This window comes from Lactuca virosa, chromosome 8 (genome assembly GCF_052849685.1).
Source record: "Lactuca virosa cultivar CGN04683 chromosome 8, Lactuca_virosa_CGN04683_v6, whole genome shotgun sequence".
Lineage (NCBI taxonomy): Eukaryota > Viridiplantae > Streptophyta > Magnoliopsida > Asterales > Asteraceae > Lactuca > Lactuca virosa.
Window position 1 is genome coordinate 6338074 of NC_136433.1, and position 72089 is coordinate 6410162.

The 72089-nt window shown below is 37.9% G+C and overlaps 3 protein-coding genes, 2 long non-coding RNA genes and 1 pseudogene across 6 annotated transcripts; 4 read left to right on the top strand and 2 right to left on the bottom strand.

Moving 5' to 3' along the window:
- Positions 1 to 6970: 6970 nt before the first annotated feature.
- LOC145130052 (uncharacterized) lies at positions 6971 to 7384 on the bottom strand. The gene has a single exon (XM_079064901.1). It carries the CDS (start codon positions 7382 to 7384, stop codon positions 6971 to 6973), a length of 414 nt encoding a protein of 137 aa, XP_078921027.1.
- Positions 7385 to 27215: 19831 nt separating this feature from the next.
- LOC145132951 (IAA-amino acid hydrolase ILR1-like 3) lies at positions 27216 to 29162 on the top strand. Its single transcript, XM_079067903.1, has 4 exons — positions 27216 to 27839; positions 27953 to 28078; positions 28156 to 28470; positions 28546 to 29162. The coding sequence occupies exons 1-4, from the start codon at positions 27492 to 27494 to the stop codon at positions 29053 to 29055; spliced, it is 1299 nt and encodes a 432-aa protein (XP_078924029.1). The 5' UTR covers positions 27216 to 27491; the 3' UTR covers positions 29056 to 29162.
- A 7820-nt stretch (positions 29163 to 36982) lies between these two features.
- On the bottom strand, positions 36983 to 38555 carry LOC145132310 (uncharacterized). Its single transcript, XR_013717979.1, has 3 exons — positions 38444 to 38555; positions 37608 to 38057; positions 36983 to 37503 (listed from the first exon to the last, which is right to left on the bottom strand). It is a non-coding gene; the product is annotated as an uncharacterized LOC145132310 (long non-coding RNA).
- On the top strand, positions 38513 to 40414 carry LOC145132309 (IAA-amino acid hydrolase ILR1-like 3; annotated as a pseudogene). The gene is made up of 4 exons (XR_013717978.1): positions 38513 to 38860; positions 39028 to 39153; positions 39231 to 39535; positions 39611 to 40414. The product of XR_013717978.1 is annotated as an IAA-amino acid hydrolase ILR1-like 3 (transcript).
- A 1336-nt stretch (positions 40415 to 41750) lies between these two features.
- LOC145128275 (Heavy metal transport/detoxification superfamily protein) lies at positions 41751 to 43194 on the top strand. The gene is made up of 4 exons (XM_079063082.1): positions 41751 to 41895; positions 42009 to 42192; positions 42288 to 42551; positions 42643 to 43194. Exons 1-4 carry the CDS (start codon positions 41875 to 41877, stop codon positions 43080 to 43082), a joined length of 909 nt encoding a protein of 302 aa, XP_078919208.1. The 5' UTR covers positions 41751 to 41874; the 3' UTR covers positions 43083 to 43194.
- A 3081-nt stretch (positions 43195 to 46275) lies between these two features.
- LOC145134229 (uncharacterized) lies at positions 46276 to 47444 on the top strand. The gene is made up of 2 exons (XR_013719019.1): positions 46276 to 46824; positions 47017 to 47444. It is a non-coding gene; the product is annotated as an uncharacterized LOC145134229 (long non-coding RNA).
- Positions 47445 to 72089: the final 24645 nt, after the last annotated feature.

The following is a 72089-nucleotide window of genomic DNA, read 5'->3' on the forward strand; positions in this document are numbered from 1 at the left end:
AGTCTCCACCAGTCCTTGGCCCTCGACCTAAGCAGGTTCAGAGCACATCTGACCTTCTGGTCAGTAGGACACGAGCAGGTGAAGAAACACCCCTCCACATCTGAAATCCATCTCATAACCTTGATGGGATCCTGCGTCCCATCAAAAGTAGGGGGCTTCGTGTTATCAAAGTCCCTGTACTGAAAGCCCCTACCAACTCCTCCTCCTGTCGCGGATACAGCTGATGCAGCTGCTGCGGCGGCTGTCTCTGCAAGGGCTGCGTAGCGCTCATCAAAATACTCCACCATGGCGGTCTTAATCGACCCGAACATCTCCGGTAACTGAGCCCGGAATGCAGCAGCAACCTCATCATGCAGGATCTCTCGAATCCTGGCATCCAACTCCTCTGTACCCATCTGCACCACTGGCTCAGGTGCTGTCGGCCCCTCCTGGCCTCTGTCCCCTGATCCTGATCCCGAACCGGATCCAGCCACGAAGCACCTCGTCATCACCATTCTGAAACATACCACAAGATATCAGATAATCCATATAAATAACTGGGAGCCAACTCCCTACTAACCCTAGGGATTGTGACTTACTTGACACGCGTATGGGTCCTGTGCTTTCAGTAGTACGGGCCCATACTACCTTCCACACCTACCTATATTTGTCTCAAGCATCATCACCATTCCCTAACTGAATATACAACATGGTGAGCGCTCAATCCTCACCCTAGAGGAATGATAAACATCTCATAACTGGCCTCCCGACCTCACTCAACCCACCTATCCATGAAACTTCCACCCACCCTGTAACACTAGTGTATGCTAGCCATACATAATGCTGGACCCTATAGACTTTCGAATATCCAATCCTACCCTAAGCTCCCAATCAAACAAGAACAGAACATAAGGCCAAATCAAACATTCTCAGGCTATAAGATCTTAATTATGTATAACTGTGATGCATACACTAAACAACTACAGTAATGATGTCAATTTCATATAATCAAACAATTCTATCGTGCAATTTCTGAAGATCCCTAGCCTAGTACTAACATGATGTTCTAACATATCACATAATCAAATAACTTGTATGGTATTTTGGGGTCTACTTACTGGCTCCGGCTGATCGTACACCCTGCATCCTCCTTTATTTATTTTGAAAACCATTTTAGAAATTATTTTGAAAACCTTTCCTTGATTTGTGACTAGATTCACACGAATGTTCCTCCAATTCACTCAAACCAAGGCTCTGATACCAACTTGTAACACCCAAAAATTTCAAACAAATTTAAACTTTTAAAACATGTCAAGTTCATCAAAACATTACAACTTTGTTTTCAAAATAGTATTTATCAGAGTATTCCCAGAAACATAAACATAATACGAGGAGCTGTACGATCATGCCTTCGCCTTGCCGCGATCCCCTGATGTACCTGAAACAATAAACTGAAACTGTAAGCCCGAAAGCTTAGTGAGTTACCCCCAAAATACCGATACACATACAGTCCACATAACCATATCAGTAATAACATATCATAACAAACTGAAACAACATACAATGGGTCCACAACTTTACGAGCTGGATTGCCCCTGGTCCCTCAGTATGAGGCTGGAATGCCTACCGGACCCTCAACTCGTATCTGGAATGCCATCGAGCCCTCAGTACAAGTCTGGAATGCCTACCGGACCCTCAGCTCGTATCTGGAATGCTCTCGAGTCCTCAGTATGAGTCTGGAATGCCTACCGGGCCCTCAGCTCATATCTGGAATACTCTAGGGTTTGTTGGCTACCGCACGGAGCAGTACAACCTCAACCCATCCCACATAACATGTAACATATAACATAACTACTGAGCATGCAATAATCATATAACATCATAGGTAGTCCTACAGATCCACCTAACTGGAATAACCACTAACATGCAACACTGACTCATACTCAACATCCAATACTGCTAGGATAACACATCCAATGGGCCGGCCTTGGTGCCATAGACCCCTTAGTATAGTGAGGATAACTCACCTTGCAACTGTCGTCTGAAACTAGAAAGCTCAACTCCCGGATCACCAATACGAGCTCCACCACCTATAGTTACCATAAAACCCTTTTTCATAAATCTCCAAGTTACCAGAATACCCTCAGAAGTCAACTGGTCAACCCTTGGTCCAAGTCAAAGTCCACAGTCAAAGTCAACAGTCCATGTTGACTCGACTCGTCGAGTGCAGTTCACCGACTCGTCGAGTCCTTCCTGAACTCGAGAAGTCGTGAAATCCTTGATTGGATCGTCAAGTTCCCCTTTAACTCGCTGAGTTCATACGTGTCCAAGAATTTGGGAGAAACCCTAGCCGACTCGCCGAGTCTTCGAACGACTCGCCGAGTTCAAGGCAATCTTCAACAGACTCGCCGAGTGGTTCATCCAACTCGTCGAGTTCATGGCCATCTTCAACGGGCTCGCCGAGTCCTTGCAGACCTTCATCCATGCAGACGCTTTTTAAGCCATGGCAAGGTTCCAGATTACAGATCCAAGCTTCTAAGGCATGTTTATCACGTAAAGTTGCAAACTTTACGCACATGCAAGGCTCTAAAGGCCCTAAATGACCAATCTAAGCTTCCAATGGAGCTTTACACCTTGGGAGAGTCTCATTCTTGCACAAGCTGGAAACTTTATGGACTAAGAAGCCCAAGGGAGCTCAGTTCTGAAGTTACAACTTCAGATCTTAGCTTGCACACAAGAATAGCTTCCAATCATACCATGAAAACCCTAGAATTTGTCCAAAGAGGGGATCTAGAATGAAATGAGGTCAGGGTAACGATTTATACCTTCCAGAAGATGCCCAATAAGATAGATTTCAGATCCCACAAGCTCCTTGCTTCTGAATACTTGCTCTCCAAGCTCCCTTCTCCACAAAATCCTCTTCCAAGCTCAAAAACACACAAATGGAACACACACACACTCGATTAGGGTTTGAGAGGGACAAGGAGCAGTAAAAGGGGAGACTGGGGGAGGCCAATGATCCTTTAAATAGGGTGCAAAACCCCGAGATTTAGGGTTTCATCTGCCAGCTCCTACTCGTCGAGTCCCTTCTTGGACTCGGCGAGTAGGTCATTAAAATACGTGGACCAACCCGCTGCTACTTGACGAGTAGGGCAATCAACTCGTCGAGTAGCCCTTGAAATCAAGAACTCACACATTAAATCAATAGCTGAGAATCGGGGCGTTACACGAACACCACAGTCCCCAGCTCCAAATCATGCGTCGGATAGTTAGCCTCGTGAGGCTTCAACTGCCTCGAAGCGTAAGCTATCACGTGACCCCGCTGCATCAATACCGCACCCATGCCCGTAATTGAAGCGTCACAGTAAACCATGAAGTCATCGACGCCCTCCGGCAAGGTCAGGATCGGTGCCTCGCACAACCGCTGTCTGAGAGTCTCGAAGGCTACCTGCTGCTTAGGCCCCCAGCGGAAGGTCACCGACTTGTTGGTCAGTCAGGTCAAAGGAACAACGATCTTGGATAAGTCCTGAATAAATATTCGGTAATAACCCGCTAGGCCAAGGAAACTCCGAATCTAAGTTGGAGACCTCGGAATCTCCCACTGCATCACGACCTCTATCTTGGCCGAATCGACCAGATCACCCTTCTGGTTGACAAGGTGCCCAAGAAACTGCACCTCGCGCAACCAGAACTCACACTTGGAGAACTTTGCAAAAAGTCTCCCTCCTCAGTGTCTCCAGCATCTCCCTCAGATGCTCCTCATGTTGGTCCTGAGTCTTGGAATAGACCAAGATATCATCAATGAAGACTATTACAGACCGATCCAGCATCGGTCTGCACATGCGGTTCATGAGGTCCATGAACGCGGATGGAGCGTTGGTGAGCCCAAACGGCATCACCACGAACTCTTAGTGACCATAGCGAGTCCTAAAAGTTGTCTTCTGCCTTTCCTCATCCCTGACTCGCATCTGGTGATAACCCGATCGCAGGTCAATCTTGGAGAACCAAGATGCACCCTGTAGCGGGTCAAACAAATCATCAATCCTTGGGAGAGGATAACGATTCTTCACCATTACCTTATTCAGCTCCCGGTAGTCTATGCACATCCGATGCGACCCATCCTTCTTCTTCACAAATAGGATCGGGGCTCCCCACAGTGAACTACTCAGCCTGATAAATCCCTTGTCTAGCAGCTCTTGCAGCTGCGTAGACAACTTCTGCATCTCGGGAGGAGCCATCCGATATGGTGCCTTGCCTATCGGAGCCGCACCAGGGACCAGGTAAATCCTGGACTCAACCTGTCTCTCCGGAGGTATCCCAGGTAAATCCTCCGGGAATACGTCCGGGTACTCTCGCACTACCGGTACATCATCGACTGTCGCCTTACCCTTATCCCGGGTATCGATGACATAGGCGACATAACATGCGCAACCCTGCTAAAGGTAGCGCCTCGCTCTCGCTGCTGAGCATAGAGTCAGTCCACCCTGCGGCATCTCGCCCTGAATCACTATCCCTCTCCCAGTAGGAGTATGTATCCTCACCAGCTGTTGCTCGTAGTCAATCACTGCCTCATTGGGGCTCAACCAATACATACCCACTATAACCTTATTCCCTCACAGGGGAATAGGGACTAGATCCACATAAAACTGCTCATCAAATAACTGTAACGTACACCCTCGGTGAACTCTCGCAACCATGACGGTCCTATCGTCTGCTATCTCCACATCAAGCGGGATATCTAGCTCTCCAGGAGCCCCTGTGAATCGCTTGCTGAGCGCGAGCGACACAAAATATCGGGTGGGACCCGCATCAAACAGTACCAAGGATGATATATCGTTCACTAAGAACGATCCTATAACAAACACACAAACATAACCAATAATCAATACAAATAAAGAGATAAGGAGAAGATACATACCCGTAATGACATCAGGAGCTGCACGTTCCTCCTCTGCTGTCAACTGGAAGGCTCTGCTCTTCGCCATTGACGCCTCTGCCCGGCCCTGACGGCCGTCTGTAATCCTCAATGTAGCAGGGGCGGGTGCCACCACCTTCCCTGTTGCTTCTAAACTTGGACACTGGGACCTCTTGTGGCCCCTCTGATTGCACTGAAAGCAAATCAGATCAGATGATGTGATGGTGGTGATAGCAGTACAATCCCTGCTGACATGTCCAGTTCGGCCGCACTTGAAGCAGCCCGAACTACCAGCCCTACACGGCCCATCGTGCCCCCTACCATACTTACCGCAGCGGCCTCGGCCCTACTGGCCCTTCCCCCGGGAATCTACCTTGGGCTTTTTTCCCGAACCCTCCACGTCGGACACCGACTCTGGCTTCCTCTTCCTTTCCATCTCTAAATCAATCTCTCTCACGAGCCCTAGCAATCATATCCTCCAGCGTCTTGCAGCTGGAGCGGCTCACAAATTGGCGGATATCACTTCGCAACATCTCATGATCTCGGGCCTTCTTCATCTCCTCGTCCGCCACGTAATGCGGAACGAGAAGGGCCCTCTCCCTAAACTTGGCGGTGATCTCCGCCACAGTATCCGTCGTCTGCTCAAGATCCTGGAACTCCCTAGCTAGCTGTTGCACCTCAATCACAGGTGCAAACTCGGCTTTGAACCTGGCCAAAAAATCACTCCAGGTCATCACGTCTAAAACTGCATCATTTCCAACGGCTCTCCCAACCTCCTCCCACCAGTCACATGCCCTGTCCTTCAGAAGACAGGACGCAAGTCTAACCTTGTTCCCCTCGGGACATCTGCTGGTGCGGAATGTGTTGGCGACATCCGCAAACCATCTGGTACTCGCAATGGGGTCCCGATCCCCATGGTACGCGGGAGCTCCACAAGCCCTGAACTCCCTGAATGTCAGTGAGCGTGCCCCTAGCATGGCCGCCATCTCAGGTGCGGAATGCACCCAACCTCTCATCAAGTATCTCCAAGATGCCCTCCTTGACCGATCCAAAGATCACAGGAGTCTGGTCTGGAGTGCTGCGTGTGATCTCAAACGAGATGAACTCTCTGTTGGGTTTTGAGCATTCTAACACTCCTAAGTGTACATGCAACCCTATATACCTTGGATCTATGTTTTCTCTATTATACATGCAAATATGAATATCCAAGGTATTATCCTAACTAGCATACCAAAACACCGATACTAGGATAATGAAATAGATAGAATACATACCTTGTTGTTGTTGCTTGACTCCATGTAGCTCGAGAGCCTAGTGCCCCAAGTGTGACACCTCAAATGGTTCACACAACATCACCAACACATAGAATAACCAAGAGAAGAAGACATACATGTTCAAATCGGCTAGCCCTCTCACATATGTATCACTAGTGCCAATTTCTTGAACTAAAGGGGTTCTTATATAGTGTGGCTATTAGGGTTACACCATGTAACTCATGACTTTACCCATTCCTTATGCTCCATGGGTTTTAACCTCCATGGAGTATCCATGGATCACCACATGGGTTAAACCCAACATAAGGAATCTTGGATCATAAGCCCACATATATAAGAATGAATGATTTACACAATCAGTCCCCATATATTTAATTATGAACCTTCTAGCTCCTTCTTCTTCTTCTAGCTTCAAGAACATACAAAATCACTCAAGAATGGCTCACACACTCACAAAATGCTCTAGGGTTTCGAGGATTAGGGTTTGGGACTTGGAGGCTGAAAATGAGGCCAAATGGTGGGGATTAAGATGCTTAAATAGGGTGCAAAACCCCGAAATTAGGGTTTCACTCTGGCAGACCTACTCGCCGAGTCGAGGGCTCTCGACTCGTCGATTAGATGGATGAAAACCTGCGTCCAAGACTCGTTTCTACTCAACGAGTTTGGGGCTTCCAACTCGTCGAGTAGCTCTATAAAAATGAATAAGTTATACATAAATGCGTACCGGAAACCAGACGTTACATCTCAACTTTGTGTAATAGGCTGAAATAGAGTCACCGTCTTTTTGTGTTATCGACAGGGTTCACTTTAGTTCATACGCACGTTGTGCGCTCTCTTTACCAAATCTTTCTTTCAGATCCGCCCACATCTCTGCTGATGTATTTGCATACTTAACACCAGATCTGATGTTTTTCTCCATGGCTGTAGTAAGCCAGCCTTTTATCATAGCATCACATCTCATCCACATCATGTAGTCTTCTGCATCTTCTTCCGGTTGTTTGATTGTTCCATTAACGAAAGCCATATTGTTCTTTGCGAATAAAAAGTCCTTCATTTCCTGTGACCAATCTCCATAGTTGTTGTCAGTGAGTACATCATTCACATGCATCTGCCTTGGGTAGTCTGACGAGTGCAAGTAAAATGGTGAGTTTGGATCGATAGTGTTGGGGTTTCCTCCATTTTTGTTGGAGCTTTCTACCTTGTCGCCTGTACCCATAATTGGGATGGGTTTTCTTCTTCACATGTCAAACCGACCGCTCTGATACCATATAGAAATTGGTAAATCAGATACATGTTTCATTCACGTTCCAGGGGTTTTATACATCAAAGTCGTTTCTCAAATCTAGGAAATGATAAGAACAAACAAATAAGATAAAGCTAAAAAACTAAAACAAGATAAGACTAGAAATCAATATATATATATATATATATATATATATATATATATTTGAATTCCTTTAACTTTGTGGTGACTACGTGTCATTGCGGTACTCCAGTGAACATAACACCGTTTGGGTGGGAATGTGCAATAAGTCTACCGCACGTCAAACCTATACCGCACGAGACTTGGCTCCTTTCCCTTCTTTACCGTTTTTTAACAATCATTTTTCAAAAAAAAATTGTTTTGTTTTTTGTTTTTTTTTCTTGTTTTGTTTTGTTTTGTTTTGCTTTTTTTGTTTTTTTGTAATTTACCTATTATAAATAAACACACTCTCTCTACATTTTAAACCACAAAAGACACCACTCTTCTATATACTTTTGATTAAAATTCTAGAATGTATTTTTCGTTGGATACGTTTGGCGTTGCGGGAAGCGGAGTTATTGGGGACGTCACACTCAAAAATTAGAAATCCTCATCTACGGAGAAATCGTGAAGTCGGGAATAACCAACTTGTGAATGACTACTTTGACGTTAATGCAGTGTTCGCGAAAAAATTCAAACGTCGATTTTGGATGAGAAAAATATTATTTTTACGTATTGTTGATGATGTAAAAAACCGTTTTCCATATTTTCAATAGAGGATTAGTGGAAGAGATCATAAAGGTTTCTCCACAATTCAAAAATGTATAGCTGCAATTCGTCAACTACCATTCGACATGAGACCAGACTCGTGGGATGAGTATTTGAGGATGTCAGAGCGAACGACGCGAGAGAGTGTAAACAAGTTTGCTAAAGTTGTGATTATCCTCTATCGTGATCGCTATTTACGTAAGCCTACAATTAGCGACATCCACCAACTATATACGACACATGAAAACAAGCATGACTTCCTTGGAATGCTTAGTAGTATTGATTATATGTATTGGGGTTAGTCAATGTGCCCTAATGCATGGGGCGGTCAATTTATGCGAGGTGATCAAAAGCAGCCAACAATAATTTTAGAAGCAGTGACATCGTATGATCTGTGGATATGACATGCATTTTTTGGTGCATCATGTGCCAACAATCGACATCAATGTTCTAGACCAATCGCCGATATTCAACGACATCTATCTTGAGAAATCATATTATGTGTCGTTTCAAGCAAATGGGACATCATACAAGCGTGTATATTACTTTAATGATCGATATATCCCGAGTTAGCTACATTTATGAAATCATTCTCATGTCCAAATGACGAAAAGCGATTAAAGTTTTAACTCGACCCAAGAATCAACTAGGAAAGATATTGAGTGAGCCTTTGGTGTTCTAAAGAGACGTTGGCAGATACTCTCAATCTCGACATGAGCATTCAATAAAAAAAGAATAAGTGGCATGATGTACACATGCATTATATTGAATAATATGATTATATAAGATGAGGGAAATGTGATTTGCCACTACAATAAAAATGAAAATTTACCAACATTCGAAGGAGTCGGTATTGGTGTACCGACATACATGATGAGCAAAAGGGGAAGTATACGACCAAGTTAGACACCACAACTGTAACGTCCCAAAACTTCTAAGTGAAAATTTTTCTTTGAATCAATCAAAACAATCATTCATTATATTCAAAAGCCCATCAGAGTATAAAACATGTCATATAAACATCAGAGTACAAAACAAGTCAAATAATGTGGAACACTAGTGGAATCACGTCGGGGTCTTTTCCTTGGAACCGGAAATACCTGTAACCATAAACATGAAACCGTAAGCACATAGCTTAGTGAGTCCCCCAAAATACCCATACCATAAATACATATCAGCTCGAAGCTAGACAGGTCTATTTCACCCCCGCGTCTATTTCAACTCAATCGGTGTCTTTCAACCGAACGGGTGTATTTCACCCCCGAGTCTATTTCACCCCATATACATATAACATACATGCATATCAGCAAGAGTCACAAAGACAACAAGTACATAACGAATGGGTCTATTTCACCCCAAATACATAAAACATACAATCATATCAGCAAGAGTCACAAAGACTACTAGCATCCTACACATATAATCCAGTGGGTCGGCATTGGTGACTTCGACCCACAAGTACAATGAAGAGACTCACCTCAATCGGTAAACGAATAGATCTCACACACGAGTCGCTGGTGCTAAAGTCTTTCCCACTAAACATATCCAAAACCAAACTCTAATTAGCAATTAAGGTAAATACACTAACTCAGCAAGTCCAAATACCAAGATAAATCCTCATTTAGGCAAAAGACCATTTTGCCCTTATAAGTCCTCAACCCTCACAGTTGACCAAAAGTCAAACTGGTCAAAAAGTCAACGAAAAAAGTCAATGGTCAACCCTTCCTTTAGCTGCCCTCACTTCGTGACCAGCTTATGGTCACGTCATGAAAACTGATTCCCCTCGGTCCCCAACTCAGTCACGATTCAACTCAGCTCGGCTTCAACCCTAAACGATTTGGATCACTGTTACGTCGTGAGGGTCAATTCCCCATGTCGTGACAACATCAGGCCAAAATGATCAAGGAATTCCTTTGTCACGTCGTGACCACCAAATGATCACCATGTGACTTACGCACAATGGACATCTTAATGCATTCAGCCCTAATCCTTTCTCTGTTGCATTCCAACTTTCTAGGAGGTCATATAACTCCAAAATTAACTTAAAAATCGATGCTTTATGGACATGTATGTCAAATACATGTTGAGATCTCATATTGGGTCAAAATGTAGAAAAATATCATTAAAGTTCCCATGCAAGGATTCAAAACTCAACCAACTACTAGATCTGAACTTTATAACACTCAAGGGACCCTTAGAAACAATAAAGTTGTCAACTTTATGGCTTCCTTCCATTCAATTTTGCTCAAACATGGAGAAAATGGGACAAAACCTAGATCTAACAACATTTAAACAATAAAGGTTGAAGCTTTGACACTTACAAGGATCCAAAACGAGCAGAATATGATGATGATGATGATGTTCCCTTGCTAGATGCACAATTAGAACACCTCCTTCTTCTCTTCAAACTCAAGGATTCAGATGTTACAACAACCTTCACGTAGGGCATGTCTTCATTGCTCAAGTAAATTTGGTTGTCGGCGAATTTTATGACGATACATTACTTTCGTTGTCGACGATTTTTATGATGATATGGGTGATGAATCGCATATGTTTGTAGACAATTTGGGCGTAGATTACGATGATGTTATGATCGACGATGATTAGGCATGACGTACTATTTTACTATGTTTCGATTATGTTTTTTTTATTATTTATGTATTTTTTTTGTATGTATTTTTTTAATTAATGAAACAGTTTCATTTTATTATTTTATATAGTTAGATATTATTAAATTACATTTTATTTTATTTTAGAAAAAAGAAAAAAGAAAGTATGATAATGTGTGATACCATTCCTATTTGTTTCGTGGGATGGAGGAAAATGATGTGGAGTTGACATGACAGACCAAAAATGTAACAAAAAATATAGTCAAATATGGTACAACACCCACCAGTTTCATTATTAATATTCTCATGATCGTTTTGAAGCGTTTAGGTATTAAAAGTACCTACTTTTTTTTTCCTTAAATTTATCCTTAAATCATTTTTTAGATAATACTAGTTGTCTAACTTTTTTTTCACTTCCAAAAAAATGTTTTCTAGTTAATATTTTGTTGTTTTAGACTTAGTTTTAATTTAAATAAAAACAATGACACTTTTTTTTCACTTCCAAAAAAATGTTTTCTAGTTAATATTTTGTTGTTTTAGACTTAGTTTTAATTTAAATAAAACAATGACAATGAAAAAACAAGTAAAGAAGCGAGAACAATTGATTTTGTTGAGAGTGATGTTCAATTGTCGATGATGTAAGCATAGTTGTTAAATTCGTACGAATCACGAGTCGACCCGTACGAGTCGAGCCATTTGAAACCCAAAAAGATGCGAATCGCAACCACCTAACTCGGTTTTATGCTTGACTCGTAAAAAATGTGATTCAAAGCGTGACTCGTACCAAGTCGAGCTGACTCATGACTTGGACGAGTTAAGAAACTTGTGGCTACTTTCATTATCTAATGGTTAAATGGGTTATTCATAGGTTATTTACTTTGCTTTTTGGTGCTGAAAAATGTGTTAGGATTAAGGAGACATATTCCTAAAAAGTAAAAAGTCTTCTTGTAATTTTTCTTTCATTTTCTATGCATTCCTCCTACTCAATACTCAAGAGACTTCTTCTTCTTCTTCTTCTTCATTTCTTCCTACTATTTTTTTCTTCTTTATTTCATCTATGTGGTTCTCATTCTTCACGTCACTGGTAATGTTTATTCTTTCTTCTTCACTTACTAAACCGACTGAATACTTGAATACTTGGTATTAATGTTCTTCATTTTTTGTATCTCTCAAAGATTCAAAGTTTCCTAGGTTACAAAGTACATCATTCATCAATCATCACTCATCAATAACATAACCTAAACTAAACTATATGTGATCATTTTTTGTATTATGTATTTATGTATGTGATTAATGATGATACATCAATAACATCACGAATAAATTATGTATGTGAATTAGATTATGTCATTATGTGAATAAATTATAAATTATGTATGTGAATGGGTGTTTATGTGATTATATTTATGCATCAATATATTGTAATTTGTAGTTTTGTATATTGATCAATTTCTGTGATTATATGAATGTGAATATGTGTATGTGATTATATTTCTGCATCAGTTTCTGTTCAATTTTACCTTTGGAACATTGTTCGGAACATTGTTCACTTGCTCAGTAATGTGTCATTGTCTTTGTTTCTTTGGTTTGTTGATTTAGTTATGCCAAAAGAAAAGGTAAAATCGGATATCACTTGGGAACGCTGTTCTCGATTAGACCCAAAAAATAGAACTAAAGTGCAATGTAACTATTGTAAAAAATGTTTGGAGGAGTAAATAGAATGAAGAATCACCTTGCTGGATTAAAAAGAAGATATTTCCGCTTGCCCGGAAGTTGATTAAGGTATAAAAGAATTTTTCAAAAAATTATTGACTAGTATCGAGGAAAAAAGTTTAAGGCAATAGATGATGAATGTTTTGAAGTTGAGAGTGATGGGAACAGGACTATGAAATCATTTTTCAAGAAAGGGACACAAAAAACAATGAATCAAACATTGAAGAATAGAGAGCCTGTACTCTTTCAAAAAAAAGAATAGAGAGCCTGTAACTCTTGCTTTATGTTGACTTATATACGATGAAGCGTTGCCATTTAATTTGGCGAAGTTCTCCATTATGGAAAGACACTTTGATACTTGCAGGGGAGTAAGCTTCCTTCCTATCATGAGGTGAGAGTAACATACCTAAAGAAAGATGTAGAATGTGTTGAAGAAGGATTGAATAAGTACAAGTAATGGTGGAAGAAAACGGGATGCACTCTTATGCCCGATGGTTGGACGGATAGTGCTTATGCTTATGTGTTAGCCGGTTAATAGTCGGATCAAGAGAGCCCCATTTATATTTATTTTGTTCACCGTCTGCCGCCCATTTGATTGACTTGCAAGACATATGAGGTGGAAAAACTTTCAAAGACACCTTCGATAAAGCACGAAAAGTTACCATTTATATTTATAGATATTGTGTTTTGCTATCAATGTTTAAAAGGTTCACTGGTGGTCAAGAAGTGACACGAGTCGGAGTAACGCATTTTGCTAATTTTTTTTCTTACATTGAAAAGATTTCAAGAGTTAAAACATCATCTTCGACAATTGTTTACTTCTAATGATTGGGCCGAATCCACATTTGTTTCTACAAGTGAAGGGAATTTAGTTGAAGATATTATTTTAGTTGATGTCTATTTTAGGAAGGCTATAAAATATTGTTTAAGTTGTGTGCTTCCTATTTTGAAGGTTAATAAGGCTTATGAATGGTGATGTGAAACTGACAACGAGGTATATATATGAAGTTATGGATTGTGTAAAATGTGACAACCGTCAATTTTTTGCCAAGTCAAAGTCAACCAAAGTCAACGAGTCAAACCGGTCAACTCATCTAACCCTTGTACATTAGGGTTTCCATTATGTTTCTTATTGAACAACTCACAATCTTAATACAAAGTATCACTTAGAGTTTTCACGTGTTCGGAAATTCTAAACCCTAATCAGGGCAAGTGATGAAACTACTCGATAAAACATTATTCCTTAACCCTCAGGGGCATATAACAATCATAACGAGACTTAACGGGATGTACAAACCTTGCGTTGCGAAGCCAAACACTCAAAAAGGTCACAAAAGAAGTCTCTCCCAATCTCTTCCACCCTAACTTTCCCAAAACTCTCTAAGTAGGGGAAATCGCCACATGTGTGTGTAATATCTCCCAAATCTCTCCAAGTATGTGAAATCTCTCCCAAATCTCTCTCTATATCAGAAATCTCTCCAAGTATGTGAAATCTCTCCCAAATCTCTCTCTGTATGAGAAATCTCTCCAAGAATGTCAAATCTCTCCCAAATCTCTCCAAGTATGTGAAATCTCTCCCAAATCTCTCTCTGTAGGAGAAATCTCTCCAAGAATGTCAAATATCTCCCAAATCTCTCTAAGTATGCCAAATCTCTCCAAGTATGACAAATCTCTCCCAAATCTCTCTCAAAATCTCTCTTAACTTTTTATAATCACTCGGGGCATCCCGACCCTCGAATTTGACGAAAACAGCTCGAAAACGGAAGTCTACGCGAAAAACAGCCTTAAGGAGCCGAAACTCCTCTTAGGAACCGAAACTCCTCTTAGGAGCCGAACCTCTTAGGAGCCGAACCTCTTAGAGCTGAACCTCCTGAGAACCGAAACCCTCTCAACCGAAATGGACCGAGCGGTCGGTCTATTTCGGTCCCCTGAAAATTTCGAGCCGAGACCTGACCTTCGGCTCTCCCTTCCTACCTTCGGTCCGAGAAGACTTCCGACCTTCGGTTCCGAGATGCGAACCTGGACCGAACCTCGCAGATAGTCACCGAGACCGAGCCTCGCCTTCTGTTCCTTCTCTTCGCACCTTCGGTTCCTCTTCCCCTTCTCTCGGTTCCTCTACAGCGACCGAACCCTCCTCTCGGCTCCCACCTACTTTCGGTTCTAAGCTCCTAAGGAGCCGAGCCTTCTCATTCTCGGCCTGAACTTCGGATTTTCGCCTATTCTTCCCGGTTTTTGACCATTTTCACGTATTAAGCCCGTTTTTCGAGATTTTAACGCGGGAATTTCACCAAAAATCATATTTTAACATATAAGACCCTAAATATTCATAATTTAAACATATTTTTATGGAAATCTTTATTTAAGAATAAAATCTAGTGGGTGAATAATTGAGGTGGAGTGTTGACTTTACTTTAGTGTATGACACAAGCAACCACCCCATACCCACTCCAGGGACCAGCCATTGTCCTTCCACCATACCTGGTCATTCAAGAGTACTTTTCCCACCATTTGACCAGCCACACTCTTGGTCAAAGGCTGAAAACTCTTATCTCTCCTCACCATTCTCTCATTTCTCTCATTTTTCCTCCAAAAGACAAACACCATTCTCTCTCAATTCTCTCTCTAAATTTCGAGATTCAAGGCCATTCTCCAAGCTTTTCTTCTACTATTGGTAAGTATCTTCCTCCCACACTTAGATATTCTACTATCTTTCATTCAAATCATAGATTGCTTACACAAATATCGTCATATTTGTGTTAGATCTTCAAATCTTCAAGCACCTCCCAAGTGTTCTTGAGTTGAGCACTTCTTTTCTCCATCATCCATCTATTGAAATCACTCAAGGTGAGTTCATACCCCTATCTTTTCATGTTTTTCTTAAGTTTTAAGGGGGGGAATATAAGTTAAAACACCAAGAACTCAACTAAACTCATTTAACAGCCTTAATCAGAAACGTTCAACTCCATTCACGGACTGTTTTGGTCAACTTAAACATTTTAGTTTTCAAAACTGTATTAGGTGCAAATATTTCAGGTTCATTCCTTTAAAATGATTACTTGCACATCACCATACGATTTTTCTACGATTTATGGTGATTTTTACAAAACTGCCTATCATTTTAAAAACGAATTCGGACCAGTCTGTGAATATGAACATTTTAACACAAGTTAAAGACTTCCAAAAATCATAATAAAAATTATGAACAAACTAGACACATTTTATGAACTCTAAGAATTTACGGATTCAGTTTTTGACTTCGTATGATTTTTCTATGATTTTTCTAAAACAGTGCAGAACGGTTAAAAACTAGTTAACAGCTTATAACTTTCAATACACTTTGTATTATGTTGAGCAAAGTGTATAACAATAAGTTCTAAATATTGAATGTATTTTCTTGTTAGTTTATCATCATAAACTGAAATTTAGTCATTCATGATAAGGTTTACTCATTCATTTCGAATACTTATAATAAACTTCAATAAGCATAGTTTATGGATTTTTACTACATGAAAAAGGTTTTACTCTCAAAACAAATGGGTTTTTCATATCTTTACGTAATAAACTATAATAGTAATAGTTTAAGGATTTCATATCACAAATTTATTCAGAAAAGGTGATTTTACTTCCTTCATGGAAGAGGTTTTAATATCAAACTGTGTGTAAACTAGTTAACTTAGGATGTGAGACAATTCTCTCCCCGTACGTTCGAGTACGGGATCCCAATTCCTGTAAGTTATAACCAGAGTCTCTTGTAGGGAGAGCGTGATAATTGTGTATAGATCTATATTGGGTTTGACACCCCACACCTTGCTGCTAGCTACAGTGGGACCTGCAGGTCTACGGGTGACAAGAGTCATAGTATCTTAACGTCTGAAAAACGTTGTGCAGGTTATTTCTCGTCATAGTATGGTTATAGCGACTCACATAGGTAGTTAACAATCTTTTAAGTTTACATGGAAACTTCTACTTTGAAAAGGGGTTTTACTTCTAAACTAAACGAGTTTATGCCGATTTAAAACCACTTTTATATCTTTAAGTATGGAAAATACTTGTTTATTTCCGGTCCTAGGATTTAGGACCACATAACTTTTATAAGGAAAAAAATAGGATTTTCTTTGGAATCATATCTCTGTTAAAACTATATTTAATCTAGAATTGTTAGACTTCAGCTATAATTGCTAAGTGTATATGCTAGAGTTATATAAGAATCTAGTCATAATCGATTTAGAATTGGTGGGCCCGCCTTACTTCCTGTTCCTTGTTTGGTTGTGGACCTAGGGCAGACCCATTATATTCGACGATTTATTTAACTTAAATTTTATATAACTTATATACACTGGGCGATTATAGAAGGAAATCTATGGGCCTTTCTATGGTTCATTATCGCATAACATAGAAGCATTCATTTCACTTAATAAAGAAAATATTGGATTTTCTGGAAACATACTTTGTCGCTTTTACAAGGAAAACGGTTTCTTTCTCAAACAAAACTCTTATGAACTCACCAACTTAATTGTTGACACTTTTTCAAAACTAATTGTATTCTCTGGAAATCAGTGAAACAGGAAAACCAACAGCATTTTGAGGATGAGATGATAAATCGACAAACGCTTCATTTTGTCACCATAATGTAATTGATTTTGAAACATGTAAACTTATTCCATGGTGTAACCTTTTCAATTATATTTATGATGGTTGTATTTACTTTGAGCACTATTATATTCGTTGTTGTGATACTATACATGAAGTCCTCCACCGCTGGACGTTTCTGCCATCCTTGGTTTGGGGGTGTGACAGATTGATATCAGAGCATTGTTTATAGTGAACTAAGTATATCGAACCACATAAGATATACAAACTATAAATGCATTGGGACTAAGGTCTCTGATTTAACATTTTTCAAATAACTATACTTTTAGAAATAAATAGGTTCTTGTTGAAAGTATAAATGCATGCATACATACTAAGGTCAGCATCATTCTAGAACAAAACAAAAGTAATGATTGTTGAATGGCACAAGTAGGCTTGGGGATGTATAGTCAGGTCTGGGAATGACATAGCCTGATCAACTATGTCTGACCCAGAAGTGATTAGCATATGCCCAGGAATGGTTGTGGCGTTGCAACAAGTCTAAAAACTTACCAACTCTATCTACAAACAAACATCGAAAACATAAGACAAACATTAAAAATACTATAGGAGTATTTGGTGATACTATAACCAACTTATGTGAAAACTAAAGGCCCCTATTAGTAGGTCTATAATGACTAAGTGCATACGCTAAGGTTATACATGATTAAAAATATTATAGACTCAAAATCTATGACTATTGCTCTACTTCCTGTTCCTTGTTTGGTTGTGGACTTAGAGTAGAGTCATTTATTCGAAGGTCTATTCTATATCAGATTATGTATAACTGGTATGCACTACGTGATTATAGACGTGACTAATAAGGATCACCCCTATAAGTAATTATAGGATTAGACGTCTATTAACTATCCCTTCTACCCCTATTCTCGCGCGAGCAACGTGATGAGTAAATCTTAACGCCCGTACAAAACCTACTTCTACCCACTACCATAACTCCGTCTCAGGGACGTTAGCAGAAACACCGAGAATAGTTCAGTAAAGTGCGAAATTTATTACGTGTGTATATAAAGGGTAAGGATATAACCAATGTATATCAATAAAAATTGGCATGCATTTTATTTCAGTGGGAGTTTACCACATATTTCATAACCTGTTATTACAAACAATTTGCTTATGGAAACTCTAAGATTACTTGATATATACCTCAAGGTTATGTGTAATTAAGAGACGATCGGCTTAGAAATGGTAAGTCCGCCTTAGGTCCTGTTCCTTGTTTGGTTGTGGGCTTAGGGCAGACTCATTAAGTTCAACGGCCTATCGGACCTTAATTACACACAACTGGTATACATTGGGTGATCTTAGGGGTGGATCGGGCATGGAACAAATCACAAGATTACAATCGAGTCATTTCTACTAAATTCATAAGTTTATTTATATAGACCTCTGTTGTGAATTGTTTTCCACATTCGAAGAATCGGGAAATACTATACTTGAAAACTAATAACCTAGTTTTTACGACGCCCGACTAATAACCAATACTAAAAGACTTATACACATTTCGTCTTTGAAATTCTATAACAGAAAGATGCCGCCTCGAAGGTCCGTTAGACGCACTAGCGGAACGCAAACAAATCCACCACCGCCGCCTCCCCAATATGATCCTGTTATGTTCCAAGCTGTGGTCACGGCCGCGGTGGTAGCTGCTATGTCCCAAATCAGCACTGATGGTGCAGGACGGGCAGGGAGCGGTACTAATAACTCCACTCAAGGAGATAACCAAGGGCGTTCTAGAGAATGCTCCTTTAAGGACTTCACCAATGGTAAACCCGATCCGTTCAACGGTAGCGGGGGAGTCATCGATTTGATGCAATGGTTTGAGAAGACCGAATCTGTCTTCGAAAATCTGTGCGTGCCCCGAAGCGAACAAGGTCAAATTCGCAGCTCGCACTTTCTCCGGCCGGGCCCTTACTTGGTGGAACGGCCAAGTTAAGTCACTGACGCTTACAGTGGCTAACTCGATGAGTTGGGAGGACTTGAAGGCAAGGATGCTGAAAGAGTATTGCCCAAGGGGCGAGGTGCAAAAGCTAGAGCAAGAACTGTGGAACCTCAAAATGACAGGCTCTGACCTTGCAACTTATACCGCCCGATTCTGTGACCTAGCACTCCTTTGTCCCGCTATGGTCACCCCGGAAGACAAAAAGTTGGAGCGATACCTCTGGGGATTGTCCTCCGAAATTCAAGAAAGCGTGTTGGCCTCAAGACCAACTACCTTTGAGAGTGCCAAGGAATTGGCACAACAACTCATCGACCATCGTGCCAGCCATGACACAGAGACAACCACCCCGGATCAAGCAAGAGGAGGAAACAACAAAAGGAAGTTCGGGGACAGCAAAAAGGACCAACCAACCCAGGACTTCACTAAGAAGCAACAGAGCGTTGTTGTTCATGCTGCCACAACCCACGCCACGCCAGCACCCATAAATCGATACGCTGGAACCCTTCCGAAATGCAACAAGTGTAACTTCCATCACACTGGGGCTTGCCGAGAGATGCATTGCAAAAATTGCAACAGAAAGGGGCACACTGCCCGTTTCTGTAAGGCACCAGCACGACCCATCAACCAGGTCCCCGACACTGGAGTTAGCCCAGCCTGTTACCAGTGCGGCGAAATGGGACACTTTAAAAGGGATTGCCCAAGTGCACGAAATGTCGGTGATGGTGGAAGGGTGCTCGCGATCACTGCCGGAGAGACCACCCCGGAACCGCCCATAAATATCAGTACGTGTTTCTGACATCGACGTTTAAATTTTTTTACTAAATCTAGCATCGAATGAAGTATACCAACCATAAATCTTGAGAACACGACAAAACCCAAATAAGTCTTACCTCCTATATAAAAACGCAGGGTTTTTGCCAGTGAATCTATGATGGCTAGTGTAAACATTATGGTCATATATCATTAAGATTCTACGGACTTAGAATGTGTGATTCCGCCTCATTTCCTGTTCCTTGTTTGGTTGTGGGCTTAAGGCGGGGTCACCCATCCGAATGCCCTTGCAATCTTAATGATATACGACTAGTTTACACCAAGCGATTATAAAAGAACTGGTAGGACTTATAATGCAAATTTCGTCACAAATTGTTGAAACATTCGTAATGCTGGAACTCGCTAACTACATTATAAAATATTCATAGTGGTAATACCAAGTATAAAGCGGAGAGCATAAAGGCACACGTAAAATACACTATCATTCCAAAACAATAACTCCTTTAAATCGACTCAGCTCAAGTTACAATAAGAAATTCCAAGGTCGTCATTTAACATCAAGCGGGTTGTTCCCCACCATATCAATTCCTTATACTACGAAAAGTTCCCCCATCTTTCCTCCAAATTCTTGAAGTCTCAGTCGAAACACTAATTTCGGGACGAAATTCTTTCTAACGGGGGGATGATGTGACAACCGTCAATTTTTGACCAAGTCAAAGTCAACCAAAGTCAACGAGTCAAACCGGTCAACTCATCTAACCCTTGTACATTAGGGTTTCCATTATGTTTCTTATTGAACAACTCACAATCTTAATACAAAGTATCACTTAGAGTTTTCACGTGTTCGAAAATTCTAAACCCTAATCAGGGCAAGTGATGAAACTACTCGATAAAACATTATTCCTTAACCCTCAGGGGCATATAACAATCATAACGAGACTTAACGAGATGTACAAACCTTGCGTTGCAAAGCCAAACACTCAAAAAGGTCGCAAAAGAAGTCTCTCCCAATCTCTTCCACCCTAACTCTCCCAAAACTCTCTAAGTAGGGGAAATCGCTACAGGTGTGTGTAATATCTCCCAAATCTCTCCAAGTATGTGAAATCTCTCCCAAATCTCTCTCTGTATGAGAAATCTCTCCAAGTATGTGAAATCTCTCCCAAATCTCTCTCTGTATGAGAAATCTCTCCAAGAATGTCAAATCTCTCCCAAATCTCTCCAAGTATGTGAAATCTCTCCCAAATCTCTCTCTGTAGGAGAAATCTCTCCAAGAATGTCAAATCTCTCCCCAATCTCTATAAGTATGCCAAATCTCTCCAAGTATGACAAATCTCTCTCAACTTTTTATAATCACTCGGGGCATCCCGACCCTCGAATTTGACGAAAACATCTCGAAAACGGAAGTCTACGCGAAAAACAGCCTTAAGGAGCCGAAACTCCTCTTAGGAGCCGAACCTCTTAGGAGCCGAACCTCTTAGAGCCGAACCTCCTGAGAACCGAAACCCTCTCAACCGAAATGGACCGAACGGTCGGTCTATTTCGGTCCCCTGAAAATTTCTAGCCGAGACCTGACCTTCGGCTCTCCCTTCCTACCTTCGGTCCGAGAAGACTTCCGACCTTCGGTTCCGAGATGCGAGCCTGGACCGAACCTCGCAGATAGCCACCGAGACCGAGCCTCGCCTTCTGTTCCTTCTCTTCGCACCTTCGGTTCCTCTTCCCCTTCTCTCGGTTCCTCTACAGCGACCGAACCCTCCTCTCGGCTCCCACCTACTTTCGGTTCTAAGCTCCTAAGGAGCCGATACTTCTCATTCTCGGCCTTAACTTCGGATTTTCGCCTATTCTTCCCGGTTTTTGACCATTTTCACGTATTAAGCCCGTTTTTCGAGATTTTAACGCGGGAATTTCACCAAAAATCATATTTTAACATATAAGACCCTAAATATTCATAATTTTAAACATATTTTTATGGAAATCTTTATTTAAGAATAAAATATAGTGGGTGAATAATTGAGGTGGAGTGTTGACTTTACTTTAGTGTATGACACAAGCAACCACCCCATACCCACTCCAGGGACCAGCCATTGTCCTTCCACCATACCTGGTCATTCAAGAGTACTTTTCCCACCATTTGACCAGCCACACTCTTGGTCAAAGGCTGAAAACTCTTATCTCTCCTCACCATTCTCTCATTTCTCTCATTTTTCCTCCAAAAGACAAACACCATTCTCTCTCAATTCTCTCTCTAAATTTCGAGATTCAAGGCCATTCTCCAAGCTTTTCTTCTACTATTGGTAAGTATCTTCCTCCCACACTTAGATATTCTACTATCTTTCATTCAAATCATAGATTGCTTACACAAATATCGTCATATTTGTGTTAGATCTTCAAATCTTCAAGCACCTCCCAAGTGTTCTTGAGTTGAGCACTTCTTTTCTCCATCATCCATCTATTGAAATCACTCAAGGTGAGTTCATACCCCTATCTTTTCATGTTTTTCTTAAGTTTTAAGGGGGGGAATATAAGTTAAAACACCAAGAACTCAACTAAACTCATTTAACAGCCTTAATCAGAAACGTTCAACTCCATTCACGGACTGTTTTGGTCAACTTAAACATTTTAGTTTTCAAAACTGTATTAGGTGCAAATATTTCAGGTTCATACCTTTAAAATGATTACTTGCACATCACCATACGATTTTTCTACGATTTATGGTGATTTTTACAAAACTGCCTATCATTTTAAAAACGAATTCGGACCAGTCTGTGAATATGAACATTTTAACACAAGTTAAAGACTTCCAAAAATCATAATAAAAATTATGAACAAACTAGACACATTTTATGAACTCTTAGAATTTACGGATTCAGTTTTCGACTTCGTATGATTTTTCTATGATTTTTCTAAAACAGTGCAGAACGGTTAAAAACTAGTTAACAGCTTATAACTTTCAATACACTTTGTATTATGTTGAGCAAAGTGTATAACAATAAGTTCTAAATATTGAATGTATTTTCTTGTTAGTTTATCATCATAAACTGAAATTTAGTCATTCATGATAAGGTTTACTCATTCATTTCGAATACTTATAATAAACTTCAATAAGCATAGTTTATGGATTTTTACTACATGAAAAAGGTTTTACTCTCAAAACAAATGAGTTTTTCATATATTTACGTAATAAACTATAATAGTAATAGTTTAAGGATTTCATATCACAAATTTATTCAGAAAATGTGATTTTACTTCCTTCATGGAAGAGGTTTTAATATCAAACTGTGTGTAAACTAGTTAACTTAGGATGTGAGGCAATTCTCTCCCCGTACGTTCGAGTACGGGATCCCAATTCCTGTAAGTTATAACCAGAGTCTCTTGTAGGGAGAGCGTGATAATTGTGTATAGATCTATATTGGGTTTGACACCCCACACCTTGCTGCTAGCTACAGTGGGACCTGCAGGTCTACGGGTGACAAGAGTCATAGTATCTTAACGTCTGAAAAACGTTGTGCAGGTTATTTCTCGTCATAGTATGGTTATAGCGACTCACATAGGTAGTTAACAATCTTTTAAGTTTACATGGAAACTTCTACTTTGAAAAGGGGTTTTACTTCTAAACTAAACGAGTTTATGCCGATTTAAAACCACTTTTATATCTTTAAGTATGGAAAATACTTGTTTATTTCCGGTCCTAGGATTTAGGACCACATAACTTTTATAAGGAAAATATAGGATTTTCTTTGGAATCATATCTCTGTTAAAACTATATTTAATCTAGAATTGTTAGACTTCAGCTATATTTGCTAAGTGTATATGCTAGAGTTATATAAGAATCTAGTCATAATCGACTTAGAATTGGTGGGCCCGCCTTACTTCATGTTCCTTGTTTGGTTGTGGACCTAGGGCAGACCCATTATATTCGACGGTTTATTTAACTTAAATTTTATATAACTTATATACACTGGGCGATTATAGAAGGAAATCTATGGGCCTTTCTATGGTTCATTATCGCATAACATAGAAGCATTCATTTCACTTAATAAAGAAAATATTGGATTTTCTGGAAACATACTTTGTCGCTTTTACAAGGAAAACGGTTTCTTTCTCAAACAAAACTCTTATGAACTCACCAACTTAATTGTTGACACTTTTTCAAAACTAATTGTATTCTCTGGAAATCAGTGAAACAGGAAAACCAACAACATTTTGAGGATGGGACGATAAATCGTCAAACGCTTCATTTTGTCATCATAATGTAATTGATTTTGAAACATGTAAACTTATTCCATGGTGTAACATTTTCAATTATATTTATGATGGTTGTATTTACTTTGAGCACTATTATATTCGTTGTTGTGATACTATACATGAAGTCCTCCACCCCCGGACGTTTCCGCCATCCTTGGTTTGGGGGTGTGACATAAAAAAACCAAATAAAAGAAAGCTCTGGTGGCGTTGAATCAAGATATAAGCCTATTTGGGAAAAGATTGATCTTAGGTGGAATGTGCAACTTCATAGGACACTTCATGTCGCATAATATTTTCTTAATCCTATGTATATATTTTTATTATTTCTCTAACATTTATTATTTTTCGACTAAACATTTACTATTTTTTATTTTATAAACTAGTCTTCATTTCGAGAAGAACTTTAATGTCGATAAAGAAGTCAAATGTGGATTGTATGATGTCATTGAAAGGATGTATGACAGGTCAACAACGGTGAAAATTCATGAACAACTTGTAAAGTTCAATGAGACCATCAATTTTTTGGTATATTCGTAGCCATGCTAACGAGGAAGAAAATGCAACATGGTAACTCATTAGGAAGAAAAATGCAACCTGATAAAATATATAATAATTAGAATTTTAATTATTACTCTTTTGTTTTATTAAAGTGTAGATAAGTGATGGTCAAGTTATGGAGATGACTTTAACACCTTGCTATTCGTGTCTTGAGCATCACATATAGTGTCACAAGATGTGAGAAAAATTGGAACACTTTTTATCATATACACTCTAAATGGGTGTTTGTGAAATACAACATCAACCTTGATATAAGACTCCAAAAGAGAAAAGAAAGAGGGGAGACCTATGATCCAATATGTTTGTCGGACATGGAGTCAGATGATGAATGGATTAACGAAAAAGAGGATGTATGTCTCTCTGAAGACTAAAGGACGTTTTCGGTTTACAAAATTGAAATTTGGGGAGTCTTATATGACTTCGGAGGCTTTACGTCTCTTGTATCTACTTCTATTCTATATTTTAATTATATTTTTACTTGTCGATACCACACCTATAAGGCTAAAGGGTATGGTGATGTTTTTGCCAATGGTAAAAGGGTGTCACATAGGCACCGCGTAAGCATTTTCCTTTCATACCAATCTTTGCATGACAGGGGTGTGGTGATATTTTTGCCTATAAAACTATTACCAAATCATAACCATATACTACCACTATTGTGTATTTTTCTAATGCATAAAGATACAACCATTTGATGCAGCTTACTAGTCCACACAAAATGGTTTCACCGGTAAAAATGAAGAGAGATAGTGGTAATATTCTACCGAAGGCATATTACCGCCGGCAAAATATGCCCCCTAGGATACCAGCGGTAAAACAAGTAGGATACCGTTCAGCCTAAGTATTAGATGGATATGTCTTTAGATTGCATATTTGAAAAAATTGAGTTGGTTCTATGTATACAGAGGATTAACATTTTAAACAATGCAATAAGTTATGTATTTCAATCAAATCACGCGGTACAACAGAAATCGGTGATGCATTTAAGGGAATTGTGAATTGTAGAAGAAGATTTTGTTTTTGTTTTTTTACTCAATTATCTCTACCCGATGCGCACAGTTTCTTAGTTTGAGTTGGCTTGTGAAATTGCTTAGACTATCCGGTATGGGGCCTCACTCTCCTCATGAGGTCTTATGTGGCACACTAAGCCACATGTGAACACCGTCCTAATGGAGGGTGACGTGAGCCCATCTACCCGTAAAGACAACCAATTAGAATAAAGCGGACTTGCAAAAGATCAAATATTTGACAGTTGAGGAAAATGTATCCAATGGAGGTTTAAAAAAACTTATTTAATATTTATGTTTTATTTTCTATGTTTTTTAGTAATTTAGGTTTAAATTTCTACGTTTTTATGTATTTTTAGTAATTTAGGTTTAAATTTCTATGTTTTTATGTTTTTTTAATAATTTAGTTTTAAATTTTTATGTTTTATAAGTAATGTAATGAGTTTTTAATTAATGTAGAATATTTATTTATGTTTTAAATTATGTTTATTATTTAATTTAATATAAAAAAAAGATAAATAATAAGGAGTGGTAACCATTTCCAATGTATAGTAGTCTGATAATGAACTTATAGTGCAGATGACGTGGCAGATCACAACATTTTTATAATGGGTTGGTAGTGTAGTAAGGCTAAAAGGTATGGTTTTGAGATTATTACGTGTTTAAGGGCTGCCAAATCATCCAAATAACCAATCCACTACATGTCTATTAGCAGTGAGGATGGTGTTCACTAGTAAACATGCAGTGAACAAGAGAGAGTAGCCAATGAGAGCCACCATTGAATTGCTGAGCCAATAAAAATCTTCGTAAGCCTCCGTAATACATATCACTACAATCACAACTACTAGCCAGAGGACGGTTTTCATTAGTGAACATCTATGCCACATTAGCTTTTGACGCGTAAAAACCCAACCATAACTCAAGGCATGGGGGGCGTTGAGGGAGGGCAAAGTGGGCAACTGTACATGGCCCATTTTTTATTATTATATATTATATATAAATTTTTATTTAAAATAATAACGATAATGACCATTTTTATCTAGTTTGTCTTGAGCCTTTGAGGGACCGCCCTGCTCAAGGCCTAACTATACTCATTAGCCATAGGCCAAAACAATTTTCATGTCTCCTGTTGTATCCTAGGAACAATGTTCTTATCAATTTGTTTTAGAAAATTATACGGAATAAAAGCTTGAATTTTTTTCAAACAATTGGTTTGATATTATGTTAATTTCTTTACTTATTATCATTGTCATTTTATTTAAGGGCATTACATATTGAGAAATTAAATATCCTCCTACTTTTTGTTCCTACATATCCTTCTATCCAATGAAATCGTGACATGTGTAACATTTAATGCTCATTTAATGAGATTTAATGATATTTTAGGATCCTAATATGACACATGTCATCATTTAAATGGATAGGAGGATTGTTATGATGAAAAAGTAGGAGGATATAATTTTTTTAATATTTATCATTACAAATACTTACGACATAATCAAAATATATCTTTTATGGAAATAACCCTATTATCTATGCATAATCAAACATTAACAAGTAGCAGGCAAGTAGCAACTACGCCCACAAATGATCAAAAGGGATACCGAAGAAAAATGCTCAAAGACTAATTTAAGGGAACTACAGCAAGTCAAACATGGCTGAGGAAACTTAAAGAAAGGAGACAATCCGATTCAGGAAAAAAAATGGAAGAATCAAAATTCTGATCTCAAGTACCGAGCAAGGGAAGGGGTTAGTACCGGTTTCCATTTTGGGTCGAGTGTTACACGCCCCGATTGAGACAGTATCAGAAAACCTAATTGTGGAAGATGCTTCAAATTTTGATTTTACGTTCCTTTAGAATCCTCCTACTGCTCTGGGTTTTACTTCCATCGTCAATTCAAATCGTAGATGGCGATGAAGATTACCCTACCCAGCTTTTAAGCGCAGCAAAAGAAGACAAAGATTGGTTGATTTCAATCAGAAGGAAGCTCCACGAGTACCCTGAACTCCTTTTCCAAGAATACAACACCAGCGCCCTTATTCGCAATGAACTCGATAAACTTGGCGTTTCTTACACATACCCAATTTCCAAGACTGGTTTTGTAGCTCAAATTGGCACCGGGTCTCCTCCAGTTGTAGCTCTTCGAGCTGACATGGATGCCCTCCCTTTGCAGGTATTAATTTGCACCTTCAATTATTGAGTATATAACATTTTCACCTATAAATTCAAACTATTCCTCTTCAGTTTAGCTCTAAAAGTATTCAAATTTGTATGATGTAAACATAGGAGCTGGTTGAATGGGATCATAAGAGTAAAATCGATGGAGTAATGCATGGATGTGGACATGATGCTCACACAACCATGCTTCTTGGTGCTGCTAAGTTACTTAATAAGAGAAAAGACAATCTAAAGGTATGCCTTAATGTAACAACTCCATTCTACTTCATCCACTGAATGCTTTTCTTTTTTCTTATTAATTTGGTTCTAAGGGAACTGTTCGATTGATTTTCCAACCTGCTGAAGAAGGAGGTGCGGGTGCATCCCATATGATAAAAGAAGGTGCTTTAGGTGGTTCAGAGGCCATATTTGGAATGCATGTTGATTATACAATTCCTACAGGAACCATTGCCACCCTTTCAGGACCTATGTTAGCTGCTGTATGCTTCTTTAAAGCTAAGATAGAAGGTAAAGGTGGTCATGCTGCTGAACCTCACAACAGTGTGGACCCCATACTTGCTGCATCATCAACGGTTTTAGCCTTGCAACAATTGATCTCTAGAGAATTAGATCCCCTCCAAAGTCAAGTATGTGTTTTTGTTCATAGACAAAAGTGGATGAAGTTGAATCTTGAAATTTTGTTTTATTTGAATTGGTTGCAGGTGCTATCGGTTACTTATGTTAGGGGTGGAAGTGCATCGAATGTTATTCCACCATATGTTGAATTAGGGGGAACACTCAGGAGTCTTACTACTAAAGGTTTGCAACACCTTCAACAACGGGTGAAAGAGGTGATTGAAGGACAGGCAGCTGTTCATAGATGCAAAGGTACAGTTGATATGATGGAGAATGAATACCCTCCATATCCAGCCACCATTAATGACGAGAGCTTGAAGAAGCATGTGGACATGGTGGGTTCAATGGTGCTTGGTTCAGATGGAGTGAAGGTGGCTAAGAAGGTGATGGCTGGAGAGGATTTTGCTTTCTATCAGGAAGTGATTCCTGGAGTCATGTTTGGAATTGGAATACGTAATGAGGGTGTTGGTTCAGTTCATTCACCACATTCTCCTTATTTCTTTCTTGATGAAGATGTTCTTCCCATTGGTGCAGCTTTACACACTGCTATTGCAGAGTTATATCTCAATCAACATCAAACCCCTTTCACTGTGTAAAAAGGTTCATAAGTTTAATTATGACATTTGCTAAAAGATTCTATGTATTGGGATGATGTAAATGTATATAGAGTAATACAAGGTACATGTCCTTTATCTCTTGAACATGTTCTTTCTCATTGCATCTTAATTTTTAGGTGAATCTTTGATTGGAGCTGTAGAGAAAGTGGTTAATACTAATGTCCAGAGGAGTCTTGTATAAATAATAGGGAAGTCAAAGTCAATTTGAGTTTTGACCCATTTACTCAAATCACTTTATATATTACAGTTCCAGTTTCCTTTTCATTAGCCACATCTCTCTGTATCCTTCTATGTTGCAACTCGTACACCATCAAACAATGAAGAATCCATCATTTGGTCATTGTTCTATATATTTCTTGATAATTATGAACAAATTGAAGCTCTTAGAATCGGTGACGGATCCAAAGTAAAAAAAGCAGGTTATGCGTTGTTTAGTTTAATGGTATCCTCGACGCAGTTGCCATAATCATACGGATGAAAGAAAGGATTGCTCAAATTCTTAAGAATCTCAAAAAAAGTTGCTTATTAAAAGTATATATAGGGCGTGTTTGGCACGGAGCTTTTAGAAGTGTTTAGGAGCTTCTAGCTTTTAGCTTTTGACAAAACGTTATAGTTTAAACAAAAAACTTCGTTTGGCAGTACGAGCATTTAACTTTTAGTTTAAACAAAACGCTCCAAATCTAAAAACTACTTCATGTAGCGTTTAACAAAACGCTACTGAGCTTTTGAAATCAATTTCCATAATTACTCTTAAAAATCTATTTATATATTTATTTATTTTTAATCAATTGTCCTTTTATGTAAATTTATATATTTCAAAAGCTTTCAGCTACTTTTGCCAAACACTCATATAACAAATAAAAGCTACAGTTTCCCGCTACCTGCTAACCGCTTGCAGCTAACAACTATTTTTGCCAAACACGTCCATATACCCATGTTATCTTAAAATTGGATAAGGACGACGAAAATAGCAGTTTTCGGAAGTTAGAAGCAGTTATATGTTTGCCAAACCGATAATGTTCGTCAAGTTGACAAGTCCGTTTGAACGGACAAATCAACTTGAACTACAAGTTAGTTTGAGATCAAATTGATAAGTTAGCCCAAAGCTGACTAATCCAACTAACCAAGTCATTTGGTCTGCTCGAAGCGAACCAAATCAATCTAAACCGACGAAGTCAGTTAAAGATCAACCTAACTGACCGAGTCAATCCAAAACTAACCAAAGAGTAAGTTCTTACAAGCAAGATGAATGATACTTTATGTGTCACTTCAGTTCCATTTTTTTTCATTATGGTTGTCAAGCAAGTAATATCGTAATACAAGTTTAAACTAAAATATGGAGGCTTCTTTCGTTTAGCCAAGAACTCGTGTAGGCAAGTATGTTGTTTTGGATCTACAAAATCTCTCTATATAGAAACATGTCCGTACGAATTAAATCATCTAGTTGAAGAGGTAAAAAAACATTATCCATCACAAAACAATATTGTTTTGTCAATAGTATTTGTTGACAAACATGTAAAAGAGCAATGCTTTATTGAACTTGATAATGATGAAAGCTTCATGGTGATGCTTAGCATGTATAATAAGGAGAACGAAGTAAGAATTTATGTGACAACCGAAAAAATAAGGTATAACCCTAAACCGTTTAGTTGTCAAGATTAATTTATTGATGAATCTGATGATGAAAATGAGATAGACTCAATTTCTCCAAGTCAAAAAGGCTACCATAGTCTTCATAGTTCCGATAATAAGTATGAGCTTCTAAATTATGGTGAAACTTATGCATATAGTAAGATAAATCCATTTATGAAAGTAAATTCTGAATTCCCAAGTGTAATTGCTTTTAGAAGAGCATTGCATTATGCACTAACAAATGAATTTGAGTATGACATTGAGAAAAGTGATTTGACAAGACTTACAACATGTTGTGGAGATAAAAAGTGCAAGCGGAGAATTCATGCTTTTCTTACACAAGATGGGGTTACTTTTGAAGTAAGTATGAAATTTGAGAAACACTACATTTGTCGACATTGTTATTATGTTAACATAGTTATATGTTTTTTATGCCATTTTGTTGGTTAAGAACTTTGTAGAAACTCATTCTTGTACTCGAAGCAACAAGTGTGGTAACAAACATGACACTCAAGGATGGATTGCTGATCTTGTAACTGACAAGGTTAAATCTGAAGGCGATGTCTCCCCTGCCGACCTAAAAAAGTGGCTTATGCATAGCTACAGTGTTGAAGTACCATATATAAGAGTCTTTAGAGGAAGAGAACAAATTTATACCGATATGTATGGCAAGTGGGATGACTTTTATGTAAATATATATGATTTCAAACAGGAACTTGAAAAGAGAAACCCAGGAAGTGTTGTGGAGATTGATTTACAGACAGTGGGTGACAAGAAACATTTCCTACGCTTTTTTATATCATTAACAACATGCTATAAAGTGTTTTTTTACTGGTTGTCGTCCTTACATTGAGCTTGATGCTTGTCATTTGAAAGGGAAATTTAATGGTGTATTAGCTGCTGCCACAAGTAACGACGATAACAATGGTATGTTTCTAGTAGCCTATGATGTGTTTGAGTCAGAGAATACAAAATAAGAGACTTTCTTTCTCAAGTCAATATAAAAAGCGATTGGTACACCTAATGGTCTTGTTATCTACTTTGACATGCAAAAAAAGGTTGGAAGTAACTATTACACAGGTTTATCCTAATATTGAGCTCGAGAAGGCATAAGACATTTATGTAGCAACTTCAAGAAACATTTTCGAGATGATTTTTTCATGAGCAAGTAATTGGATGCTGCAAATACCTACTCAGTTAGTAAGCAAGACAAATTGTTAAATGAAATTGCTACTGTACGTGAAAATGCAATTTCTTATTTGAATGAGAACCATAAAAAGATATGGAGTAGAAGCAAGTTTGGCACACTTGTCAAGTGTGATTACATTATCAACAATATTTCAGAAACTTGTAACTCTTGGGTAGGTGACATACCTTATAAACCGGTGCTTGATCTCCTTGATGCAATTAGAGAAAAGCTTATGGAACGATCTGACAAGAAAAAGGAGTAAGGTGAAAAAATGGAAAGCACCACTAGTTCCAAAAGCAAAAAACTCTCAAAACAATCACTAAGACAAGTTAAGGAACTATATATAAACAAGTTAAGGAACTATATATATATATATATATATATATATATATATATATATATATATATATATATAAACAAATAATTTTTTTTGGCATTAAACATATATATTTTTCCTAATATTAGTTTGTTTTTTGTTTTATTTTCTCATGTAGAACTTGGGTGACTTTCAAGTTTGTAGAAACAGTGACAATAAAGCAGAATTGAACTACAAAGGAAATCGTTGGAATGTTATATTGGATGATAAATAATGTAGTTGTTGAAAATGGCAAGTTACAAGCCTTCTGTGTGTGCATGCAATTGCATTTATTGCTTTCACAAGGGAGCCTAGTTGGGACAAATATGTTGATAAATATTTCACAGTCGACAAATTTAAAAAAAGTATATGCTTTAGAAATTGGTCCGATGCCCGGTAAAGATCAACGCGTACATATAGAGACAGTCGATAAGATATACCCACCTATTATAAAACAGCCGCCTAGACGACCTAAAAAAAATAGATTATACCACGTGATGAACCCAAAAAAACACATATGTCCGCGTTATGGTATGTATGAACACCATCAAAGGACTTGCAAAAATCCCTTGTGTCAAGGTTTTAATGAAGCATCCTCTAGCAACAGAAAAGAACACAAAAGATCATGAGTTTTTGTTATGAGTTTGATTACATTTTAACACTTTAATGTTTTCTGTATGGATTGTTTAATTTTTTTAATTTTGTTGTTCGGTAAGATTTGACATGAGAAAAATCGTTAAAAAACTTTGGGTAAATTATACAAATCGTCCCTGCTGCAGGTACCAAAATGCACGTTCAGTCCATAATTTTAAAAATTAACTCGTACCATCCCTTATGTCATAAAAAGTTGTACCCTTCGTCCCTGATGTCGTAAAAAGACTATTATATCCTTATCTATTTCATTTTTCATTTTTTTATTATATGATTTATTATTATTATTATTATTATTATTATTATTAAATTATAATGACCCTTTCTTTCTTCTCTGTGTCTAAAAGACTGCAAATGACTTTTCTCTTTTCTCCGTCGGAAACTTCCGACCACCATTACTGCATATGAAACCACTAGCCACTGTCGCTCCATCTCTCCCTTTCTCATCAAATTCTGCCGCCGGAAACATCTTCAAAGCCACCAGTAGCTCTACCAAACAAAATCAACATGAAGGACTCCTTGATGCTGAAACCTGCAACTGTGACTGTTTTCATCTCCCCTTCGTAACCCGCAACTCCGATCGATTTCACCAAATTCATTTGCAGATCTTGACTCCAACAGGCACATATGCAAGAATGTTGTATGAAGATCTTCTCCGGATGTTATTCTAGAAATCGTGTTAAGTGTGATTTCTATTCATGGGGGTTCCAGATTCACTTTTCCGGCGACAAGGATTTCACCAGATTCGTTTTTCTGGCGACAAGAGTTTCACCAAATCTGTTTGATTGGAGGCGTTGTTGAAGAAGGCGAATGAGTAATTTAAGGATGGCAGTTGTGGAGAAGACATGTGCAACCTTCAGCCGAGATGGTAGCAGATCTGTTGAAACCACCACAAAAAATCGCCCATCGCCACTGAAAATAACGCTCTCATACAGGCGAACACTGCTCCATCTTTGTCTCTCTTGCCCTTTTTCTCTGTATCGCATCACACACACACACACAAAAGGTGTGTGTTTTATGCTCTTATAGTTCGGCTGGCATTTGTAAAGAAGGTGGTGGTCGACGATGGTGCGCGGTGGTCCGGTGGTAGTGATGGTCCGACGGGGTGATGATTTTGTTTTAGGTTTTTGTGTCAAATAATTTAAGGGAAAAATGATTTAGAAAGGAAGTGGAGGATAAGATGGGTGGGATGGGTTTTTTTGATTTATTTTGTTTTTTTGTTAATAATTATAAGAAAATAAAATAAAACAAAAATATAATAAAAATGGTAAAATCGTCATTTTAAGTCTGGTAAGGGATGAAACATGCAAATTTAAACTAACGAGGGATGACATATGCAACTTTTAACCAAACGAGGGACGGACCGGGTTAATTTTTGAAAATAGGGACTGAACATGTATTTTGGCACTTTCACAAGGGACGATTCGCGTAATTTACTCAAAAACTTTAATGAGTTTTTTATATATAACACTTTAATGAGTTTGATATATATATATATATATATATATAGGAGTAGATCAAATAAGAACACCTAAAAGGTTGAGAACGCGAGAACAGATCTGAGCCATCTAATTTTTAAGATGTGTGGCTATAATTAATTGTTATTTTTCTAATTATTAATACATTTAAATTTTAAATTTTAAATTAAAAAAAATTATAAAGGCTATTAAGGTAAATAAGCATTATCCTAATTTTGTAAACTCCTATAATTACTCTATTTTGTTGACCATACAATCGACATCTGCATCATCTCACCGCCTCATCTCATACAACATATTAGAAGCCGACCCAGACCATAGAGCAGGAGGAGGTCATAGAATCAGCGAAAGAGCACTCCTACAAGTCGATGTTAGTTCATCGGTTTTCATTGGAGATTCTAGACCAGCAATCGATTTCAAGTTGGAAGGTATGGTCTCGATTTTGCTTGAATGTTGCTGTGAAGATAAAGGTTGATGATGGAGGCTATGTCGATGGTGGTTTCCTAGTTACGAAGGGTAAAGGGTATGATTAGGGATTCCTTTATCTTTCATTTATTCAGAATCGATTCATTGATATATCACCTTTATTCGATGTTTTGAGTTGCAAATCCATCTCTTTCACTTTAAATCCATCTCTTTCACTTTCAATTTTGTGTTTTTCCGATTTTGGGGTTTTCTATCAAGAACATGAAATGATGAAGTATGAAATTGTTTCAGGAGCGAAGAAAGAAGAATAGGGAGCACCTCCACCGATTTGGTGGTTCATCGCAGTAGTGGAGTGGCTGGGGCTATTCTGGCAACCTCTTCACCACTTCGTTTTCTTGTTCCAGTTACTGTCGATGAGAGGGGGAGGAAGGCAGAAAGAAAACGACAACAGGGGGTGTTTGGGTTGCTTGGTGTGTCGCAAAACAGTGGGAGAAAACGGAAGGGGCTGCTGCCCTTGGCTCGCCGGAAACCACCAGCAAACACCTCTGGTGGGGGTGTTTTTGTTGCACCTCGAAGATAGGAGAAAAAGAAGGGAGGGTGAGAGGAAATGGAAGAATGAAAAATTGTATTTATCTATGAATAGCAGTTATTCATTTGTGGATAGCAGTGCATTCATGTGTGAATAACAGTGAATGAATAGCAGTGCATTCATGTGTGAATAGAAGTGTATTCATTTGTGAATAACAGTGAATGAATGTATTTATTTATGATTAGAGGTATTCATTTATTCAATTCTGAATAACAGGGTACTCATTTGTTAATAGCAGTGTATTCATTTGTGAATAACAGTGTAAGCATGTGTTAATGAGTATATTTATTTATGATTAGAGGTATTCTTTTTATGAAGAAATGATAATTTTTACACTCTTTTTATTTTCAATTGATTAAAAAAAGGAATTAGATTACTTGTAAATTGATGTGCATTTATTTGTGATTGGAGTAGTATCAGGTTTTTTGAAAAAAAAAATCATTTATGAATACAAATATACTAATTTGGTGTTCGATTTCTATTCATTTTTTTGAACACAAAAAAAAAAAAAACGTGAAATAGGAGAAAAAAAATTGATTTTTTTAAGATTTTTTTTTTCAGTTTTATAATAAATTTTGGTAAAAATGTTTTTTATATTCCATTAATAAGAAAAATAAAAAATTGAATATTTATTTCTTTTTTGGTAACTGATCCTAAATTTAAGGGAATTTGATTGAATTTTATTTTATTTAAATTTAATTAAAATATACAATTACTAGTATGCCCTTATATATTGATTGGTCCAGAATTGTTCTCGCGTTCTTAACCTTTTAGGTGTTCTCATTTGATCATCTCCCTATATATATATATATATATATATATATATATATATATATATATATATATATATATTTGTTTTGGGACCTTTTTTGTACTTGTTTTCTTTTCCCACAAGGACCTTTTCTGTAAAAAACTTCTACCACATGACTGCATCTGTCATGTATTTCTGCCACAGGGACCAAATCTGTAAATATTTTCTGCCACATGGATTGTTTATGTAATGTATTTCTGCCACAGGGACCAATTTGTATAGATATTATGCCATATGGACTGTTTCCGTAATGTAATTCTACAACAGGGACTGTTTCTGTAATATATTTCTGCAACATGGACTGTTTCTGTAATATAATTATGCCACAGGGACCATTTTGTAAAGATATTATGCCATAGGGACTGTTTCTGTAATGTAATTCTGCAACAGGGACTGTTTCTGTAATATATTTCTGCAACATGGACTGTTTCTGTAATATAATTATGCCACAGGGACCATTTTGTAAAGATATTATGCCAAAAGGGACTGTTTCTGTAATGTAATTCTGCAAAAGGGACTGTTTCTGTAATGTAATAGAGACCATTTTGTAAAGATATTAGGCCATAGGGACTGTTTCTGTAATATATTTCTGCAACAGGGACTGCTCCTGTAACGTAATTCTGCCACAAGGACCATTTCTGCAGTTGTTTTCAACCACAGGGATGATTTCTACAATTTTTTTTACCATAGGGACCATTTCTGTAATTGTTATGGTCCATTTATGTAATCATTTTCTGCCACAATGACCATAGATAATTAAGATTTACAATCGACAAGTTATAACATATATAACATGTTAACAAAATCATCATCACCACACTATAAACTATGAAATAACATTAAATTATTTTTTTTTTTTTTCTGAATTGCTAAGATGCATTAATTACAATGTGAGAAAATAAAAATCTACAAAAACTAGATGAACATATAGAAAAGCCACCAAAAAAGAGGGTGGAAAATGACCAATCTAAAAAAATAACACTCTACTTTGACAAAAGAACAACACCAACACCACCAAAACCTTTGCATCTTTGTCTCAAATAAAAAACCATTGTTTGCCTTTTTCTTGTTGAGATATTTAGAAATACTAACATTCTACTTGTAGTGGTCTTCACCCTTCCCAGGATTTCTGAAACTCCTCAACACTATATAATTATATATCGGTTATCAAAGTTGCTTCCCTCACTTGTGCTTCGATGTAATTATTATCCCCAGACTTGGAGTTTTGACTTGCAAAACCGCACCTTGGTGGTGACAATGTTCCTGAAACTGCTAACTCTATCCACTCCATTGACACTATTTAATAAACATAAAACATAAAGATAATATTAAGCATCATACTTACTAGTAAACACATAAATAAAAGTAAGAGGATAAGATTTTTAAGGCAAAAGCATTACTTGTAGTTGTATCCAAGACAAATCACCAGTATCTAGGACCAAAAAGTCTCCCAACCTTGCATGCTGAAGCATCAAGATTAATCTTCCTTTTAACCACAGTGCATCACACGAGACCCATCATGAAGCCTTTATTTGGATTTTCACTTGATCGAACAAAGCAGGTAATTTCCCTCCATATGTAATCATGAAAATGACATACTTTCCTGATTAAATTCTGAAAAGGACCAAAATATCCTTTACTTCTTCTCCTTTTGTCAATCTTTTTCCATCAAAGCCTACCCAGAAGCATGAAAAAATGATCAGACATGAGACATGTCTCTTTTAATATAAACCAAACTTTATTGCACCAAAACATCCATCCATCTTCAATATACCCCTCATTTCTTCTCGTTTTGCTTTTCTTATATCAACAAAGCCACTCCAGTTGTACTCTTAAGTCATTCTAGACATCTAGCGAGAGAGAGAGAGAGAGAGATTAATATGTTCAATTCTCTTTACCACATGAGTTGGTGAATTTGTCATGTCGTTCTGTGTGAATTTGTTTTAGAAAATTATATGGAATAAAAGCTTAGATTTTTTCAAACAATTGGTTTGATATTATGTTAATTTCTGTTAAACGCATTGCAACTTTTATAATTTTTTTAATATTTATCATTACAAATACTTTGAGAAATTATTATCTTCCTCCGCCAAGAAATAGTGAAATACGATTCAGGAATAAAAAATGGGATATTGAAGAAAGGAGACAATCCGATTCAGGAATAAAAAATGGAAAAATCCAATTCAGGAATAAAAAATGGAAAAATCAAAATTCTGATGAAGGGAAGGGTTAGTACCGGTTTAGGTTTTGGGTCGAGTGTTACACGCCCCAATTGAGACAGTATCAGAAGACCTAATTGTAGAAGATGCTTCAAATTTTGATTTTTCGTTACTTTGGAATCCTCCTACTGCTCTGGGTTTTACTGCCTTCGTCGATTCAAATCGTAGATGCCGATGAAGACTACGGGACGCAGCTTTTAAGTGCAGCAAAAGAAGACAAAGATTGGTTGATTTCAATCAGAAGGAAGCTCCACGAGTACCCTGAACTCCTTTTCCAAGAACACAACACCAGCGCCCTTATTCGCAATGAACTCGATAAACTTGGCGTTTCTTACACATACCCAATTTCCACCACTGGTTTTGTAGCTCAAATTGGCATCGGGTCTCCTCCTATTGTAGCTCTTCGAGCTGACATGGATGCCCTCCCTTTACAGGTATTAATCTTCCCTGCCCTTAATCTATCTCTCCTGAAGAAAGTTTATGTTTGACTTCTAATTTGCACTTGCTATTCTTGATTATATACCATTTTCACTTATAAATTCAAACTATTCCTCTTCAATTTAGTTCTAAAAGTATTCAAATTTGTATGATGTAAACATAGGAGCTGGTTGAATGGGAGCATAAGAGTAAAATCGATGGAGTAATGCATGGATGTGGACATGATGCTCACACAACCATGCTCCTTGGTGCTGCTAAGTTACTTAATCAGAGAAAAGACAATCTAAAGGTATGCCTTAATGTAACAATTCCATTTTACTTCACCCACTAAATAGTTTTATTTTTTCTTATTAATTTGGTTATAAGGGAACTGTTGGGTTGATTTTCCAACCTGCTGAAGAGGGAGGTGCGGGTGCATCCCATATGATAAAAGAAGGTGCTTTAGGTGATTCAGAGGCCATATTTGGAATGCATGTTGATTATACAATTCCTACAGGAACCATTGCCACCCTTTCAGGACCTATGTATGCTTCTTTAAAGCTAAGATAGAAGGTAAAGGTGGTCATGCTGCTGAACCTCACAACAGTGTGGACCCTATACTTGCTGCATCATCAACAGTTTTAGCCTTGCAACATTTAATCTCTAGAGAATTAGATCCCCTCCAAAATCAAGTACGTGTCTTTGTTCATGGGTAAAAGCGGATGAAGTTGAATCTTTAAATTGTGTTTTACTTGAATTGGTTGCAGGTGCTATCAGTTACTTATGTTGGGGGTGGAAGTGCATCGAATGTTATTCCACCATATGTTGAATTAGGGGGAACACTCAGGAGTCTAACAACTAAAGGCTTGCAACACCTTCAGCAACGGGTGAAAGAGGTGATTGAAGGACAGGCAGCTGTTCATAGATGCAAAGGTACAGTTGATATGATGGAGGATGAATACCCTCTACATCCAGCTACCATTAATGATGAGAGCTTGAAGAAGCATGCATGTGGACATGGTGGGATCAATGGTGCTTGGTTCACAGGGAGTTAAGGTGGCTAAGAAGGTGATGGGTGGGGAGGATTTTGCTTTCTATCAGGAAGTGATTCCTGGAGTCATGTTTAGAATTGGAATCCGTAATGAGGGTATTGGTTCAGTTCATTCACCACACTCTCCTTATTTCTTTCTTGATGAAGATGTTCTTCCCATTGGTGCAGCTTTACACACTGCTATTGCAGAGTTATATCTCAGTCGACATTAAATCCCTTTTCATTGTGTAAAAAGGTTCATAAGTTTAATTATGACATTTGCTAAAAGATTCTGTGTATTTGGGATGATGTAAATGTATATAGAAAATAGTTGTTGCATTGATAACTATGAACAGGAACATAGGCAGGTGCTATTTGGCAGAGGTTGGGTGATTGTTAATTAAGGATGGTATTTGGTGCATGGTTTGGTAGATTTCTCACATCAAAACCAAATTATTATTACCGGTTGATGTGGTAAACTATAAAAACCATCCATTTGGACTCTTTATGCCAAAACTTGAATGAATGGTGGTTGAGTTAAGTATGATTGCTTAGTGGTTACTAACAAAACAAAGGAATTAATGATTACAAGATATGCTGATCTTCTTAATTAACCTCTAATTATTCCAATTTTCTGGCCCCCACACATTCTTTTAAATTAAAATCCTTAAAAAGAATAAATAATATTCAGGGCGTCACAAGAAAGTTTATATAGTTCTAAAAAAAATGGAAGCATTAATTTGATGGGTAAAATGTAGAAAAAAAAAGTTTTGTATTGTGGCGAAACATTGGTGTCCCATGCTGACTCACGTCCACATGTCTGATTGTTTCTATAATTGGTACTTGATCTGGACCCTTTTGAATTGAAATAAAGTTTTGTTACTCTTATAAACTAAGTTACACAAAGAGGTTATGTAGATCCAAATGCAAGTCTATGTGTACAACATTCATCCCCACGTAAGAAAGTTAAATTTCTGCAGATCCCAAGTGGGGAACCCCATATCTGACCACTCTTTTTGTGTCGAGATTCAATCAAGTTGGTTACATCAAAAACAAAAGATGGTAGGTTAGGTAACCACATATTAAATAACCCAATTTATTTCCCAAAAAGAAAATATTACATAATAATTATAATAATAATGTTGCATGTGAGACCAAGTTTCAAGTAAGAAGATCTTTACACGTAATCCTTTATTCCTTTTGGCATCCCTCCAAAATTAAAGTTCTTACCTTTTGCCCGACTACTCCTTCTTCCATTCATACATCAACTGAACAACCGGTTTTTTCAGTAGATTGTGATCGTTCATTCTTCGACTAGTTTCACGCTCATCATACCAACTGTTGTATCATAAATTGTCACATAGCTTTTGAAAGTTAGTCAGATTTGAAGTGACATACTTAAAGAAATGATGAAAAAGAACATGCATGCTATATATTAACACAAAAACTTATACATCCGTGTGAGTTGGGAAATTTCTAACTTCAAGATTGACGATGGGACTTATACTGAAATTATAATGTACATTGTACATTGTTAGAACCTGTTTAATTAACTCTTTGTTAATTGTTGTTTTATAAAAATGCGTATGGTAATTAAGCAGTTAATATTAATTAATCACAAGATATGTAACAATTTTGCGTGAGAGTGTCAACGGGGTATTTTATCTGTTTCTCCTTTTAAGGCCATTATATACAGTTACTTTTCCGATAAATAAGTCTATTCTGATTCCTTGGAATTCCCTCTGCTTAAGTTTTGTGGCCATGGATGCATCCCAACCCAAAAAGATGGAAATTTTTATATATAAAGAGTTAGTGGCTCTGCATGTGCTCTGCCATGTCAATGTTTTGCTTTTTGAGGATAATAACTCACCGTCCATCCTTAAGATTCTCAAATCATTTCTTATATATTTCTCTGTTTTCTTTCTCTCATTCACTCTCTCTCTCTCTCTCTCTCTCTCTCTCTACTGTAGTTGCTCTCTCTCTCTTTTTGTATTAAGGACGATGGGTGAAGAACAGAAAGTGGTGAGTACTGATTTCGGGTTTATTTGAGTGAGATGTAGATGGTTAAGAATGTGATCTGGGATATATCTGATGTGAGTCTGACTGGTTTTTTAATTTCTATTTCTAATTAACAGGAAGAACAAAAGGTAGAAGAACCAAAACCAGAGGAAAAGAAAGAAGAAAATGCCGAGGAGAAACCTCCAGCTGAAGAGAAAAAAGAAGAAGAACCAAAACCACCAGCTCCCTTTGTGTTGTTTATCGATTTGCATTGTGTTGGATGTGCCAAAAAGATTGAGAAATCCCTCTTGAGAATTCCAGGTATATATATTTAATTATTTATACTCTGTGTGAGTAGTTCAGTGTGTGTCTTAATTATTATCCATTAAATGCGGTGTGTGTATGTTTATATATAGGAGTTGTAGGGTTGGACATAGACATGGGGAAGAACCAAGTGACGATAAAAGGAGTGGTGGAACCGCAAGCAGTATGTGATAAAATAACCAAGAAAACAAAAAGAACCGCCAAAGTGTTGTCTCCTCTTCCTGCTAACGAAGGTGATCCCATTCCTCAAGTCGTTGCCTCTGAAGTCCCTGGATTAATTACAGTCGAGTTGAATGTCAACATGCATTGTGAAGCATGTGCTCTGCAACTCAAACGCAAGATCCTCCGAATGAAAGGTACGTAAGTCATTAGATTTTGAGTAATAGAGATATTTCTTTTTATTCAAGTTAATTCAAAAGTAAATGAAATGAGATGAATAATTTGCAGGGGTGAAAACAGTGGAAACAGAAGTGGGTTCAAGTAAAGTGATGGTCACAGGAAGTATGGATGGTGAGAAGCTGGTGGAGTATGTGTATAGGCGTACAAAAAAGCAAGCAAAGATCGTGCCACAACCAGAGCCAGCGGCGGAACCAGCACCGGAAGCAGCTGAGAAGCCCAAAGAAGAAGAGGCTGCAGCAAAACCTGAGGAGAAACCAGCGGAAGAAGCAAAACCAGAAGAGAAACCACCAGAAGAAGAAAAGAAGGAAGGTGGTGGTGCTGATGGAGAGAAGGAGGAGGGGAAGAAAGATGGAGGAGAGAAAATGGAGTTGGTTGACATGCAAAGGATGATGTATTATCATCAGTATCCGCCGTTGTATGTGATGGAAAGAATCCCACCACCGCAACTCTTCTCAGACGAGAATCCAAATGCATGCTGCATCTCTTGAATCTGGTATAAATAAATCATAACATTCAGTCACAAATATTTTAGAATGTGATTTGAATGTTACATTGTTAATTGATTTATTAATTAATATAATTATCAAGTCTTCCCATTTATCTCATTTCTAAAGGTCCGTTTGGTTTGATTGAGTACGACAATCAAGAAATGGAATAAACGACGTAATCAAGGTAATGGAATCCATAATTACATTTAACTGTTATGTGTAGTTGACTCGAACAATAAAATAAATCACTACACATTTGTTTGTTATAAATTAGTAATAAAAAAAATATTAATTTAAAACAATAAATTATAATTAAATAAAAATCTGTTATTAATAGATTGCACATAAATATATATTTGTAGTCAAAGAAGATTTATAAAATATTAAGACATAGATATCAATAAATCTTAAAATATAATTATAAGAAAATTAATTTATTTATATTTAAAAAAGAAAAAACATCATAAATGGTCCCTGTGGTTTTCCCAAATCTGAAGTTTAGTCTCCGTGGTTTAAAAACATCATATATGGTCTCTGTGCTTTCAAAACTTTTGACGATTGATCCTTATTGGTAATTCCGTTAAGTTTTGTCCGTTAACTGAATGACATTTTTGTCATTTCACTACCGATGTTTTCTCGTATTTTTTTAAAAAGAAAAAATTAAATATAATCAAATATATAAAAGGTCCCACCTCTCTCTCTCTCTCTCTCTAGACACATACATGCACACAAAGAAACTTACATACTCTGTTCATCGTCTTCACATCCTCGCCAATCAGTCCAACACTATCATCGATTTGCTTTGTTCACAACATTGTCTGGAAGTTCGACCCAGATTACTACACACAAACAGATCATACACAAACCCAGATACACATTGACCTAGCGAGTTCAAAGGTTTAGAATGGAAGCCATATGAAAATTTGTATTTACAACACCCAAACAGATCATACACAAACCCAGGTTTAGCACCTCTATTTTCGCTTTCCTCTATTCCTTGTCTGCACCCGCTTTCAATTTCAACAATAATCACCATTAATCTAATCAAAAACTCAAAAAAACAAAAACCACAAAACCAGAAGAAAAAAAATCAGGTTCTCATATGTGTTCAAAAGATCAATCAGAACTACAATAATAAAATATCCAGGCTTAGTATCATTGTACTTGATCCCAATTTTCAGATCGATCCCTTCTGATATTAATTAAATCTTTTCAATAGATTTAAAGTAGTATCAAATCGATTCAGATTAATCCCAACTTTTAGATCGATCCCTTCCTCCTCAACCTCCTGATTCTCTTCTTCTTCCATTGCAAAATACAAACGCATAATAAACGAATATCAGATCATAATTACCAAAATCTGTTGACAATCGTGAATCTTGAAAGAGTATTGATACATGATGTGGAATTGGTCGATCACCTTAGCTCTAATTTCGACACATGCTGGATTTCAGAGATCTAAAGACAACAAGTAAAGTAATGGGGGTGGTGTTGAGAGCGTCTTATGGTCAAGTAGTGAATTGAGGTTTATAGTGAAACCCCTTTCGTCTTCTTTAACTGGGTTTACAAATACAGATCTTGAAACCCCTTGAACCCAAGAACAAAACCCCTTGAAACACCCTTTCGTCTAAAGACGACGTTGATGTCAAAAGGTTATCGACGATGGAAAGAGATCGACGATCTTTCCTTCAAGCGGAGTTAGAAAGATTTTTAAGGAGAGGGAGAAGACTGGGATGAGGTTGTGCGTTTTTTATTTTCAGGAAATGTATGTGTGTGTGTTTTTGAGAAAGAGAGAGAGATAGAGACCTTTTATATATTTAATTATATTTAATTTTTTCTTTTTTAAAAAAAATACGAGAAAACATCATAAATGGTCTCTGTGGTAGTGAAATGACGAAAATACCCTTCAATAACGAACAAAACTTAACGGGGTTAGCAATAAGGACCAATCGTGAAAAGTTTTGAAAGCACATGGACCATCTATGATGTTTTTAAACCACGGGGACTAAACTTCAGATTTGGGGAAACCACAGGGACCATTTCTGATGTTTTTTCTTTCAAAAGTAAAAGTAATTAATTAAAGTTTTAAAATGTTTAACAAAGATTAATATTACTGAATATTAAATTAATAAAAGTAATTTTAAATTATTATATGTATATATCATTCCATTCAAGAATACATAAAAAACATTCGATCTATGAAATGAAAATCAACTTAAGAGAAGTAATTAATCCCATGAGGAATGATGTGTTTCATTCTTTGGTGGCAACAAACATAATATTTGTTCATTCATTCTTAATACTTCATTCTATTTTCCTCTCCAATTTTCAAGTACCAAATATTAAGGGTGTATGTGGTGCGGTTTAGAGTCAAAACCACAAACTGCAACATATATACGGTTTGAGATTATCGGAAACTACAAACCGAACCACGACGGTTATAAACCACAATATGTGGTGCAGTTTGGTGCAGACAGTTTATACGGTTTTTTGTAGTTTGATGACATCCCTAATTTTACATACTCTTGTTTATTTTGTAAATCTATAAAATCAAATCCATAAGTTTCATTAAAAGAGAAAATTAAGAGAAATTAAATATATCATTCTACCTTTTGTTTTTACTTTTCTTCCTATCTATTTAAGATGATGACAAGTGTACAAATTTAACATCTCAATCAAATTTAAATTAAATTAAATGACACTTATCACTATCTAAAATAGGTAGGAAGATATTAGACACAAAAAATAAAAGAATATTTAATTTCTCGAAAACTAATACAACTAAATTGTTGCTGCATAGAGTTCTTACACTATACATTTAGTAATACATGATATCGTTTGATATCGTTGGCAAGCATACAACAAATTTAAACAAGGTCAAAGGGTATTAATAGTTTATATTTGAATCATGTTTTTTAAAACAATTATATTTCAAAATTAGTCTCTAATTATAATAGTTTAAATAAATAAATTCAAAATATAAATGAAATACTTTGACTTTTAATCATTCAATGGTTGGTTATTATATACACTATTAAGTTATATATTTTTCCTGTTATATTTGACCTCTTTTAATGTAATTTTTTAGCTTAAATATATATATATATATATATATATATATATATATATATATATATATATATATATATATATATTATAAATCATATTAGGCCCCGTTTGTTTACCTCTTAATTGTAAAATTAAGAGGCAATGTCTGAAAAATTCAGATTCAGATCGTTTGTTTGGGTCTTATTTTTTACCTCTTAAAATCAAAAACACCTCTTAATTTTTCAGATCCTGAACAAAGTCTGAAAATAAAAGAAAAGAAACGCGCATCTTGTTTTGCCCCTAAATCGCACGGTCGGACATACTCGCCTCCTATTCTCCTGTTCTTGCGTCTTCCTCCTTCGTTTTCTTCCCCAGTCGCGTCTGCTTCCGTCGCCTAGTTCCCGTCGCCGACGACCGCCTAAAACGCCGCCGCCCAGCCGATCGTCGACGTCCCAGCAGCGTTGCAACCCCGTTTGTTTCGTCTCAGCAGCGATTTCTGATTTTCGAGTAGCGTTTTCTTCCCCGGTTCGAGTCTGCTTCCTTCGCATAGTTCCCGTCGCCGAAGACCGCCTGAAACGACGCCGCCCAGCCGATCGCCGACGTCCCAGCAGCCTTGCAACCCCGTTTGTTTCGTCTCAGTAGCCTTCCCATCATTTTCTGTGCCCTAAAGTCCAAAATCAGAAATCGATAACAGGTTTGTTCTCTTCTTCTGAAAATTGATTGCTCTTCTTTTGTTATGCTCCAAATCAGTTCTTATGTTATGCTAATCAGTTCTTATGTTATGTTATTCAGTTTTTGATTTCTTCAATTGTAATCTATAGTTGATGTTAATGGTCAAATTTTTTGTGTGTGTGTTTTTTTGGGTGATTTGGTTTTGTCGGTATAGGCTGTGGTGATGGTGGTAAAATGTAGGAATGGTGTTTGTGTGGGTGGTGTTCGGTGGTTCAGGAAAGAGTGAAGGAGGGTAATGTTGGATTTGGATTAATGGATATGGTGGCTGGATAATGGTTGATGGTGGGTTGTATACAATATTTGCATACAGGTTGACTTGTAGTTTGATACCAGAAACAATGGAGTAAACAAAGAAGCAAGATTAATCAATGAATTGATTATAAAAGCAGTTGAAGAAACAAGTATTGAACTACTTGACAATTGGCAAGGAAAGAAGGATGCAGTGTAGTGTGGGGGATATTGTGTAATTGTAGGTAGATGATTTATATAGATTCATTATATTTGTTGAATGAAAGTTGAGTTGTGAAAGGATGTATTCATGTATCAACTTCTGTTGTGAAATGTCTTTAGATGTTTTTTGTTTGGTTTGTTGCACAATTCTGGAAAATTTATACTACTTTTTGTGTGGTTTAATTTTGATTTATGCTAAATTTGGATTTTATATGGTGTTTATATTTTTTTAATACGTATTTAAGAAATTTATTAGGTTATTTTCTAAACAAACAGTTGAATTTAATAAAAACTAAAACAAAAGGGTAAAATGGTCATTTTAATAATTCAGCACAGTAATTCAGAGGTCCCAACCAAACAACATGTTAAACATTCAGCTCTTAAAATTTCAGACTCTCTTAGAAATTCAGATCTCTTAAAAATTCAGATCTTAAAAATTCAGATCCTACCAAACAACCTCTTAGTAATATATTGAAATTTAAGAGGTATAAGTTACAAAACTTTTTGTATAAGTCAATTATGTATAAATAATTTATTAATACTTGTCAAAAGTTTAAATACTTGAACGAAGGAAAATAATTAACAAATTCAATTTGGAGAAAAGTGAAAATAATAAAATATTAAATTCATGTATTTAAATTAATATATATTTCTTAACTAGACATAGATATTAATTAATTTACATCAATATTATAAAAAGGCAATATAAATATAATGTACAAACATAAATATTTTATTTAATTGATAATTTTTTATTACATAATAACTAATAATAAAATCTAATAATTATTTCGTCATTAGAAATTATTCGTCAAAAAACTATTTATCGTCGCCACTTTGCGCACGCACACATCTAATATATATATATATATATATATATATATATATATATATATATATATATATATATATATATATATATATATATATAGGCTTAGGTTATTCTAGTTATTGTGCGGATATCGTATGCTATGAGAATGATAAATAAAATATGTTGTTTGATAATATAAATACGTTCAATCTTACATACCTATTGTCACTAACACACATTCTCACTAATTAAATTGTCTATAAGGTTATTATACACTTATTATTATTATTATTCTTATTTCTGTCAGAATGTTTGTCAGAATGTTTATTGGGTCGTATTCTGTCAGAATGAAAATGAGTGAAAAACGATGTGTGTGAACAAAAATAAATAATAATTAGCGAGAATGCATGAAAATGACGATATTCTTGTAAGGTTGAACGTATTCGCATTGCTAAACAACTTATTCTCTTAGTAATTCTCATAGCATACGATATCCGCATAATAATTAGTTAGAATACTTGAACCTAGCTTTCTCTATCTCTCTCTCTCTCTCTCTCTATATATATATATATATATATATATATATATATATACACACACACATAGTGCAGTGCAGTTTGAACTACAATTTCATTATTAAAAACCGCAAACTGCAATGCATAGTGCGGTTTGGAAAAATTACAAACCGCAAACCACACAACAAATCTGATAAACCATGTTATGCAGTGTGGTGCGGTGCAATGCGGACGATTTGTTTTGTTTATACGATTTGATACACACACCTACCAAATGCTATGTAATATCAACATATCATTCACTCATCAAACATTTTATATAATTTCATCACTTACGATGGACCTACATATTGAAAACTAAATTATATGGATGTCTATTTTTAGAAGATAAAAAATTATTAATTTTGATATATTTAGTTTCTTTTCGATAAAAAAATAAACCTAAATATTAGAAAACAACAACGAAACGAAAAAGGTTTTTTTCGAAAAAAAGATTTGTTTTCTATTTATAAATATCTATTTCTGTGGAAATATGATAAAAAATTATGAATTTTGTTATATTTGGGTTTTTTTTTCGATAATAAATTTATCCTAAAATTTTTTAAAAAACATGTGAGTTTTTTGTTATTATCTGGTGCATGTGCGTACAACCTCTAAATGTATATATCGTTTTTCGCCCTTGATGATTTTGTCTCTAACTACTGAGATTGGTATATATATATATATATATATATATATATATATATATATATATATATATACATATACATATATATATATATATATATATATATATATATATATATATATATATATATATATATTGTAACATCCCGTTTAAAATAAAATAAGTAAATAATAAATCCGAAACCCCGAAATGTAATTTTATTATTATTTTATAGCCAAAATCAAATAATGATTAGCGGGGTGTTGGTTTCGGGGAGTCAAATGGCATAATTTAGAAGTTGGGGTTAAAAGTGTAATTTCGGGATTTTATTTTGAAAAGGATTTCGGAAGCCAGGGTGTGTTTGGTATCATTTGGACTTAATATGAAAGGATTTTGGATGGATGGGGCTAAAGGGGTAAATTATGTACCCAAGTTGAAAAGGTATTGTCAAGTAGGGGCTGCATGGTAATTTTGGGACTTAAGTTGAAAAGAGTTCTTATGGAGAGGGACTAAATGTGTAAAATATGAAAATGGTTGGGGATGGACACGAGTGAACCCGTCACTCCCGTTAGCCCATATATATGCATCCTAACTCTCATGCAACTCAAACCCTAACCCTAATAGAGATGGCCGCCGCCACCACCTTCCTTCTCCAACTCCGGCGCCGCACCCCCTTATGCTGCCTCTCATCGTCGGTGCCGCTCTACTACCACAGAAGGCGTGAGCCGCTACCCATACTCTCTCCAGTCGTCATCTTGGAGCCTCTCTGCCACCGAAGCCAACCGTCATTGTTTGCCGACGAAGCTTGTCGCCGCTTCTCCCAACAACCGGTCGAAGTGCATCGCTTATCCCCTTCTTAATCTGCCGCTGCACGATCGTCGTTGTCGCCACCCCCGACGACTGTTCCGGCTGGTTTCTTTCCCGACTGCCTTGTGCCGCCACGAGAGTGGCTGAGATCGGAGTGTATTCAGTGTCCAGCTCCCGACGAGTAGATGTTCTGTGGACGCTTGTTGCTAACGAGGACTCAAGAAAAGCTTGCCACCACCGTGAGGTGGTGGCTGTCTTTGCAAATCGCCGCTTGCTGCCATGTTTCCGTCGCCACCAGTCACCATGGAAGGTGGTTGTGTGTGTTTGATTTTTGTATACTTTAGGTGTGTGTAATGTAGTGTGTGTTGTACTGTGTGGGTGAGAAGCCCTTGGTCGGAATCCGAAAAGAAGTCACCACCACCACCGTGAGGTGGTGGCGGCCACCATATACAACCACCGGTCGCCACAAGGGTGGCTGTGTGTGTGTGTGTGTTTTATTAGTATGTGTGTGTGTTTTTATTTGGATTGTGTTGTAATGCATTGTAATCAATCAGAATAGTAAAGAAAATCCGTCACCACGACCGTGAGGTGGTGGCTGCCGCCACCAGCCGCCGTGTTGGGTGACGATGTGCCTAGTTTGCGTTTTGACTCGTTTGGGATACTTGGACAGAATGGGCCTGACGAAACCCTAGTGGGCCCAATGAAACCCTAATGGGACTAATGAAGCCCTAATGGACCTACAAGCCCAAACAATTGACTAATGGGCTAGTATGTGGGTTGGAAACCCTAATTAGGGTTTGGAAAACCCTAATGTCTGGAAACCCTAATTTTTGGGAATTGATCGGGACACACACGAAAATTATTTAATAAACTTGAAATGTTAAATAATAATCATTGGCAAATTAACCTAAGGCAATATTGGACTAAATGGATTAAGTCCTTAATGGGTTAAGTAAGAAACACTTAACCCTAATCGTCATTTCATGTGGGAACCCTAATTTCACTTGGGCCTTGTGTTGTGTCTTTCTATTGGGCTTTGGTGATTGGACTATTAATAGGCTTTCCAAGAATAAGTAAATGGACTAAATAATTGTATGGGTTTTAGGATAAGGTCCATGTGAGAGTCTTGGGCCCAATTTGGAAAATTGGGCCATAGATGGGCCATAATTGGGCCTTTATGATTATGTGATATTGGGCCATAGGAATACCAAGAGTTTGGACTAGAATAATTGGATGGGACTTAAGGAAAGACCATGTATAGGTCTGGGCCCAATTTGGAAAATTGGGCCATATGTTGGGCCTTGGCCCATTACTTTGTTGGGTTTTGAGCATTCTAACACTCCTATGGTGTACATGCAACCCTATAAACCTTGGATCTATGTTTTCTCTATTATACATGCAAATATTAACTATTCCAAGGTTTCATCCTAACTAGCATATTATGAAGCACATATACTACAAAGTTCTAGTTAGATGACATACCTTTGGATGTAGCTTGATGTCTTCAAGCTTTAAGAGCTTAGCCCCAATAGTGTGGAAGCCTCAAATGGAATCACAAATCACCAAAACACCTTGGAAGAACTTGAGAGAATATGTATGCACACTAAAATCGGCCCACTCTTATTTTCACACACTTGTGCCAATTTTTGTGAGCCAAGGACCCCTTTATATATTATGGAGGATTAGGGTTACATCCATGTAAACCCTAATACCCATGACCTTTCATTTACATAGGATTCATGGGTTAAAAGCTCCATGGACCATCCATGAAAGCTTAGCCTAACCTAAATGAACTTGGCCCATTCCATATATATATAAGAGTCCATATTTAATTAGTTCTTTTTGATCACTTAATTAATTCTAAATTAATTCTTGATCAATACTAATTAAATAATATGATTCCATATTAATATATTAGAACTTATAATATATTAATATAAATCATAAATATACTATTCTCAAAAGACTATCCATATAAATTGTGCCGGTGAAGTGCAACCCAAATGGACCATGCCGGGTCGGGTCAAGTACATACCAAATATAGTTATGGACTTAGACATTAATCCAACAGTCTCCCACTTGGATAAGTCTAAAACTATTATTGAGTATGACTTCAAAACCTAACTGGCAATCGTAGCTCTTAAAGCCGCTGTCGAACTCTGACCTTGTATTAACTTGTCCATTAGATAAGGGATCATATATTCCTCCATTCTAGATATCATATGGACTGAGACATGGATTATAATCATTCTCTCTGTCCATTAGTTGTTTCCCGATTTTCGATTTATGATGACTGACTGATTGAACAAATCAAATCAGTCCTGGCTTGGCCAAGCACTCACATGTGTCATCACTAAATCATCGAGGGGCCCACAGATATCGCTTTTATCCCAAAGGTAAAAGGAATGGATAAACTTCGACTCATATGGCTTGTTCTACTACTTGTTGAATCATACACAAAGGCACGTTTTATAACATCGAGTTACCAAATGCGTTTTCGTGCAATCAATGTATAACCAACTCATAGTATCAACTCATATCTCTAGGTTTGAAGAATATAAGATATTATCGTCTCATGATCACTCGTGATAAAATCCATGAAGTGATTCAAATGAGCGCGGGTTGAATCCAATACTCGGAACTTATGAGCACTCATGAGTGTTGTAGCACCACTTTGTCCACCAACTTGGACCTCTACAAACCAACCCATGACAGTCTTGATTCATATCTACTTCCAACATATAACCGACTGTGGATGGTTTGAATAACTTAATCATTCAGGAAGAGCGACTTAGTTATTCTGGAAGTCAAAACATGCAAAGTGAAACACAAGAATAAATGAATCAAATATGGTATCAAATTCTATGAATATAAATAGACCACTTTTATTTGTCACCATACTGATTACTCATTATTTCATTGTTTCGGTTTTATCAACTTTATACCTGAATTAAAAACACTAGTTGTCCCATGCTCCAAGCATGTATACTATGTTTTTCTAAACAATAGCTTTGCCATACACCAAGTATGCACTCTATGTTTGTCTATGATCCTTACTTTGTGAAATAAACCAATTGAACATAATTTCAATGATTCTAATTTCACACTCCCAAATCCTTATTGAAAAATGTGAGAATTTCAAATTCCTATCATTTATCGAAATCTGTTTAGATTTTAAACTTATATGCACTGACCCTCCTGTAATGAATATGTACAAAGTCACAAAGACTTGTCAACAGTCATTATAAGGTATTCTAATGGAGATCAACTCCATGGAAACTAAGTCTCATATTCAAAGTACATTGCTTTGGACATGCTTCTTGCATTAAGTTTTCTAATCTTACACAGATAACTTCCACCTATGGAGACAACTCCATATTCTCATTTTGACTATCACTTCTGAACAAGAGATGCCTCTTTTCAGAATATGTCAATATGGTCCTTCCAAAATTAGCACTATACTTCCAACGGTCCCTAAGCAACCAATCTTTGGTAAACCTCAGATTGTCCTCGACAATTGCTTAATCATTTTAGTCATATCCAATTCTAGACCTTTTCCCTTCTTAATGCCTCTAGGCATTTGGAAAAATTTAGAAATGACAAATATTATAGCACATGCAATCGATCCTATACCCAAAGCAAATGATACACGATTCATGATGTCTCACATAAAGACATGATTCTAGACCAGTCTTTTGCTACAATATTTTTATTTGCCATGTTTTCAAAATTTGACTATGAAGAGGGATGTCGTAATCATAATCGAATTTTGAGAACGCAATATATAGAATTTCCTTAAGTTGAACCAATCCAACATGAAATTCATATATATATATATATATATATATATATATATATATATATATATATATATATATATTCTTGACTAAAGATGATTAAGGTCTCAATCTAAGCCTTTAGAACTGAAATGAAGTATATCATCTCCCTTAATTATAGCAAAACAACTTTTTCAATCCCTGCAGCCTCACGAATTGAAACTTTTGTTTTCTATAATTAACATTGCTAACTTGCAACACTAACAATAATTATCATGCTCCCACTAACATGATGATTATTAGCATAACACTTATGCTCCCACTAACTTTGACATGTACTCAGAAATCAGCTGGACTTCTAGAAATCAATACTTTATTGACTTTCTTACCAAAGTTCAGATTTCTGATACGAGATGCTTTGATAAAACTTTTTCAAAATCATACACCTTTCCTTAGATAGCAGCATGTGTGTCTAAACAATTTCAGAACTATGAAAAAGGATGCCGTAATCATAGTCTCAATTGTTTAGACCTTTTGCCATCTGCTTCAAATCTACTTGGTGGAAGTGTTTCCTCACCATCATTTTCATGAATCGGAGAGAAACCTTATGACCCTTAGATTTTATGGTGTATGTGTTCTTATCCATGTGAATCGTCAAAACCATAGTCACAAGAAAAGGATAATGACAAATCCAAACTCATATGGACTGAACTTATGCAATCTTAACTTCTTGCCACCTGGCAGTACAAGGCCTGCCATTGCTTCGAAGTTGTTATGCAACCAATTGAGAACTTTCAGAACTCCTATGCAAAGCCAACTTTAACTGGAATGGGCACAGAATATGTCAACACGATAGGTTATAAACCTCAAGTCGTGTGCTAGTGATAAACCTCAGGTTTTATTCTTGATTAGTTCTTGAAATTCTTTTTAGGATCTTTAAGACTCCCACTATCCTCTTGACATATAAGACTATCTTGCCAAATATTCAAGAGATAGTGCGGATTCTTTATCAAGACAAACACTTCACACAATTGGCCTTAGTTGGTCTTTGTTTTATCCACAACATCACAACTTACCAATTTCAAATGTACAAGAGTAGGACACTTTTACTCTTACATTTGACAAGTGTTTTAAACCTTTCTTTAAGATATGTCACTCAAGTTACAATCTTGGAGTATGACTCTAAGAATTGTTTTGGAACGAAGTATGACTCATCTTCCTGATCTAACCATTTCAACAATTCATGACTCCTCTTCTTAGTCATAAGAATGCACTAAGATGACCTTTAGAGGAATAATTGTGATATGATTTCTAAATCATTAAGATGATCATACTAAATTACTCTCCCATCTTTTCAGATTTGAGAAACTTTTATCTTTCTGCCTAATTTGATTCTTCCCATTCGTTCTGCCATACATTGAGACTTTTCCAATGTTTCAGAATTATACTTAAACTTGTAAGTATAACCATATTTACTAAACTTTAGTAAATCAAATAGTCTTAACGAGCTTTGTGGTGAACATGACCAGTGCACAAGAATGTGTACTCGATCCCTTTAGTCCTTCACTTGACTCACACATCCATGTGAACAAGTAATTAGTCTTGATTTTCCAATGCTTGAAAGTTCTCTTTCATCATACTATTCAACTTGCATGATTCCAAGTTTCGGTCCAATTGAAACTTGGGCGATGAGGAACTTTCCTGATTTGGTAAATTTAGACACTACCACAAATGAAAGAATCAAATCCATTTTCCAATATTGCTGTCAGTGGAATCATATAAGCAACAATTTTCCACAAATGCCATTGTAAGGATACTTCAAATAAATAAAATTAAACAATTTTCTTTTATTTTAAAACTTTGCGGAAAAACTTATCCTTACAATCCACATGGAAAATTGTTGTTATCTATTCCTTAGCAATATATCATAACTTCTTAAGCAACTGCTCAAAATTCTGATGCGATCGAAATCCACCTTCGCGATCAGAATCAGCATATACTTCCTTTAAGATTTCTCTCTATTCTTTGATTCTTAAAACATCAACATGTGACCCAGTCACATCATGTAATGAGGATCTCAGAATAGAACTTAACAGAGTTAGATAATGGGCTCTACCTGATGTAGAGTCAAACTTATTGACTTTAACATCCTTAGGTAAATTTGGCAGCTTTGCAATCAACGCCCCTTCCTTTGGCAAAATAAACATATGGACCCTTTGGTAATGGGACTATCTCAGACTTAGCCTTTCTCTTTACCATTTGGTCAACCGGGTTGACTATGGCCAATCCCTTTCCATTGGGAAGATAATGCTTTTTCTGGATTTCCAGTGTCACCATTGTCACTGTCCATAAAGTTTTTGGGAAGTTGATCTTCTAATCAAATTTGCTTTACTATCGTTCCAAATCATTGCTGATTCAGCAGCACCAAGCAAATAGATATGATCATTAAGGTTCATGTCATAGTCTGTTTCATAGTAGTCCCAAAGGAACTCACTATGTGACTTAGAAAGTGATTGAACATCCAACTTTCTCAAGACTTTGACACCCAACTCTCCCGGCTTGTCAATATGTGGCTTCATCTCTAAGATGTGATCACACATAGACCTTGCTTGCCATTAGGGCTTGAGTGACCTTGAACTTGTGGGTTAGGGAGAATAATTAGAGGAGGTGGAGGAAGAGAAGTATGACTTCCATGAGCCAAACTCGGGAAGTCATATTCATTAGGAAAACTTGGTTTGGGAAGATCATTGTTGTCTAAACCAGACATCAACAATGGGAGAAATTCACGTAAAGTTGATTTAAGTCCTTAATATAACACCCAATATGATATATTAAGGCTAGGACCCAACAAACTATTTTATAACTTGGAAGAGGGATGCCGTAATCCAAGCTATAAAATATTTGAAGGTAGGTGAATGACGATTCACCAATTTCCACCAAGATAAACGAAATGTATTATTAGGTTTTAATTTGTTTTGAAACTCCTAGATTCTTTTAAGATTCATTGAACTTTTCAATGGCATGTTTCAATCTCGAGTGTGCCCTTCAGGTTTTGTGACTGGGATGCCGAGGATCACAAAACAAGGTGTGAAGTAACCATGCAAATATATACTTGGTACCCTTAATATTTACCCCTCAATCGATGTGTCGGTTAACCACACACGCTCCAACGATACTATTATAAACATTACGTTACCCTTTGCCTACCTTGTTAAGTCCAGGTTAGTGTGCCGGTTAACCACACACGCTCCACTAACAGCTTAAACAAAGTGGAAAGTGTAATTTCATGGATTAGTACCTTATTCACATTTTCCTAAGTAACTAAGATTGGGAATTTATAAGTGTTTAGTTACTTAGTATTTATCATTATACTTATAATGAAGGGAGAATTATAGTCCTTGTCCTACCTGTTCGGCTAACGACCCTCCACCAGTCAAGGAAGCGGTGGGTGAGAGTGGACACCTATTAAACTGCCATTTTATAGGCAGTAACCTTATACCCCCTTATAGACCGGCTTCGTGAATGAGGCCTACTAATGGTAAGACGACTTGCTCTTATACATATAATATATTAAACTTTTAATATTATAATAGTATAAGGGTGTATTTTAGACATTTAAAATACTTGGTGGTTTAATCTATTAATTAAACTAGACTTTTAATTTAATTAAACTCAAACCATATATTTATGGATTAATAATACTCTTTTAATTAAACGCTTTAATTAACTATTAATAAAGTCCATAAGAGTTAATTTGAACTATTCAACAAAACATCATAATTCCAATAATTAAACTCAAAATTAAAACCATTTAATTAATTGTTTAAGTTATGAACCCAAGAGTTTTAGAATTCAATTCTTTTTTTCATAAAAAACTTTTCTCAAATTCCAAAACTTGAGGGCAAGTTTTGTAATTCTTGAAAACCTTTGGATTCCATAACTTATGGAATTAATGGTGTTTTATGATGAAACTTTCCATGTTCCATAACTTATTTGAAGTTATGGAATTCTTTAAAACATTAACACCAAATTTTGTAACTCCATAAAAACTTTGAATCAAAATTTTTTTTTAAAAAAAAACTTTCATATCCATAACTTATGGAAGTTTCAAAAACCCTTAATATCACAACTTTAAAAAAAACTTTTGAGCTCCAAAATTTTATGACAAAATTTGTAACTCCTTAAAACATTTAGATCAAACTTTTAAAACTAATAAAATAATCATATCATTTTATCTTTTACTAAATTTGACCTAATTCAACTCATATAACAAATGATTCAAATTTTACAAATAATTCGTTTTTCACAAACCAAGTAATTATCTTAAAATTTGACAAACGTCATGTTTTTTTTTTCCTTTTTTTTTCCAACTTGAAAATAAAACATTTGCATCAATATAACAGAAAACAACCCATGACTCTGATACTACTGTTGGGTTTTGAGCATTCTAACACTCCTATGGTGTACATGCAACCCTATAAACCTTGGATCTATGTTTTCTCTATTATACATGCAAATATTAACTATTCCAAGGTTTCATCCTAACTAGCATATTATGAAGCACCTATACTACAAAGTTCTAGTTAGATGACATACCTTTTGATGTAGCTTGATGTCTTCAAGCTTTAAGAGCTTAGCCCCAATAGTGTGGAAGCCTCAAATGGAATCACAAATCACCAAAACACCTTGGAAGAACTTGAGAGAATATGTATGCACACTAAAATCGGCCCACTCTTATTTTCACACACTTGTGCCAATTTTGTGAGCCAAGGACCCCTTTATATATTATGGAGGATTAGGGTTACATCCATGTAAACCCTAATACCCATGACCTTTCATTTACATATGATCCATGGGTTAAAAGCTCCATGGACCATCCATGAAAGCTTAGCCCAACCTAAATGAACTTGGCCCATTCCATATATATATAAGAGTCCATATTTAATTAGTTCTTTTTGATCACTTAATTAATTCTAAATTAATTCTTGATCAATACTAATTAAATAATATGATTCCATATTAATATATTAGAACTTATAATATATTAATATAAATCATAAATATACTATTCTCAAAAGACTATCCATATAAATTGTGCCGGTGAAGTGCAACCCAAATGGACCATGCCGGGTCGGGTCAAGTACATACCAAATATAGTTATGGACTTAGACATTAATCCAACATTTACTATTGGGCCTTTAGAGTGTGAGTTGGACCTTGGGCTTGGAACCCAATTATTAATTGGGTATTGTTTGATGTGGGCAGTTCGGGAATCTGTCAACCAGCAGCTGGAGTTTCATCCGCGGGACTTCAGCAGTGCTAGATGAGTTATCCTCACTATACTAAGAGGTCTAAGGCACCAAGGCCGGCCCATTGGATATGATATCCTAGCAGTTGGTAGTATGTTGAGTATGAGTTAGTGTTGCATGCTAGTTGCTATGCCAGTTAGGTAGATCTGTAGGAATACCTGTGTTATTATGTGATTATCTGTATGCGCATTGGTTGTGTTATATGTTGACATATTATGTGGGATGGGTTGAGGTGATACTGCTCCGTGCGGTAACCAACAAACCCGTGAGCATTACAGATACGAGCTGAGGGAGACTCGTACTGTGGGCTCGGTGGCAAACCAGATGTGAGCTGTGGGCCCGGAAGGCAATCCAGACTCATATTGTGGGCCCAGGGGTAATCCAGTCTATGGAGCATTCCAGATACGAGCTGAGGGCCAGGTGGGGCATGCTAGACTCGTACTATGGGCTCGGGAGCATTCCAGATACGAGTTGAGGGAGACTCGTATTGTGGGCTCGGTGGCAAACCAGATGTGAGCTGTGGGCCCGGAAGGCAATCCAGACTCACACTATGGGCCCAGGGGTAATCCAGTCTGTAAAGTTGTGGACCCAGTACATGCTGTTATTTGTATATGTGTTATTTGTAGTGTATCAGTATTTTGGGGGAACTCACTAAGCTTTCGGGCTTACAGTTTCATTTTATTGTTTCAGGTACATCAGGGGATCGTGGCAAGGCTAAGGCGTGATCGTACAGCTCCTCACTTTCTATGACTATGTTTCTGGGATACTCTGATATAGAACTATTTTGAAAACAAGTTGGTAATAACTATTGGTTCCTAAATGTTTTAAAAAGTTTAAATTTGGCCTGATTTTTATGGGTGTTACATATATATATATATATATATATATATATATATATATATATATATATATAAACAGTTAGTGAATAAAGAGTGAAGAGTGAAGAAAAAGTGAAGTGTGAAGAAACTATCTTATACCAATATGGGATATCTTAACAGTTAGTGAATAAAGAGTGAAGAAACAACAATGGAACTTGTAAATCCAAAAGTAAAGAAGGAAGCTTTTGATTTCTTGATAACAAGCTCATAGCGCTTATTTAGACAACAAAGTGGTTTCTTTAACTTGCAAATATGAGTAGGCTTAGAAGGGTGAATGAAGCCTCAAGACTAAATCATCTATACACGATCAAAGACCGAACCTTGTAGTAAGACATTATTGATGTCCAACTACCATAACTACCAACCATAAGCAAAAGCAAGAATATGCACTAAATGAGTATTAGTAGGCTCAAAAGCAAGAATGGAAGTCTTTGAGTATTCTATACCATGATATCGATGATAGACAATAGCAATGAACCCCATTTTCTATTTTGAAAGTCTATCATCGGGATATTCTTTACCATAGTATCGACAACCCACAAAAATTTGATTACCATAGGGATAAAGATCCAATATTCAATTGCATATAAAAGCCTCAAAATGCTCCAACATAACAACCCGTCATTTTTCGTTGTTAAAAAAATGTTTTGGGTTTTTGGGCTAATAACATGACTTAAAAGTAGATATGCAAGCATATCTGTACCATTATCGGGATAAAAAATAAAAAATAGACTAAGAGAATAATGACATTATTCCGCTTAAATAGAGAGAATACTATAAGAAAATAATATTGTAAGATTAAAATGAGATTACTTTGAATACAAAAAGCTTATAGTAAAATAATAAAATACAGAGTAAATTACATATCATCCATGTGGTTTGGTCAAATCTTCAATTTTTGTCCTTATATTTTTTAATCGGACAATTCCTATTGTATATTTGTAATGGTTTTTGCTTCACAAAATAAAAATGACTATATTGTTGTTATATATCTGCTTAAGTTTGTTTATTACTTGTATAATTATTTATGTTGTTATTAAAACCACAAGGGTCCTACAACCACGAAACCCGTTCCCTCACCGCAATACAAGTCAACTTGACTTTCCTTTTCTATCACTTCCATTAGTCATGTAACATCCCGATTTCCGCGAATGAGATTTTAGAGATTTGCATGCAACTAAAGAAACCTACTCGACGAGTTGGAGGGACCAACTCGTCGTGTAGAGATTAGTCAACCCGCGTGAATTATGTGGTCTACTCGACGAGTCGGAGGACCCCAACTTGACGAGTAGGAGTTGAATGGGAAAACCCTAATTTTTAGGGTTTGCAGCCTATTTAAAGGACTTAACCCGCATCCTTTGGCCTCCCTTATCACCTCATTACCCAGAGAAGGAAACCCTAGCCGTTCTTTACGATTCCTTTGTGCTTGTGAGGCTAAGAGAGTGTTTTGGTGCATTTGTTGAAGAAGTTTGAAGGTGGAAAAGCTTGGAACAGGAAGGAGCTTGTAGATCCAACATCTACATCGTTTTGGCTACCATTTGAAGGTAACAAGTTGTTACCTTGATCATTCTAGTGTTAGATCTCCTTATTATTTGTTTTAAGGATATTTTTAGCATATTAGTGGATCATTTCGAGTATTGGGCATGATCTGAAGTTGTAACTTCAGATTTGGACTCCTCTAAGTCCTTATAGTCATAAAGTTATCGAATTTAGCAAGCTTTGGCCCTTCCCTTTGGCTTAAACCTCTCCCTTAGCTTGGTTTTGGCATTTAGGACCTTGCATGTAAGTAAAGTTTGCAACTTTACGTGGAAACCATGCCCTAGGAGGTTAGATCTGCAATTTGGAGCTTTGGGGTAGTTTAAAAACGTCTGGATGAGAAATAGACTGAAGGGACTCGACGAGTTGCATGGCCAACTCAACAAGTCGGATGAAGATTGCCTGTATTGGTTCTACATGGACTCGGCGAGTCAGTGAGAAGACTCGACGAGTTAGTTAGGGTTTTTCCCGACATTTGGACAACGCATGGACTCGACGAGTTGCCTGGAAACTCGACAAGTCAACTAGGGTTTTCACGATTTCTCGCGTTCTGGAAGAACTCGACAAGTCAGTGGGATACACTCGAAGAGTTGTGTCAACATGGACTGTTGACCTTGACCGTTGACTTTGACTTTGACCAAGGGTTGACCAGTTTGACTTCTGGGGGTATTTTAGTAATTTGGGAATTTATGGAAGTGGATCATTGGTGGATGTAGGTGTTTAAGTGGGAGCTGTACTTGGAGAAGTTCGACATTATCATTTCGAGCTACTTGTGAGGTGAGTTGTCCTCACTATACTAACAGGGTCGAAGGCACCAATGCCGACCATATTTGGATTTGTATCCGGGTTTATTGCATGATATGCTTATTGATTTGCATCCTGATAGTTAGGATGGTGATATGCTTAGTGACATGGTAGGTCGGTATCCTGGTATATAGGATAATTCTATGTTAGTGACCGGTTAGGTATGTATCCTGGTTATAGGATGTTGCTATGATTAGTGATCTGTTAGATCGGTTTGACTGTTATATATGCTAGCGTATGATATTTATGTGCACATGATTTTTTGATTTGGGGGTTGGGTTGAGGCGAACCTGCTTTGTGCTGAAGGCCAACATACTCTGTGCGGACCGGATAGACTGCAGACCCGGGAGGGCATACTAGTCAGGCCGAAGTCCCGACGAGCGGTACGGATAGGCTGAAGGCCCTGAGAGGCGGTCCAGACATGTCGATGGTTCGGAGAGCGATCCAGATAGACTGATGGCCCTGCGAGGCGGTCCAGTCAGGTTGATGGTTCATTATGCATGCTGTTTGTTTATATGATATCTATATGTTTTGTATGGCGTTGGTATCTTGGGGGAACTCACTAAGCTTCGGGCTTATAGTTGTTGATTATGTTTCAGGTACTGCTGATGATCACGGGAAGGAGAAGGCGTGATCGTACACCTCCTTATGTTTTCCTAATTTGATTTTGGGATACTCTGACACTAAACCATTTTGAAAACAAATTTTGTAATAATTATTGGTTTTGAATGTTTTAAAAAGTTTAAATTTGGCATGATTTTTATGGGTGTTACGAGTTGGTATCAAAGCCTTGGTTTGAGTGAATTGGAGGAAACACTCGTGTGTCTCCAGTCTCAAACTAAGGACAAGATTTAAAATGATTTTTCAAAAGGTTTTCAAAATACTAAAGGAGGATGCAAGTGTACGATCAGCCGGAGCCAGTAAGTAGACCCCAAAATACTTTACGTATTATTTGATTTTGTGATATGTTAGAACGGCATGCTAGTACTAGGCTAGGGATCTTCAGGAATTGCATGATAGAATTGCCTGATTATATGATGCCTGGTAGCCTAGGGTTTTTCCTTATATGAAATTGACATCATTACTGCAGTTGCTTAGTGTATGCATCACGGATGTACATAATTAAGATCTTATAGCGTGAGAATGTTTGGTTTGGCCTTATTTCCTGTTCTTGTCTGATTAAGGGCTTAGGTTAGGATCAGGTATTCGAAAGTCTATAAGGTCCAACGTTATGTATGGCTAGCATACACGAGTGATGCAGGGTTGGTGGAAGTTTCATGGATGAGTTGTGCGAGGTCGGTAGGCCAATATGAGTTATTTAGCATTCCTCTAGGAGTGAGGATTGAGCGCTTGCCATGTATATGTATATTGTTAGGGCGTTGTAATGATACTTGAGACAAATATGGGTATGTGTGGAAGGTAGTATGGGCCCGTGCTACTGAAAGCATAGGACCCATACGAGTAGCAAGGAAGTCACAACCCCTAGGGTTTAGTTGGGAGTAGGTTCCCCATTGTTTATGCGGATTATCTGATATCTTCCTGGTCTATTTTCAGCATGGTGGTTACTAGACGATTTGTGACTGGATCCGGATCAGGATCAGGAGATGGCGGTCAGGAGGAACCAGCAGTACCCAAGACTATCGGTCAGATGAGACCGGATGAGATGGACGCCAGGATTCGGGAGATCCTGCAGGATGAGGTTGCTACACTGTTTCGGGCACAGGTGTCGGATATGTTTGGGTCTATTAAGACCGCCATGGTTGAGTACTTTGACGAGCGCTATGCAGCTGTTGCTGAGACGACTGCCGCAACATCTATAACGGCGACATGGGGAGGAGCTAGTCGAGATTTTCAGTACCGGGACTTCGATAACATGAAGCCCCCGACTTTTGAGGGGATTCAGGACCCGATTATAGCCATGAGGTGGCTGTCTGGTGTGGAAGGGTGTTTCTTCATGTGCTCATGTCCTGCTGACCAGAAGGTCAGATGTGCCCTGATCCTGCTGAGGTCCGGGGCAAAGGACTGGTGGAGGTTGATGACAGGGTCGAACACTGATGATCAGAAAGCTGCGGTTACTTGGGAGCAGTTCAGGGATATGTTCCGCGTTCGCTACATTCTGTGGTTTGAGCGGGAGCGGTTAGCTCAGGAGTTCTTGGAGTTGAGACAAGATGTTGAGACGGTGACGGAGATCACCCGTATGTTCATGGAGAGGGCGATGTTCTGCCCGAAGTTCGCTTTTGAGCAGGCTCAGATGATACATTATATGAGCATGCTCAAGACTGACATCCGCCAGTTTGTTGCTACCCAGCATTGTGATACACTGCTGGAGTTACAGGAGGCCGCTAGGCGGCGTATGCTTGAGATCGAATTACAGTTACGGGAGCAGAGGCAGGCCCCAGCGTAGTCACATCCGGTGCCAAAGCGGTCTAAGACCGCTGATTCCAGGACAGGAGGATAGCTGGGCCGCACTTGTGGCAAGTGCGGGAAGGGTCACTCGGGGGTTTGCAGATCTGGTAGTGCGTGCCGCAAATGCGACAAGGAGGGCACTTTGCGAGGGATTTCCGCCAGCCAGCCCCGGTTCAGGATATGAGGATTTTCTACCACTGCCATCAGGTTGGTCATGTGAAGACCAACTGTCCACAGCTCGCTGCCAGGCCGGCGCAGGCTCCTGCGCCGGCTACACTGAGGGTTACTGACGAGGGTCAGGGTAGAGCAGAGCCTCCGAGAGCTCAGGGAAGCGCCTTCCAGCTTACAGCAGAGGAGGCCAGGGCAGCACCAGATGTGGTTGCTGGTATGTTTCTACCTCTTATCTTACTGTTTATGATTATATTGTGAACTTTCCATTACCTTCTGCATAAGACGTTAGTACATAGGAGGGTCAGGGGAATTTAGTATCGAAGGGTTGTAGATGGTTAGGATCCAGGGATGCATTGAGGATGAGAAGTTACGATAGAGAATCACCATTCCAGGGTCAGTAGTTATGGTTTGGAGATTCAGAAGTATTCAGATGGGATTCAGGTCTCTCTTGAAGTTCGGTTGCTCCGTGTCGAGAGGGTTGTTTTGCGAAGGTTATTCATTCCAGGGTTAATCATTCCATGGTTAAGTATGGTAATACCTAGTAGGGACGGTTAAGTTGTGTTTTGGTTTCGCTACTAGTAGGTAGAGGTTAGTGTCCCAAGTGGGGGAGAATTAGGAATTCTCAGATGGAGCATCAGACATTAAGGGCTTTGTTTAGCTTCCAGGGCTCGGCAGTACATTCATCACGGGTGTGCGGGTTATTTAGCGTATGTGGTGGATATGCGAGTCAGGGATCAGACCACGGTTTCCCGTGAGGGCGGGCGGACAACATGAGGTCTAGAGTTAGGCCGGGATTATAGTCTGCAGATTGGATCAGGAGTTCGAAAACCCAAGTGGGAGAGAACAGGCTATGTGGGAAAGGGCACTAGGATGGGTTCAAGGTTATGCTCAACAAACTTAGGGCGGTCCGGATAGACTGAAGGCCAGCGGGGCGTACCAGTCAGGCCGAAGGCCCGAAGAACGGTCCAGACAGGCTGAAGGCCCGGAGAGGCGGTCCAGACATGATGAAGGTTCTGAGAGTGGTCCAGATAGGCTGAAGGACCGGTAAGGCGGTCCAGTCATGCTGAAGACTCTACGTGTATTCTGTTAGATCTATGTTCTGGTATTGAGCATGTTTCTTTGTGATAATAACCTGTGGAACTGTATGTTATATGTACTTGCTGGTTATCACCTATGGAGTGCCCTTAGGAACCGTCGGTGGTCATGTAGGAGAGCCTGGAAACTCTTGAGTAGCAACTTGCTCCAAGAAGGGAATCATGCGGGGTAGAGTTTCAGTATTGTGATGCTTGTTTGGTGATGTTAGGAACGTTGATCAGGCCCTTCGGGCAGCGGAGGAAAGTGGATACCTACATGCCGAAGGAATGGGCCACTGACGAGAAGACGACAACGTCGATAGGTTATCAGAAGCAGTAAGGATTGAGGGGAGTATCAGTTAGATATCAGAATGAATCCGGGGAAATGTTTGCCCCGTATTACTGCATATTCACAAGTTGTTGTTAGGGAGCAGAGGTAATGTGGAAGTTCTTGGTTGATCACCTTCTTTCGTCGCTCTGGAGATTGGTAACGGCATGGTGAAAAATCAGAGGTTATACTAAGGTTTTGGGTATCATATGGATTCAGATTGTGAAAGGTTCGCTATTGACCTGTTTGAGGGTCTTCTCTGCATGATTGTGGTAGTTTCAGTCAGAAACTTGGGGTGGGTTCATGGAAAACCATCTCTAGATGGCTTATAGTGGAAACTTGCGTTAGGGATCGCAAGTGTATCCGTGTGAGGCATGCACTCTGGAGGATAGTAAGGTAAATGGAGGAAACTTTTGGTTCGTGAGGTGAATTGTGAGTTACAGGAGAAAGGTATAATGTCGTTAACGGGAAGATGAGGGTTGCTGGGTTAGAACGTCCCTGTCTATCATGTTCTGAGAAACCGGGTTAGATCTTTCACCCGATTATCTATGGCAACACATTGTGTTGGGAGGGTTGAGGCGGTCCTGCTTGATGCAGTAGGCCAAGATACCCGGTGCGGGCCGACTGTATGTCGTAGGCACAAAGACTCGAGAGGAGCAGTAGGGTTGCGGCAATAGGCCAAGATACCCGGTGCGGGCCGACTGTAAGTCGTAGGCACGGAGACTAGAGAGGAGCAGTAGGGTTGCGACAGTAATCCAAGATACTCGGTGCGGGCCGACTGTAAGTCGTAGGCACAAGGGCCAGGAGGAGCGGTAGGGTGAGGCGGTAGACCGAAAAACCCTGAGAATTTCAATCTAGTGGTTGATTGGATTCGACATATTGATTTTCCAGCCCGAGGTTGATCGGGCCAGTCATAGGTGTTGTGGTTATGCGTTTGTAGTTGACTGCTACTGTATGTAGATTCAGGAGCTAAAGGAAGCATTATACTGTCAGCACAATAAGGGTTCTCCTCCTAGTTTGCCTTCTGTAGTCCGTGATATCTCTGAAAATTCGGTCATCGAATAAGTTCCCTTGAAAGAATATATAATCTCTTCTCCAGCAGAGAACTATCGGTAGCCACGTATGATCCATGATTGTGTTTTGGGAAGGACTCCACGTTTTCAGGGTGTGATCCGCTTCATGAAGAAGGGAATTTGGGTTCCCGATATATCGGGCCATTTTGGGTTTTGCCAAGGTTGGCAAGGCAGCGTATCGATTGGGTCTCGCGGAGGAGCTCAATCAGATTCATAGCCCTTCTTATGTCTTGCAGTTGAGAAAGTGCATGTTAGGCGAGGACGTCGTGGCATCATTGGGTGATCTTCAGGACGATGAGCGCCTGAACTACGTCAAGATGCCGGTGGCCGTCTTGGAACGAGAGGTAAAGGTCCTGCGTAGCAAGGAGGTACCTTTGGTAAAGGTACAAATGGCAGCATCGGAGGGGATCCGAGTAGGTTTGGAAGCCGGAGGCTGGAATGCAAAAGCATTGTCAGGATTTGTCCACTGCAGCAGGCTTCGAGGACGAAGTCTAGTTCAAGTGGGGGAGATTTGTAACATCCCGATTTCCGGGAATGAGATTTTAGAGATTTGCATGCAACTAAAGAAACCTACTCGACGAGTTGGAGGGACCAACTCATCGTGTAGATATTAGTCAACCCGCGTGAATTATGTGGTCTACTCGACGAGTCGGAGGACCCCAACTCGACGAGTAGGAGCTGAATGGAAAAACCCCAATTTTTAGGGTTTCAACCTATTTAAAGGACTTAACCTGCATCCTTTGGCCTACCTTATCATCTCATTACCCAGAGAAGGAAACCCTAGTTGTTCTTTACCATTCATTTGTGCTTGTGAGGCTAAGAGAGTGTTTTGGTGCATTTGTTGAAGAAGTTTGAAGGTGGAAAAGCTTGGAACAGGAAGGAGCTTGTAGATCCAGCATCTACATCGTTTTGGGTACCATTTGAAGGTAACAAGTTGTTACCTTGATCATTCTAGTGTTAGATCTCCTTATTATTGGGTTTAAGGTCATTTTTAGCATATTAGTGGATCATTTCGGGTATTGGGCATGATCTGAAGTTGTAACTTCAGATCTGGACTCCTTTAAGTCCTTATAGTTATAAAGTTATCGAATTTAGCAAGCTTTGGCCCTTCCCTTTGGCTTAAACCTCTCCCTTAGCTTGGTTTTGCCATTTAGGACCTTGCATGTACGTAAAGTTTGCAAATTTACATGGAAACCATGACCAAGGAGGTTAGATCTGCAATTTGGAGCTTTGGGGTAGCTTAAAAACGTCTGGATGAGAAATGGACTGAAGGGACTCGACGAGTTGTATGGCCAACTCGAGGAGTCGGGTGAAGATTGCCTGTATTGGTTCTGCATGGACTTGGAGAGTCAGTGAGAAGACTCGAGAGTTGCCTGGGAACTCGGTGAGTCAACTAGGGTTTTCACGATTTCTCGAGTTCTGGAAGAACTAGACGAGTCAGTGGGCTACACTCGACGAGTCAGTGGGCTACACTAGACGAGTCAGTTGACCAGTTTGACTTTTGGGGGTATTTTAGTAATTTAGGAATTTATGGAAGTGGATCATTGGTGGATGTAGGTGTTTAAGTGGGAGTTGTATTTGGAGAAGTTCGACATTATCATTTCGAGCTACTTGTGAGGTGAGTTGTCCTCACTATACTAACAGGGTCGAAGGCACCAATGTCGACCATTTTTGGATTTGTATACGGGTTTATTGCATGATATGCTTATTGATTTGCATCCTGATAGTTAAGATGGTGATATTCTTAGTGACATGGTAGGTCAGTATCCTGGTATATAGGATAATGCTATGTTAGTAACCGGTTAGGTTTGTATCCTGGTTATAGGATGTTGCTATGATTAGTGATTTGTTAGATCGGTTTGACTGTTATATATGCTAGCGTATGATATTTATGTGCACATGATTGTTTGATTACGGGGTTGGGTTGAGGCGGACCTGCTTTTTGCTGAAGGCCAACATACCCTGGGAGGACGGGATAAACTGCAGACCCGGGAGGGCATACTAGTCAGGCCGAAGTCCCGGCGAGCGGTCCGGATAGGCTGAAGGCCCTGAGAGGCGGTCCAGACGTGTCGATGGCTCGGAGAGCGGTCCAGATAGACTGATGGCCCTGCGAGGCGGTCCATTCAGGCTGATGGCTCATTATGCATGTTGTTTGTTTATATGATATTGATATGGTTTGTATGGCGTTGGTATCTTGGGGGGACTCACTAAGCTTCGGACTTACAGTTGTTGATTATGTTTTAGGTACTTATGATGATCGCGGGAAGGCGAAGGCTTGATCGTACACCTCCTTATGTTTTCCTGATTTGATTCTGGGATACTCTGGCACTAAACCATTTTGAAAACAAATTTTGTAATAATTATTGGTTTTGAATGTTTTAAAAAGTTTAAATTTGGCATGATTTTTATGGGTGTTACAAGTCACCCCATCCTCCATTTCCGGCGACCCTCCTCCCCCCCCCCCCCCCCCCCGTCCACCCACCCACCTTTGCAAACCAAAAAACCCTATTCTAATAAATTTTTTGTGGGACTCTGTTTGTCCTCTTTCCCAATAAAACCCCACTATAACCTATAAAATCAAATAACTAAATGCAAAAATAAAACTCACTACTACAACACATAGAATCAAACAACTAAAACAAAACCTAAATTCGTTACCACAACCCAAATAAACAAAATCGGAATTGATATGAAAAGGCCTAGATCGAAACTGAAACAAAATTTGGAGGCTTGGACGACCAGAATTATATTGGAATCATGTGTTGGAAATATGTGTCAAATGTCATAACTAATTGGTATAACTTTGGGAATAATAACAATGTTCTTTTTGGGTTTCCCTCAAGAGCTAAAATAGCTATAAACATATTTGAGAGATTGAGATAAATGGTTTATTAGTTTATTACATGTTAATAAATTATATAGAAACTAGTTAAAGTTAATTAAAATTAATTTGGAATTAATTTAAAGGAGCATGAGCTAAATAGTAATTGTTCAATCATTGAGAAACAAGAATATTATGGAACTCCATGGAGGTGGGCGGTTCTAGAGGGCTTCTCGAAGGCTTTAAGAATCTTTCAATTAACTGATAGGGATAAAGATTTAAATCAAGATTAAATATGATTATTTAATTGATTCAAATCAGGTTTATCTAGAAAATACCACAATTATATAAAGACCTCTCTAGGCCTTAGAAAATCCAAATATAGTCTCCATAAGGTTGATAATTTCGATTCTCCAACCTCTCTCTCTCCTCTCTCTCTCTCTCTCTATCTCTCTCTTAAAGTTCTAGGGTCTTTAGTCTTTTGGGCGTGAGATGTTAGAGGCATTCTACTTTGGGTGTTAGACTTTCCAAAAGCAAAAAAGAGCTTGAAATCTTCAAGATATTAAGTGAAAAATTCAATTTTGTCAAAATGTTAGTAAATGAAGCCATTTCTTTAGTTTATATTGCTAGTTATGAAAGTATGATGTCATAATAGTAAAACCTAGATCTAAGTGTGCATGTACACTTAGGGTTTATTATGAATGCTTTCGTTGCCTAATTTATGTGTATATGTAACATCCATAAAAATCACAAGAAATTTAAGCTTTTTAAAACCCCAAATCAGAGAATGTTTGCAAAATCATTGTTTTCAAAGTATTGTTCCATATCAGAGTATCCCATAGATCAAAAGTACATAAAACAGAGGATGTGTACGGTCACGCTTTCGCCTTCCTGCGATCATCCGAAGTACCTGAAACCACAACTAAAAATTGTAAGCTAAAGCTTAGTGAGTTCCCCCAAAGTACCAACACATAAACAGATAACATATACAATAACAACATGTACTGGGTCCACAGTAAAAGACTGGATTACCGAGCCCACAGCATAAGTCTGGCTTGCTCTTGGGGCCCACAACTTATGTCTGGCTTGCTCCCTGACCAAATCAGTCATCAAACTGAAATACCCTTAATCCCTCAGTACAAGTCTGGCATACCACCTGGTCCTCAGCTCGTATCTAGAATGCTCCTCAGCCCTCAGTATGAATCTGGCATGCCCTACTCCTCATATCTGGAATGCTCCGGGGTTTTGTTGGCTACAGCACGAAGCAGTACAACCTCAACCCAACACAATATGTCGACATATAACAGATAACAAACATATACATATAATCATGCAGACAGAATCACAGGTAGTCCTACAGATCTACCAGACTAGCATATCGGAAACTAGCATAATCATGCATATCTATTCCATACTCAACATATCAGTGAATAACATGATATCAAACCAATGGGTCGGCCTTGGTGCTTTCGACCCTGTTAGGATTGAATCCTAGTTAGATTGAATTGATTCAAACAAGTAAATAATATGAACACGACAAATAGATCAAAATATGTTGAATGATTATGAGCCACAGCCTCAGAAGAACTCGATAAAGAATTGCTACTGTAGAGGCGCGTAGGGTTACAAGACTATTTCCAAAGATACAAAATACGGTGCATGCATGCACCTTAAATACTATAACCCTAATAATAAATCAGGGGTGGACAGGCCCAGCCCAATTACAAAATGGACTAAATAAATAATCACAATGACGCAACACTTATACCCAACAATCTCCCCCTTTGCGTAAATTGAGGCGA

What these genes read in the sequence shown, in the direction of transcription:
- LOC145130052 (XM_079064901.1), bottom strand. Translation starts at nt 7,384, where the DNA reads ATGGGTACAGGCGACAAGGTAGAAAGCTCCAACAAAAATGGAGGAAAC.
- LOC145132951 (XM_079067903.1), top strand. Translation starts at nt 27,492, where the DNA reads ATGCTTCAAATTTTGATTTTACGTTCCTTTAGAATCCTCCTACTGCTC. An exon ending in TGGATGCCCTCCCTTTGCAG is followed by an intron (nt 27,840 to 27,952) that starts GTATTAATTTGC and finishes ATGTAAACATAG; the next exon opens with GAGCTGGTTGAATGGGATCA. An exon ending in AGAGAAAAGACAATCTAAAG is followed by an intron (nt 28,079 to 28,155) that starts GTATGCCTTAAT and finishes TTTGGTTCTAAG; the next exon opens with GGAACTGTTCGATTGATTTT.
- LOC145128275 (XM_079063082.1), top strand. Translation starts at nt 41,875, where the DNA reads ATGGGTGAAGAACAGAAAGTG. An exon ending in TGGGTGAAGAACAGAAAGTG is followed by an intron (nt 41,896 to 42,008) that starts GTGAGTACTGAT and finishes TCTAATTAACAG; the next exon opens with GAAGAACAAAAGGTAGAAGA. An exon ending in CAAGATCCTCCGAATGAAAG is followed by an intron (nt 42,552 to 42,642) that starts GTACGTAAGTCA and finishes AATAATTTGCAG; the next exon opens with GGGTGAAAACAGTGGAAACA.